At 36.3% G+C, this 72,089-nt stretch overlaps 1 protein-coding gene across 1 annotated transcript; it reads right to left on the bottom strand.

Moving 5' to 3' along the window:
* Positions 1 to 33,293: 33,293 nt before the first annotated feature.
* TRIM42 (tripartite motif containing 42) lies at positions 33,294 to 50,805 on the bottom strand. The gene is given in 6 exon segments (XM_088132232.1): positions 33,294 to 33,305; positions 35,214 to 35,339; positions 39,622 to 39,852; positions 44,822 to 45,645; positions 47,643 to 48,322; positions 50,441 to 50,805. Coding segments are annotated over 6 exon segments (2,238 nt in total).
* Between the last annotated feature and the right edge of the window lie 21,284 nt (positions 50,806 to 72,089).

Genomic DNA, 72,089 nt, shown 5'->3' on the forward strand with positions numbered 1-72,089 from the left:
ATGGTCCAGCAATACGACAACATCTTTCTCATGAACCTACCAAGAGTGAAGATGGATACTCCATCAGTGTACGCTCCTGCACTTCTTTGTGCTTACAAATGAAATGTCCTTGCCAAGCAAGCACATTTGGTCAATAACCACTAAACAATTTAGTGGTTGCATTTCCCCCACACTCCAAGCAATTAAAGTAGTTATGTATTCCGTCAGATGTTTCAAGATAGGCAAGTTCATCTTGGTTATTTCCTCTAAGCACCTGCTTTGCTGATTTGTTAATGTCTGTTGCCCTTTGCAATTTCATGCTTGAGCTATCACATACATTTATTATGTTACTGAATACAGCAGTAATAAAAATATTCCACTTTGTAAAGACGCAATCATTTGGACAGGATCGCCTTCTTGTACTGATCGCTCACATCCATGTATCCTTTTAATGTATACATGCCACACTTCTACCAAGGAATGATAGGGGTAGATTGATTATATATACAGTGTGTGTGTGTATAGTGTCAATTTGCAAAATCACAAATATATATATATATATTTGTGAATTTGCAAATTGACACTTTCTATATCCATATCTGAAGGAACATTTAGCTTGTATCTAATCTCACAGTGATTATGAAAAATTCACAGAGACAAAATGAAGTCCAGGTTAGATCATGTAATGCTATTCAATAAATGCTGCTGCTTTGCCTCCCTTCCCCCCCCCCTTTTTTTTGTGCTTTTGATTCAACTACCAGGAAATGTCCACACAGTTTTCTTGGCATACCCAATTCTTTTAATCTATCTTCATAGAACTTTAGCCCTATGTTCATCCTTGATGCCCTTTTCTGAATCTATTCCAGTTTCTCTAAATCTCTTTAAAAATGTGATGCCCAGATTCTGACCAAAGCAGAATAAACTTATTACTTCCCATAATTTGCAAACTGCATTTTTATTGATACAACCTAAAATTGCATTTTTTTTTTTGCAGTAACATCATACTGCTGATATATTTGCAATTCATGATCAACTATTGTTTTAAGATTGCTTTCATAAATCCTGCTATAAAACCAAATGTTCCCTTTCCTTTAAATATGCATTTGATTTCTGTTTCCTAAATAAAGAACTTTACATATGTCTCTGTTAAATGTCATTCTGTTACTTTTAGCCCATTTCTCTAATCTAACAAGATTGTTCTGAATTTTATTTCTGTCTTCTACCCTAATCCTTTTTTTTTTAATCCAAGGATTTGATTTGTGTTCCCTTCACTTTTTCATCAAACTTATTTATAAAAATATTGAGGAGGAAAACCAGCATTGAATATTGTGGTAACCTATTCAGTACCTCTCTGCAGTTCGATGACTACAAATAAACTCCTTAATTAGAATTTTAAACCAGGTAGTTACGCCTTGTCATGCCATCCAAACCACACCACTAACTTGCTAATCAGTATGCCATGAGGCACACTGTCAAATGCTTTATTGAAGTCAAGAAAGATTGTGGAGATACAGTAAACATAATGGAGTTAAAAAAAAAACACCTGCCAAATAAAAAGGAGAGAAGATCTGTTTGGTGAGATTCTTTCTTGGCAAATCCAGCTTCACTTCTGGTAGTTACTGCATTGCTTTTTGTACAAATTATTCACTTTATGATATGCTGCAGCATTCTTCCATGTACTGGTGTCAAACAGACTGGTCTGCAGTTCCCAATCTTCCCTTTTGAAAATATAAATAACATTTCCTGCTCTCCAGTTATCTGGATTTCTCAAATCTAATATATATAAAATTAACCTATCAGCTAGTTACTTCAGTATCCTGGGATACAGTCCATGTGGCCCAGAGATTTCAACTCATTCCAAGGAAAGAGATACTCCCTGATGGTGGTTCAATCAATATCAATGTTCAGTCATGTCCAATTCACTCTGCATCTTACAAACACCTTGTGAAGCATAACCTTCTAGTGGGAGAGAAAAGAACAAAAATAGACATTGAGTACCTCACTTTTTCTTTACTACTTGTTCACATTTTCAATGGGTAGCTGGTAGACTGATACTTTCCTTTTATTTTGAACATATCTGAAGAAACCCTTTTCATTCTTAGACTTCTTTGCCAACATTAGCTCATACTGAGCTTTGGCATAGCTGATACCATCCTATTGTTCTTTATATAATCTTCCCTTGGTATCATGGCCCTCTGTCCATCACTATATAGAGTTTTTTGTTTGTTTGTTTTCAGATCTTCACCCAACTTTTCTGTAACCACATTAACAACTTCTGCTTCCTCCATTTTTCATAGTAATTGTTTGTTTGCAGTTGTGCTTTAAGTGTCTCCTTTTTCCCATCTTGTCTTCCTTTTTCCATTAGCTTCTCCTGCAGTGGAATCCTGTATATTATTGCACTGGGTTTATTAAAATCTGCTTTTTTAAAAATCCAAGATATATATTTGACTATGTTCAGCTTTAATTCCCCCTAAAATTAAAAATGCTTGCTTTACAAGGCCACTTTTTTCCAATAATCCTGCTACTTCTGCTTTCTCAAGAAAGTTTTCCCTACTGGTTAGTATTACATCATGAATAGTGGATCTTCTTGTGGCTTTGTCCACACTCTGAAGGAGTGAAGATTGTCAATCTTCAAGTCAGTCTTGATTCCTGGTGACTGCCTGGACAAGTCCATGCAATTTTCTTGACAACATTTTCAGAAAAGGTTTGCCATTGCCTACCTCCTAAGCTCAAGAGGAAATGATTGGCCCAAAGTCATCCAGATGGATTCATTCATTCATTCATTCATTCATTCATTCATTCATTCATTCATTCATTCATTCATTCATTCATTCTATTTATATAGCCACACATCTCACAAAACATGACTGGGTGGTGTACAATAAAAGGTTTAGGCTTCATATCTAAGGCAGGACTAGAACTCACACTCTCATAGTCTCTAGCCTAGTGCCTTTAACCATAACCTCAAATTGGTTCTTGCTAGAGTAATTGAAGTGATTTCTCACTACTACATGCCTCTTTGAAAAATCTGCATTTGTTTCTGGAAAGCATCATCTACATCTTTTCTGCGGTCAGGCAGGTAATTATAGAGATGCAAGCACTGCTTTGATTTCTTCCTTCATTTATTTTAACCCAAATAAGCTCTTCAGCATTACCAATTTCATTCACTAGATATTGTTCAGCGGATACTGTATTGTGGATACTGGTAGCATACAGGTGTCATTTTATTGGAATATTTTGAAACTTCTTATCATTTGTTGTTTACCGACATGGTTTATGTAAGGCAATCCTTTTTATATTAAATTTACATATATAAATGAAAACACATGACTATTAAAAGGTAACTCTGTAGCAATCATTCAAAGTGATGATCCATGTAATATCCCAATGTTGTGAACTGCTCTGAAACAATGGGAAGGAAATAGTTTGTGGCTGATAGCTCTAACTATTTTTTCTCACTGTGAATGGTTTTCCCAGAAGGGATGGAGAAGTAACATTATCCAGGACTTTCCAGTGTCTGCTCTTTGCCAATTCTTCTCAAGAAAAGGACTACTGAAATGGATTTATTGGACCCCTGAGGGTATAGCATGATGATTATATTTGGAAAATACTACATATTCAGATCCTTCTGCCTCTACCACTGTTTGTTCCATTATCTATACGGCCACCTTTACCTTTGAGATAACTACCCTCCACATCAGCTGCTGATGGGCAGAGATTAGTGATAATGTATCAGAATATGTTCAGTACAAATTGTCATGTCCTCTAGCTTAATATACTGTTCTCAGGATGTGTCCTATATTTGGAGGAGAAGCAAAATTTAGTGCCAGCCCAACCCAGTCAGCTTCTTTATACTGGACAGTATGGAAGTGTTATATCATCGTTTGCTTCAGTCGATAAAATATCTTAGGGCAACCCTGATTATCCACTTCTGCCTTATTGCATTTTGATTGTTTTAAAAACACATGAAAACCTTCAGATGTTCTAATCATCCTATAATTTGAATCAAGCAGGCAGAAAGTGGAGACATACTCCTGGGGGCTGCTCCCTCTGATATTTTCCTGTTGGACAACCATACTGTCCATATTAGGTGTGTAATAGTATGCAATAGGAGCTTGCATACAAGTCCAAAAGTCAAAAGATCCTACATATGCAGAACAGTGGTTGTCTCTATTTGTTAAATACAGAAGGTAGAAGGGCCAGGTGAAAAGGACTAAATGGACAGGACTGGGAGAGCAAGCACATCACTGCCTCCTTTCATCACATAAGGCTAGAATGTCTCTTAAATGCAACAGATCACATGCAGATACACCTGGCTACAAACATTATAATGAATATTAGTCTTCCAATTAAATAGCCTTTTCTTCCATATGAGTTTTGCTGCACAAAAGAACTTTTGAAAATATATTTCTAACATAATGCTCCAAAATATTCCCCAATTATCTTTCCCTTCTACCCTTGAAGAAAATAACATTATTCAGTACAGTATATTCCACCTGATACAGCACAATCTAACTTTTAAAAGCAGGGATACTACAAGTCGCATCTTCATCTTTCTTCAAGAGAGTGATCTCTGGAGTCAACATTTCTTTACTGCAGAAGAAATCATGTTGTCTGCAAGTTCACAAGCCTCTAAAAGCTTGAATGATTTCTCTTTCTAACAAGAGCTCTGATTCTGTTCCTAAAGAGTTGTTTTGTATGCCAACTCTTCATTTTAATTAATCTAAGAGAACATGAGATGAACAATTTCATGAAATTTAAATACCTGTTATTATATGTTCCCAAGCTGCCTGAAGTTGAAACTGAAGATGGTTCTGAAACTACTGAAATACTGTGATTTTCAAATTGAAATAGTAACAGTCTTAAATGTAAGAACTTGAGACAAATGTTGCATGAATCAGTTAAAGACTGAACCTGCAATCTCATCATTTTTCATCTGATGAGCCATTTGTTCCTGTTCATAAGTTCTACATCAAATGCAATGATCACTTAATCAATCTTGAGCTATATAAACTGTGTAATGAAAAACAGGATCAATTAGAAAATTACATATCTTTATCAATATGGCATTAAATAGATTATTTTAAGCAATGATCTGCATTCTTTCATGTCAATAGCTCAAATGAGCAATGCAAAACTTAGCTCAACCCTATATTACTTATAGAACAACATTCCTGTTTTTGTTTTTTGTTTTAAATCAAAACATGAATCTTCAAGACTTGAATAAGTCATTAGTGATAAAACTGGGTCAAACACCACATCACAGCAATAAATATAAAGTTGGGGGAGGGGATTCCAATTTAATGTTTATATAAATGCTTGTTTGTTGCTTATTTTATGGTATAGGAGCTATCAAGCCAGCATCCATGCTTATCTTATCTATCAAGATCTTTAATTGGATAAATTTGATGTAGGAAAAACTGCCAGGTGGTCTGTTCAGAAGAAAGGCGAATATTAATTCTCTGTGAATTAAATTTTAAAAATTGTATCTATTTCTGCAAAATATAATTCTGATACACATTGTAATATGGAGAAGAAATTAGCTAGACTGTCTAGTGAAAGAATTACATTTTCAACTAATACATTTATGATCTTAGATTATTTTTTTAATTATATTTTTGTTTAGATAATGCTTTCTGAAGTTAATACAACATGTCACAGATGGCTTTAAAATGTTGTGATCATTTGTTGTATTTTAGAATCCATCATTAAAATTCAGGCATCCTTCACACTGAATGACTTTTAAAAAAATTAAACCACACCCAGCTCACATATAAAATGATACACAGATCAGTAAATTTGAGGAGATTATTAGGCATAGAGTTCTGCAAGAAATGATAAGGCATGACTGAAGGTTAGATTTCTTATTAGAATGAGTCTGACAAAAAGTATCATTTCTCTTATATCATACACCAGTTCACATACAATTTCAGTGAGACAGTATACTTAAAAATGGCACTATATGGCTGTGGAAGGAGAAGCTCTAACTTTTAAGACAACCCTGTTTTCCTCTAGTGGCCACCAGAAATACAGTGAAAAGTACCCAAAGCACTTTGTCCAAAGTATGTATGTATGTATGTATGTATGCATGCATGTATTTATGTATTTGCTTACTTATATCTGTATCACTCTAGGGTATGTCCTGTGTGAAAGACATTTATATTTCTAGAAGGGAAAGAATTGACAGGTTGACAAAAATCAAATAGTCTTATTTATGCTTTATTTTATATATTATATGGCTACTATTAGAGTAAGTATTTAATGATGGCTATGAGAAAGTTTTGCACTGGCCACTCTTGACAAAGCTTTAGCTCATAATTTATTTTGGCAAGCAAGGATGAGACTGATTTGAGAAGTATTTGTGTAGCAACCCTGAACTTCTGTTCAAAAAGTAAATTTTGAAACACTTATTGAATGCATAGCACTGAAGCGATTTTTATGCTTTATTCTGGCCATTTGGCATTTCTTTTACTACAGATCTCTGTTATTTTTGAATGGAATCTTATCTTTTAGCTTGTTAAAAATGCTGATTTGGAACTGTGTATGCAAGACCAGCTCAACCAGGGAGGCTAGGTCACAATCAGGATAACGAACAGGCACCCAAAGCAAGACACTGTGGACTTGCTTTGGACCAAGACCACTTGTACTATCCAGTTTGCATAGTGGGGCCATTCTGTTGTGGCTAGATGGACTGGCTGAGCACATTGCCAGAGATTTCTGACAGTGAGTCTCTGGGGAACCTAGCAGGATATACTGTATAACATCTTTTGATCCTTTTTGAAGCATACATTAACTCTTACCTTTCTGGAAATAGGTATTCATGCATTTATTTGTGTATAGTGTCCTTCTCATTCTAGGTTCAAAATCCAGAGTTAAATTAATGACTTTTAATTGCCAGATCTTAATTAATAAATTCTGCAAAACACCATCCAAAATCCTTTTGGTGGGCAGCATGATCCTTGATTTCCAAAAATATACACTGTAGAGCTTTGGTTAGCTCTCTTTATTGGAGACCTCTGATTCCTGCTCCTATTTATGGTAACCAAACAGACAGATGACTGACAAGTTTTCCACTTCTAATGGCAATAAATAATTCATATTCTGTGGGGAGGGGGATAAGAGACAGCTAAGAGAGGGAGATGAATGAGATGTGTGTTCATGACAGAATATAGCATTATTATAAGAACTGAGAACATAAATGCATGCATGTGAATGAGTGGGCATGTTTGAATAGCCCCTAACCCAGCAACCTGGGCAGTACTTGTGGGGTACAAAAAATTATCTATCTGTGCAATAACTGAAATATTTTAGGCAATTTATCCAATGACCATTATTATACCAGGATTGTACCACTTTTCTCTTATTACTATTGTGAAATGATAATATGTGCAGGTGGGAAGTGACCTGAGGTGAGTGGATAGGTGAAAAGGTAAGGTCACATTGGATGTTCATCAAATAGTCATGGTCAAGGAAGAGATCTTGTTGTATTCCCAGAGTTCAGAAAATGTTAGGCATGGAATTATATTCAAAAAAATCTGCTCATAGTTCTACTACAATCATTTCTTTTGTTCTTCCCATATTCCTGTTTCAAATTTGGTACAGTTGACATCTCTCAGTGTGCTACCCCAAAAGTAAAAGTAGCAGATGGGGTAAATCATAAACATGTGACATTAAACTCAGAGCAAGTCTACTCCCCATTTAAATGTGGATTTTAACATATGTTCATTATTTAAATTGAAATGAAGACATGATTTGGAAAATTATTATTTCATGAAATTATTATGACTTTTGAAAATGTATAATATTTCAAAATGATATTCCTCTACAAATTCAGAAATACAAATTCTGTTTTTTGAAGCACCAGTCTCTCCAACAATAGATGACCCATTGACTCAGCATTATTAGTAGGAGTGTTTGTTTTTTTTTAAAAAAAGACAAATTCTTGAAGGAAGATAAAAACGGGTATTTTTCTAAAGAAAACTATCATTTGCCACGTTGAGAAAATTATAAAAAAATTTTTTATAAAAAATTATAAAAATTTTTATCTGAGCTATAAAGTATGATTAAGTTATAAGTATAATTGGTAATAGTATCTATACTATTCCCCTGAATTGTATTTGAAATTATCAACACATTCTCTGTAATAAAGCTAGTTTACTAGATAAAGCCTGCACCCTGATAAATAGTACTCAGAATAAATCAACAATAAACTTAGTGAAAGCGTATCTCAAATTATATAGTGCACAAAGGAATTGTAATAAAACTGCCGTCACCAAAGAGAGGACTCTAAATCTAATAATTAAATTTGTGTTTATGGAAATGCAGGGACAGCATAGACGTTATAAGGAACTTTTTCTGCATACTGTTTACTGCATAGTCCATCTGATTACAAGTAAAGATGACTATAATCCAGTAATCTTTCCACCAGTAGTACCCAGTAGGTATTGGTCTATGCTATCCCTGACTGTTCATTGGAAGGATTGATACTGAAGCTCAAGCTCAGATACTTTGGCCACCTAATGTGAAGAGAGGACTCTTTGGAAAAGACCCTGATGCTGGGAAAGATTGAAGGCAAAAGGAGAAGGGGACACCAGAGGAAGAGATGGTTAGATAGCATCACTGAAGCAATGAACATGAAATTGAGCAAACTCCAGGAGGCAGTGAAGGACAGGAAGGCCTGGTGCAATATGGGGTCATGAAGAGTCAGACACGACTTAACGACTGAACAACAAATCAACATTTAACATGTAGCATCTTGATCTATCTTTGGTAGTCCTCACTTAACAGCCACAATTGGGACTGACGACTTTGTCACTAAGCAATGTGGTTATTATTCAAGACATCAAATGACCACGACAGACTTACGAACTCACTTCTGCAAATCACCTGCAGTCGTTAAGCAAGACATCACATGACCACGACTTGCGACTTTACTGCTGGCTTCTCCATTGACTCTGCTTGTTGGAAGCCGACTATGAAGTGCACAAATGGCAATCACGTGACTGCAGGACACTGCAGTGGTTGTAAGTGTAAGGATTGGTTGTAAAATTACTTGTTCAGTGCTGTCGTAACTTTGAACAATTGCTAAAAAGGGCAGTCATTAAGTCATTAAGTGATGACTACTTGTATCGCAATGGGTTTGGGATAATTTTTGAAAACTGACCAATTCCAAACAGTTCAAGAGGTTTAGAATATTCCTGACCACTAGCAATATTAGGGGGTTACAGTCAGGTAACTATTTTCATCAGTCTCCTATTTCTCAAGTAATGCCTGCCTCCTACAGTCATCTACCCACTGGATGTGGATATCTGCAGAGTAGAAAAAGTTGTATGTGTACATGTTGACTGGCACGCAAGCCAGGGTCTAGACAGAGCAGCACTGGCTCATAATTCTAGATGTCATAATACTGATTCATTTGGAGACTATCAGGATGGGGCTAATTTAAATCTTCTCAGTGGTTGTGGAACAGTCCATCCCCGGTGTGGTTGAAGATATTATATATATGGAGAATTCCCATAAGATTCTAAATAGACACAAGTTCCTTACTTCCAACCTTCATCACATATACAGAATAGTTTTATGTTCTTTTCCCACTTAGCCATTCTTTTATTTGCAATATGGTATCCATAAGAGAAATGTTCTGGGTGGAGGATAAAGCCACTAACATAAACTATCTGTTTTTCATTATGATTCACTGCATTTTCCAAGGTTGCAATTAAAAAATGAGCTTTATATTTTTTGAGCTTTACAGAACATTTTTTTTCTTTTTGTATTTATTCCATGATGTGCCTGGATCATCCTCTATGTTTTTGCACTGAATTATTAATATCTTTTTAAGATTATTTAAGACAAAGAGGCTTACTGTTTTCCACAAAGTAATTCTCTATATTTGTGCCAGTGCAACTGCATCTCATACAGTGTTATTGTTCTTTTTTAATATATAGCCTTCTCTTTTTTTGTTCTAGCTATCAGCCTAAGAACAAAATTAAATAACTGGCAGGTTTATGATTGTCTATTTTCAAAGCCTGTAGCTATGGAAAAATGGTTTCACACTTCATCCCTACTTGGAAACGGAAATCTACAAATTTAATTAATCCAAATGGTGCCATGTGTATAATGTAACATTTCCCTGTGAAGCAGTCCTGTGGAATCAGCTGGCAAATTAGTAAACTGTTACTCAGTGATGCTGAGTTCCTCCGTTTATGAAAACAGATTTGTGAAATGCATCACATGTAATTTTGTATGCCAGAGACACCCTGTGACAAAGATAATCATTTCCACTGTTATATATAACTCAATCTTCAAGACTAACCTAGCAGACTAATAATTGACAACATCCTTTTTATACAGTAGTTGGACAATCTCAAGAGGTTAAATCTTGCTGGAGCTATTCTGTTGTGGAGATCAACGTATAGGAGCAGGGCTTCCATTCTCATACCACTATATTCACAAGTGATCTAAGTATAAATCCACCCAGGGGCTGCATGTAATCTTACTTGTATCACATAAACAAAATTCTAGTATAGCCAGGGTGCTGTCAATCTGTGAAAGAATCAGATAGGTCTTCACACATAGCATAACTCCTAGTGATATTTAAACTGGAAAATCTGCAGAGAAGGGTGGCAAAGCTGGTGAGGGACTTGGAGGCTAAATCCTACAAAGAACAGTAAAAGGAACTGGGTAGCTTTAGCTTAAAGAAGAGAAAGCAAAGGAGAGAGACGATAGCAGTCTTCCAAAATTAAAAGGCTGTGACAAGGAAAAGGATAAGGGTAGGACAAGAACCAATGGGTAAAAACTTCTCAAAGGAAGATCCAAACCCAAAATAAGGAAGAATTTCCTAACCATGAAAGCTATTAAGCAGTGGAATAGCCTGTCCACTGGAGTTATTGGTGTGCCATCACTGGAGGTTTTCAAGCAAAGGTTGGACAATCATTTCCCTGCGATGGTATGAGGATCCTTGCCCTGGAAAGGATGTTGGATTAGAAGACACCCAATGTTCCTTCCAACCCTATGACTATGATTCTATGAATATCCATACATTCAAACCACAAAGTCTGGCCTCTGAATAGCTTTGGGAGCAAAAAACATTGTTAGAGGGAAAAGGATTTTGCTGTACATCAAATCAGAAGTCAACAACCTGTTAATATCAAGGTGCCTACCAGTCTTTCAAGAAGAACCCTGCAATTTAAAATTGCAGAATAAAAGCATTTTTAAATTGCAGATTTAAATCAAAATCTTCTAATATTTTGTTGACAGCTTACAGCATTTCTCCTTCCTTCCTTCCTTCCTTCCTTCCTTCCTTCCTTCCTTCCTTCCTTCCTTCCTTCCTTCCTTCCTTCCTTCCGTCCTGGGAATTGCCTGGCCTATCATTTGAGAAGGTTTATGGGAACAAAAAAAAGTTGCTGATGTGTATATATATAATGACATGTGCTGTTAGTTTATTTATATTTATTTTTGAAGCTGATTACTTCTGGTTTTATAACCAAAAAAAAAAAAAAAAAGCTAATCTGTGTACAACATATTTTGGATCAAGTAAATTTCACTTTTTTGAGTACCCATGGTGTTCAACTCCCTTTATCATGTGATTCCATAGGTACTAGCAGAATGTATTAGCCTAGAACCATAGAGTTAGAAACAGCCATTTAGACCATCAAGTCCAACCTCTTATTCAGAGCTGGAATCCAAATTAAATCATCCCTAACTGATGGCTGTCCAGCATCTGCTTGAACACATCCAGTGAAGGGAACCCCGCTAATTCTCTAGGTAATTGATCCCATTGTTGAACTATTATTACTATTAGAAACAATATTCAGTTGCAATCTGCATCTGCTAAATTGTATCTGGTACTCTCTGACCTGCATGCTGGAATAAGAAGATCAGTACTTGTCTTTTGTATAAAATCTTTCAGATTTCTGAAAAATGTTCTCATATCACCTCTTAATCTTCTCTTCTCAAAGCTAATCATGCCCATTTTTTTCATTCCCTCATCATAGGACTTAGTTTCTAGTCTGCTGATCATCCTTGTTGTCCTCTGAATTCTCCTAGATTAATTGATTTAAAATATGGCACCCGGAATTGGATACAGTCCTCAAAGTGGAGTATGAGTAGTTCAGAATAAAGCAGAACAGTGAAACTATTATCTTCTATTATTTGAAAACTATACTTCCAACGATGCAGCCATAAAGTGCATGTGCCTTTTTTGCAGTCCTAATTATAATCAACTACTATTACAAGATTTTCCCCCTCCAAAAGTACTATATCAAAACAGTGCAGTTGATTTTTATTTCCTGAGTGAATAACTGCATTTGTCTGTTAAATTTTATTCTATTAGTTTCATCCCACTATTTTAACTTATCAAGATTGTTTTGAATTTTGTTTTATGTGCCTGGGCATTGGCTACATGATTTTGGGTCATCTGCAGTTATGATAAGCACGCCCTCCACCTCTTCTTCCCAGCCACTAATATAAAGGTTGAAAAGGGTGTAGCCCAGGATTGCACCTTTTGACATGCTATTCAATTCATCTCTTCAGTCTGATGAGGAGCCATTTATGAACACATTCTAAGTATGATTTTTAACTTAGCTATGTATCTTTTTAATTTTCATGCTATCTAGCCCTTGCTTAGATGGTTAAAGACTGCAATAAAGTTATTTTGATGTTGACCTTTTTAAAGTATCACAGCCAGCATCTGACTTTATGTTGAATATTGTGTTTGTTGCTTTTGTTATCCAGCAATAAGAAAAGGAAAACAAATAATTTTTGCACCCTGACCCCTTATGGGTTTTTTTGCTAAAAAAAGAAAAAAAATGAAATTATGATTTATGGATTTGGTGATTAGAAAGGGTAGATTATGGAAAGAAGGAAATTATGGGTTAACCTTAGAGAGAGAGGATAAAATATAAATGTGCTTATAATTGCTGTTAAGAAGATTAGAAGCCACTTCTTTATTATTTTTTCTTTTTTTCTATTTCTTTATCTATATTTCTTTTTCACTTTTCTATTACTTTTCTCTATTTCTCTTATTTTTAACTTAAAATTTGTATTGTTTTTACTCTGTGGAAAAACTTCAACAACAACAACAATAATAATACACACACACACACACACACACACACACATATTGCACTCTCAGTAAGAACCTTAGAGGATTATTCAGTTTGAATATTCTTATAGATCTGTTTATTAAAATGCCTTCTATAGCTAAATGAAAAATGTGTAAGCTGATAGAGGTCTGCATAATAAGATTTGGATGGAACTGAAGCTAGTATAAATATCTTAGTTCAGTTGGTATAACATAGCTAAGAATGTACCAATATTCTTTATGAGCATCTCTGCAGAATAAACCACTCCTTTATATAATCCAGGCTTTTTGAGTGCTCTTGTTGCATATCACAAATCCTGGGATATAGCATTATTTTGTAACTTTGATATATTTCCAGTCTTTGAACCATTTTTATCACAGAGCAAAGCTAACTGATTTTAATCAAGATATGAGGGTTTTCTTCTCTGGAAAGAAAAGAGACCACTATGAAATAAAATCGAGGTTGAGATTTAAGTTAATGACTAATTGTTGGATAGCATTTTATTTACAAGTTTGGGAACTGTAATGATTGTAAGAAATAATAGGTCAGCGTGTAGTAATAGTCTGGATGATGCTTTTCTGTTGGAGGGCTCTTCCTGTCTACTTATTGAAGGAGAAGAATATATAAACTTGACTTGAAACAAAATATTCTAATATTGGACATATGGAAGGATAGTTTTGAAAAATGGACTCAGAAGTTATTATTAATAGTGTCAACAGAGACATTTGCCTCTATGGAAAGACTGTGTCTAAAAATGTTATGGAAGAGGAACAAGTTTTACCTAACAAGATGGAGACTGAGTTGAAAGTGGGCTTACAAATGACAGGCTACAAGAATGACATGGGGAAAAAAATGCTACACTGGATATACAAAAGAAACTGGCTGTTTTAATAATTAAAAGGGATATACAACAATAAACCTGAATGATTTTCCTATATTGGATTTACAGAAGAGGCTTGTTAAAGTTTTGAAGAATCTCATGAGAAGGGAAAGAAAGAAAGAAAGAAAGAAAGAAAGAAAGAAAGAAAGAAAGAAAGAAAGAAAGAAAGAAAGAAAAGAGGGAGGGAGGGAGGGAGGGAGGAAGGAAGGAAGGAAGGAAGGAAGGAAGGAAGGAAGGAAGGAAGAAAGAAAGAAAGAAAGAAAGAAAGAAAGAAAGAAAGAAAGAAAGAAAGAAAGAAAGAAAAAGAGAAAGTTCTATGACATTATTTGAAGGGACTGAAGATCAAGATTGTTAAAAGTAAAAGGAAGGAATATAAAGTGGGTTTATTTGATCAAAATTAAAATAGATATGTTGTTATTTCTGGTAATACTTCATGGACTTCTGCTGACACCACAACTGAAATGACAATGTTTTATGGATTTGTTGATAGACAAGAGATGGGATATGGGAAGAAGAGATAATTTTTTGTATTTTAAGAGGAGGTGATAAATTACTAAAATTGTTTATACTTGTTGTGATGAAGTGGAAAGTCACTTTTTTATATATTTCTTTTCTTTTTTTAACTATATTCTTACTTTTCTTTCCTTCTATTTCTTTCTATTTTTCCCTTTCTTTTCTGCACCTTCTACTCTTCCTTTTTATTCTTCTTTTTAGTTTGTATTAGCTTTTACTGTTTTAATTATAATTAATAAAAATTACTTTATAAAAAAAGAATATTTTTAACAATACAGTGAATGCTGTGTAAGGTTTGCCCCGTTCGACAGAGAAACTCTCGTGACACGTGTGGTTCACAAAGAAGGTTTACTCATGCGTAACGTAGTAGTCACAAGCAAAGCCAGGACTGGCTTGGTACAATTGCATCACTTGTTATATTCCCCCCTTCCCGCGCTTTTTTCCCGCCCCGCGATCACGTTGCAGCTGCGGATTATTGGCCCCCAATAATCCCCCTTGATTGTTCATGATGGCAGGATCGGTCAGGGTCCATTGTCCTTGATTGCCAGTCCCCCTCCGGCTGGGTTGGTTCCTCCCCGTTACGTGCAAGCGCGCGGGTTCTGTGCTGCGTTGCGATCTTGTTTCGCTGCCTGCGGCCCCGTTCATTGCTGGCTCGCGCCGTTATCAGTTTATAGTTAAAAGCTTCCGCTGCGGTTTTCCTGTTTGGCTGGGCGCAGGTGGCCCGTTAATTAGCGGCGCTTTCAGTTCCTCTTTTCTCCACTAGCTACCGCCGGTGGATTCCGCGTGGTCTGGCTGCGAGCTTCCCTGAAGCCCCGTGCTTCCCTGAAGCCCCGTGCTGACCGAACCTGACATGCTGATCTCCCTTCTTCCCAAATACTTCAGTATGAGTAACTGAGCTTACTAGATTCTTTTTAAAAAAATTTCACTTACATGTCTTTAGCAATGCAAATCCTTAATCTCATTGTTTCACATCAATGATCACATGTAAATCTATTATGAATCTTTTGGTCCATCATCTGATCCTTTACCATCAATTCATATTTTGCCAGTGAATATTGAGTTTAGATTCTAGCACCATATTCTAAATACTCTAACCTTAAAGAAAGAAAAAGACTATTATTTCAGGTGCGTGGCAGCCTTCCTGCACTTAAGACTACAGGGGCGCTTCAACTCCCCCCCCACCCATCTATCTCCCCCCCCCATCTATGCCTTTTGGCCCCTTGCTGCCCTGCACTCCACTGCCCCAGCTGATTTTGCTGTCTTCTTGCTCCCGGCTTGGCCCTTCATGAGGCAGCTCCTGGCCACATGAACTTTTCTTCCCCGAGTAGCACAAGGTGGTTTCCTTGCAAGACCTGGGGAAGATGGCCACTGCCTTGTGAAGAGCTAGGCCAGGCATGCCTCATCAGCAGCAGGAGCAAGAAGATGGCGAAGGTCAGCTGGGGTGGTGGAGTGCAGAGTTGCAGGGGTCTTGGAGTGCAGGGTGTCAACGGCAACTGTGGCTGGGGCTGGGCTAGGACAGCTGTGTGATTCTGGGGCTACTTGCTACCCTGCAAGGCAGGGTACAGGGTGGCCTAAAGGGTAGAGATGGGAGGAGATAGGCAGGTGGGGGGAGTTGGAGGCAGTCCCTTACCTGAGGTTTAGGGCTGGGAGGAATCAAGCCCTGAATGGTTTGGACTGGGATGAGTCCTCAGCTAGTGACCAGAGGAATTCACTTAACGACTGCAATGGGGAGTACCAGGATTGCCATCACTAAGCGATGTGGTCACATGTCATCTTGCTTCATGACCACATTGGTTAGCGATGGAAATTCCATTCCCAATTGTGATCATAAGTTGAAAACTATCTGTATTATGAAAGAGAATGGAAAAATGGGAAGAATTTCCTAAAAAAGTTTTTTTTTTTTTTAAAAACCCTTACTCTGCTTCATAAAAGACTATACGATATTTGGTTAGTTGATTTATGTACATGTCAAATTTGGCACATGACTCAGGGCAGTGTACATCATCAATAACAGAAATAATCAATAAAACTAAATTAGAAAACAAAATATAAAAACGCAATCTGAAACAACATATGCAAATGATATACTTCAGAATATAAGATTTATTGCTAGTTTTATTCTTATATAACTTCCACATTGGAAATTCTTCACAACTAAATTAAATAGTTTGTGTTTATCAAGTTAGTATTGACTTTTAGTGACCACATAGATAGACCTTCTCTGAGATGATCTCCAACCTGGTCTTTCAGGTTTCCCCTCCCATCACTGCTGTAATTGAGCCCATTCACCATGCTGCTGGTCATCCTTTTTTCTCTTTCCTTCCATCTTTTCCAATGTTATACATTTCTCAAGATAAATTTGGCATATCTCTATCTCTACATCTCTATATCCTTATACCTATATCTATAATCATCTATATCTGTCTACGTAGAGACAGACAGAATCACCCTTGCAATTCAGTGCAAGTTAATTAGAAGCAGTAAAGAAACAACACATAAGGTATTTTCTCAGTGTCACATTTTCAAAGATTGAAAATATCATGAAATAGGATTTTGAAGACAACCAGACACCTAGAGGGTAACTATTGCCAAGACAATTATGATGCAGACGTTCAGCTTTCAAGATTAATTAAGGGAAATGTGAGTAGATAAGAAAACTTAAATGATTTATAGCCTAACAGCATAAAATATTGCAGTAGGACTTTTATTTATATACAGAGGAAGAAAAAAGTGAAAAATCTTAATTGAAGATCCTGGGATTAAGAAACAGGTTCTGAGTGGAATTGGGACATATAGCAAGAAAACTGTTACATTCAAGAGGAAATTCTTTCATGCATATCTTAGACTAGTTCACATTTTGCATTGTTCTCATTGGTCAACTGCAATTATTACATTAAAGATAGGAGAGAGGGAAGGATCTAAACTCAGTGCTAGAGGACATGCTTGCATAAAGTCCCTGATTCAATCCCCAGCATTTTTATAGGACTAGGAAACAGGATATGTGGGCAAGCAAACCTATAAGACCAACAAATGCAGCCATTTCATGCAGCAGAAAGGGAGAGGCAATAGTGAAATGTTGGGGGGAAAAAATCTGGGTCACAGCTCCCATAGCTTTTGATCAGCTACTGCTTCAATCAGTGTCCGTATGTGGAATGACAAAATGCACTGTTTTAACCTTCTTTTCGGCCACCAAAATGTTTTGGACTGACCAGGCTGAGGAAAATGCTGTTGTGACATCCTGGAATACTACTGACAAGAGTCCATTCACAGATTCATTATATAACATTTTCATTTAAACTTCCTTTCATTTTCATGAAATTCTAAGAGCTGAAGTGATTTATGGTTTGGTAATCCTGCTCTTCATTGGCTTAATCTTCAAAATCCAAGAATAAAAAAAATATGCGTTATGAAAACTCATCAGGTAACTTGAAGTCAGCATAGATTAAATAAAAACAAGCATGACAGTGTTGAATAAACGTACAATCTACTGTTCTAGTTCATTCCGTGAATGATAGCTGAACAAAATTAATTCATTACATTGGTATCATCATAATCATAAAAGCACTAGAATGAGAAAGATTCCATTTGCACATACAGACTGCAGAAAGCTTCACAGTCCTTCATCTTCCTTCTCACTTCCTGAAACGTAGCTGAGAGGAATACATCAGAAGCTTCTACTTACATTGTGGGTGAATTACAATTCACTATCCCATCAAAATCTTTAACTATGGTTAATTATGGTTAGATAAAAACTAACTTCATAAACCCTAATTAGAAGTTGGCTTATTTCCATTTATCAAAGCTTAACGGCAGTTAGGATAGCATGCATGTTAAACTGCAGCTAATCTAAAATGAAAGGAAACACTTCCAAACACTTCTTTGTCAACGCAGTAGTCTGTGCACAAGTATGAGTGACATGGCAGTCTAAGGCTGATTCATTGCTGTTCTCACATATAAAAACTATAGCACAATGTTGTCCAAACTTGGCCACTTTAAGATGAATGGACTTTAACTCCCAGAATTCTCCAGCCAGCCATGCTGGCTGGGGAATTCTGGGAGTTGAAGTCCACTCATCTTAAAGTGGCCAAATTTGGACAACACTGCTATAGCATATACAGTACCTTAATCAGCTCAGTGCTTGCTTTGCCTCGCTCTTCATGATGGATTTGCCAGTAACTAACTGAATAAAATTATATCAGAAACAAACATAGAAAATAGTTTCACTTACTCGTGCTTTAAACTAAAACAGCAACCCACCCACCGTCATCTTCTTTTTCCGTAGGATTGTCTTTAAAGAGCCCAGCACCCCTGGTGACCAGCTGCTAGTTCAAAATTATTAGCCTTCAATTATCACCTAGGAAATTGACACCTTTTTTACTTGCAAGCCTCCAGCACTTTTACCTTCTTCTGGCTTAGCAAAGAAAGAGGCACCTTTCAGACTAAGACATACTTGCTGTTTATTGATGTTTACAACTGAGTTGTTCAACTGGGTTATTGTTGATACAAACATTAGAGCGGATGGCTTCAAACTGATTATGTTACAAACAAATAACCTGTACCTTGGCTTTACAAATGAAAGCAAAAATTCACAGGCCTAAATAGAATGAAACAGCCATTCAGACGAATCCCTTGCATCAAAGCAGGACTTTCCATCCATAATATCTTACAGATTAGTCCAAAAAGAAAAGAGAGGCCAAAAAAAGAGTTGAAGAAATCAGTTGCTATCAGTTCCTCACTTTTGTCTGTTCTTATGAGAGGTGCATTTCATCCAATTAATTTAACTTGTAAATCTCAATCCTTGCTGTCTAGAGTAGTTTTTTCTACCCTAATCCATGTGTTTGTAACTTCAAGGTTTACTAATGCCTTCTATATGGGGATGTCCTTGAAGGCAACTAGGTTCTTCAGCTGGTGCTGAGTGGAGCTGCCCATTTGTATAGAAGAATTTATATGATCTTTATCAATATAAATTTATTCATTCAAAGGAAAGTGAAGGATACATTATGACAATTAGAAGCTTATGTACAACCAGGATGGTTGTATAGGAGTAACAGTTTGATGCAAACTGCTAGAAGTTTGCCAGGAGACGTAGGCATCCATAGAGGGAAAAGTGTTGAAATTAGCATTATGACATCCTGCAATTTGGAAACTGTGCTTTTATTGATGTACTTTAAAATGCATGTGAGGTGTTTTTGCAGCCAAGTCACACTATAGTCATATCTCCAGTGATTTATAGCAACCTAGGATTCAGAGGTGGCTTCAGCAAAGCAGGACAAGTTATGGCAAGATCTGTCCCGCAATGATGTTGATGTGGAAGATCCTCCTTTACTTGCTTGCATTGTGATATCACTTGGGGGTGGGGCTAGGGTAATGACACCAATGCACTTCTTGTTCCTTTCTTTCCAGCAGAAAACTGGCCAGTCCTGGTTGTTTGTTTGTTTGTTTGCTTGTTTGTTTGTTTGTTTGTTTTTGCTGCAAGGAATGATTAAAGTACTTTTAAATTTTATTTTTACCACCTGCTTGATTTTTTAAAAAAATTCTGGAAATGAAATTATGTCAATCAACTTCACTGGTTACAATCCCACTAACCCTGATAGGCCTAGTTCATGTGGCCCTGTTGTCCCATCATCAAAATGAAACAGTAAACATTTTGTGAAGGCATAAATGGATAATATGAGCCTGCTACTTGGGAACTGAGGGTGAAACCCTTCTGTCTCAAGTGACTGGAGAAATGGTAGAACTACCTCTATATTAAAAAGAAAGAAAGAAAGAAACAAACAAAGGAAACTGAGAAAACAACAACAACAAATGTTTCTTTGGGTTTTGAACCTGCCAATTTTGACTTACATGCAAGAAACATGTTAAAGTTGGATCAAAAAGCAATAGTAAGAAAAGTGTTTTTAACAAAAGCATTTTGTTGAGTGTATACTGTATGTATGTGGATTTTGATATTTTAACTGTATCTGTGCTGCAAATCTATGTATCTAAGAAGACCTGCCCACAGGAAGGAAAGGGACTGGCAATTGCTCTCTTGGAAGAATAAAGTACTGGAGAATTGACCAATGGGAGGATGAGGCACTTGGAAGCAGTTTCCAAAGTGTCTCCAGACAGGGATTTTTTTTAGAAAAAAAATCTGATTTAGCGTTAAGCTGGCATGACATAGTACAGGAGTAGTTTAAACAATAGGTGGAGATACGCCCTTGGAGTTGTGCAATCATATATGAAATGCAGAAAACAAGTAAAACTTTTTAAGCAAAAGAAAGTAAAGGCAGGAGATAAAGAGAAAAGAAAAGGAAATCTTTCAGACTAGTCATTCATATTACTATTCAATCCACAGCCCTTCATCATTTACTCGTTCTTGTCCTTACCTCTTTTTATTTTGCCATATATATTCAGACCCTCATGTGGGTGACAGAATAGCCTGTTTTTAAAATTATCATTGTTACTAAACACACTGTCACACACAAAGACAAGAGAGATTTTTGCATTTGGCTTAAAGAACAAAAACCACTTTGAGATGGATTAATATTGACATTTCAAATACGTCTCTCCCTCCCTCTCTCTATCTCTTTTCAGCATTTTCCAATTCGTCTCTCTATATCCCACAAAGCATATTAAGAGAAGAACATCTGATTGTATGCTGTTGTTTTGTTTTATTTTTCACTTGAAGAAAAGCTCTCTTAGAAGCCATAAAGCAGGCACTTTTTGCTTCCAGACCAAATTTCTTATGGGCTGCTTTTTCAGTGATATGCAGAACTATCTAAACTACAGACGCTCAATGTCTCAGAAGACTTATGCAGCAGATAAAGCAGTAGATCTGCTCTGGGGAATTAACAGAAAGATGAGATAACACATATTGTGACACAGACACACATGCATACATCTTTAAAAATGATTTTATTCACTAACAGAAAATAAGGTTGGGCAGAAAACTCCTAAAGAAAGCAATTGGGAGACATAGACACAGAACTTTGGGAGTGATATTAAAGGTATGATAGCCCCCAACACTAATATAGCTATATATTTCAGAACACTACCAGATATTCTCTTCTAGAGAAAAGTAAATGGGACAAAACAAGGATGGACCCAGTTTGGACAAAACTGTCCAATTTTTACTTCTTGTATTATGAAAGCCACTAAATAGCTAATGCCCAATCTATACTTTAGTCCAGGAGGTGCCAATCTGATTATTTCATAGTAATATTTACTGAGATAAGTTTTTTTTTCAAGCTTTCCTAGGAAAAGCATAACCATCAATACTGTACTGCAGCATCCTGTTGAGATTCAAGCTGCATTGAGTTAACAGACACAAAGTCAAAAAAACTAAACCATTTAGCTAATAGAGTAAAACAGCAATATATAGCAAAGGCAACAAAAAGTGGAAATTGACCTTGTTCCCCTTGTACTTGAGGGACCAGGGCTCCCTGTCCCAACTCTCTACAACCTAAGACACCTCATCTTAGTTGCCTGTTTCCAGAGAGAAGGACCTCTGGTTTCATCTCTGGGTTTCCAAGATGCCTTAAAGGTATCTTAGGGATCTGGGCTGCAAAAATCTAAACATTTTTTTTTAATCAGTTCAGTTGTGTCTGAGATTCAGAGACTGCCTGGAGTTTTCTTGGCAAGGTTTTGCAGAAGTGGTTTGCCATTGCCTCCTTCATAGGGCTGAGAGAAAGTGACTGGCCCAAGGTTCCCCAGCTGACTTTGTGCCTAGGCAGGACTAGAACTCATGGTCTCTTGGTTTCTAGCCTAATGCCTTAACCACTACACCAAACTGGCTCTCATAAACAATTGTTAGAAGGCAACAAAAAGTTAGAATTCTCTGTATCTCTTTGCTGTTATCTAATAGTTGTTCAACTTTTTGAAGCCCGGACCATGTAGCCCTAAACCTTCTAGCTTAGGGAGCTTTATATTTTCCCCCTTCAGAATGGATATAATTCCTAGTTGCAAGCTGCATTAAAGGAAACAAAAGAGACATTTGAGATGTGAGAGAATGCTGGATATAGCTTTCCATATAATACATTATTAAGGATGCAAGACCTGAGCTGAAAACATCTAGATCATCACTGTTTTCTACCATCTAGTGGTCAACTAGATTCTTGCAGCCCAGATCTCGTAACTCTAGATTATTGCTACTACTATTGCTACTATTATTATTGCTTATTTTTATTTGCAGAGAGACTCTAAAAACTAGATCCTATTCAAAGTATATTTTTCAAAAAACTCAATTGCCCCCAGTTCTATATAACCCAGTTTGCATGTAAATGAAATTTGATATCAGAAATTAGAACAAATAACTACTGCATGTACTAACTAAAATAAGGTTCTCAAGGTGTTTGCTATTTTTAAAGAGGAAGATAATCATTTGAGTGGCTGTAATCTGTTACAGAGTTTCATAGATAAGGAATAATAAAAGAAAAAAAATGAAGATGTGAAACAGAGGATGAGATACTAAGCAACAAAGGACTTCTAAAATGTAATTTCTGAGAATGCAGAAAGATAAGCAGGAATGCATCTGGAAGTAAAGGGTAGAGACCTAAATGAAATGGAAACAATGAAAAGATAGCCAGAAAAAAAAACAGAGAGTCGCAATCACATTCTCATGCAGAAAAATCAAAACAACCAGTAGAGTTTAAAACTGTAGGAAGAGGTTATTCTAGCTCTTTCAAGATGGTGTAGACTGTTCCTTCTGTTGGTATCAGGTACTCATATCCAAAATGACACATGCACAGTCATCTAGAATGCAAGAGTCCATGAGTTCAATTCCTAGTAGAGGAATATATAGAGAGTTTAATATCTGGCTGTATACGACTGACTATTCCCAATAAGGTTTGAAATTGGTCATGTGTCACCTTCTGATAGTTAGGGTAACTGAAAACATCACACAGTATATACACTATGTAAAAAAGGGAAATTTCTTTCCCCTCTAAGAGCGAGGGGTGGAAGTCACATAATGTAACATGGGGGCATGACATAATGTAATGTCTGTATCTGTCTCTCTCCAAGTGCTTAATGGAAGGTAGACTCTATATAGCAATCTGATAGATAGATGTTTTATTCAAGGTAGACTCTACACAATTGAATTGCACTTCAGCAAAATACAACTTTCTCAACATATAGACAGATAATTACTATAAATGGGACATTTATCAGGACTAAATAAGTTTCTATTAGCATATCTTTATGCAGATAAAGTAGATTTTTAGTAGATTTTGATAAAATAATAATACGTACCTCTCAACTCTGACACCCTATACCTACTAGTTGTGTGGAAGCAATCACACTTTTCCATCTTCTCATGCTTCTCTAGCAACTGAGAAATCTGAATTCATGTGGAATCAAGTTAAAACTGGATCTTTTAAAAGTTTTAAAAGCAATGGTTTCCCATGAGAGAGAGGGGAAGTGAGGGAGGCAAGAGGATACAAATTGAGGATGTTTCACATATTGAAGATTTGTCATTCTTGGAGATCTCCCCCTAGACATAAACTATCTGGGTTGGCCCCAGAAGGTAATTTCAGATTTCTTACTAAATCAGCAATAATCTGAAGTTTCCAGAAAAGTGACCAAATTTTGTGTTATAGAAAGTGCTGTTAGAAGTTGCTCAGTTATGCTTAGCTTCTGTTATAAATGTTTTTATTTTATTTTGCTTTATGTTGTTTTAAATATAGGATGTTTTGTATCTTAACTGTGATTTGGGTTTTTTTGGGGGGGGGAGTGTCCTTGACCTATGCATGTGTGTGTGTGTGTGTGTGTGTGTGCATGTGTGTGTGTCAAAGGTTGAGCTCATATCACTTAAGCAAGAACTACACCAGAAAAATAAATCATTAATATTATGAATTAAAATGAATTAAAATGAACTAGCCGTGTATTTGCAGGGAACAGAAAGGGGTAAGAAACTTTTCAGCTGTAGCCAAGACACTAGTTTGACTGGTGTTCCTAACTGGATACACTATGACCTTTATGAGCAATGCCTTTAGAGTCAATCACCTACACCTCTTTGTGCTCTGGGGGAGGGCTTAGCATCAGACCTATAAGAGGATGAATGTTTAGTTAACTCACAGAATGTTGGATGAAATAAACTTTTTCCTGATTCAAGAGAGCTCTTCTTTTAAAATGAGATAGCAGGATGCAAAGCATCTTTCCTCTGAAATACTTTGGCCTATGGATGCAATGAGGCCAGCTTTATTACTGTGGGTTATTTTTACTATATTAACTTGGGGCCTCTGAACTTTTTTTAATAATATTTTTATTACGTAATTAAAAGCTAATACAGAATTAGAAAAGATATACAAACAAAAAAGAAGAAGAAGAGAACAAGAAAGAGAAAAAGGGAAAGGAAAAAGAAAAAGAAAGATGTAAAAAGTGACTCCCCCCTCCCTTCAGACAAGTATAAGCATTTACAGTAACTTAACAACTTCTCTGATATTACAGAAAAAGAAACTCTTCTTCCCATTTCTCATCACTAAACAATAACCAAATTATTAAAAAAAAATCATTGATCAGTCTTACACAGCAGAAGCATTAAAAGTACCGGTAATAATAATCCATATGTTTTAAGCTTAAACAACTAAATCTATTTTACATTTTGACTTATAACTTTCTCTAATAAGTAAAACATAAAAAAAAATTATCCCCATAAACTTAAAGAATATCAATAACAGTAACATATATATTTTAAACTCCAACAGGTCCCTTTTACATACTAACCCCTAACTTTCTCTAACAAATAGGAAATAAAAGATTCAACCCTATAAAAAAATCTTTACATTGTCTTGCAGTCCTGCTCAGGAAAAAGATTCCAATAATAACAATCCAAAATCAAAACCTATACAATTTAACCTTGGTCAATTAAGTCCATGCTGAATGCCTTCTTCCTTTTTTTAAGAGGCTTGATTTTCAGTCGCTTCTTCAAAGGAAGTCCCACATAATGGTTTCTTATCATTTTCTCCCTGCCTGTTTTCAGAAGCAACTTCAAAGATTTAGCACTTCCCTTCTGTGGATCCAAAGTAAAATAACTCTCCAGCTCACTTTTCTGATTTGTAATCTGGCTATTCCCTTTAATTGTTAAAACATCAGCCAGCAAAGTGTGTAGATCCATTACAACTTCATTCTCCATGTCACTCTTGTAATCAAATATCTTTAAGTCCATTTTCAGAACCACAACATCTTTTTCCATATCTTCCATCTCTCTTTTATAATCTGGCATTTCTTTAAAGTCCATTTTAAACTCCTTATTCAAATCATCTTCAGCTTCTGTTTTATCCAGTAGAATCTTTTCTTCTTCTATAACCTCTGTTAGTTCCAATTTTAAAAATTAGTCCTGAACACATTGTTCCCAAACAGATTTAAATTCTTCTATAGTAAAACACTGTTCCTTCATTATGTTAGGAAGTCTTTTCCTTTAATTGCTCTCTGGTTCACTCTAGTTAACCTTCAAGGCCCAGTGTTATCTTTTGCTTATTTTCAGAGCCAAAACTTTCCCACAATAGATTTTCTTACAATTAAGTCCAAAATTATCCGCTGTATTTTTATAAAATTTATAACAGTCCATAAAACAACTATTCTTTCACATCCATCTTGCTCCTTAACTGTCCCCAGTCAGCGTTTTTAACTTCCTTTCACTGTTTCCAAAAGTTAAGATTTTTCTTTTTAATGTTTAAATGTACTTAAATCTTCTTTCTTCCAGGATAGAAGGAAATTCCCCCAGTGTACAGCAACTTGCCTTTCAGAAGGTTTTTAATGTCCAAGTAAAATGGTAATAAGTTATTTCTGGTGGTAATTAAAAGAGAAAGTGAAAGCAAATCTAATGTCCCTTTAGAGGCTTGGGCTTGATGTTTCCTATGATTCCCAAAGTGCTCAACCAGCCGGAGTTTGCTAAAATGTGATCTCTTCACAGGGAGCCTCTGTAAGGAGTACTTGTGGGGGGTCCAGTCATCTCCTTTGTCTGGAGATGGTTCCAAAGAGCCAGACCTTTCGCCAACTCCTCAAAGCTGCCACGGTCATCAGCTCTGTGAAAACAAAGCCATCCTCAATCCACCATTACCCCTCCCCCGAAGTTGGGGCCTCTGAACTTCAATGTTGCATTGTATTGACTATTTTATTATAATACCAATTTTGTTATGTTAGACAATTTTCAATGCCTTATTTGAATGTGTAAGAGATGTTTTTTCTTCAAAAAAAGCACATTTAATAAACTAATCTTTCTGTGAACTGCTATGACTACAGTTTATTGCATGTAAGCAAACTAATTAAACAAATAGTTTGATGAGAAACATTTCAATTAGTGCATCCACTTAGCACACATTTATAGCTCCTTACCATACTATTAAAGACCATTAAAAGTTAGATAATTAAGAGGGAAAATTTCCACACTGTTATTCTGAGAAGATGGCCCCACTTGGGATTCGACAAGTTTTTCTAAAACAAAGTGGGAGGAGTGGTACGTGAATGATAAGTCACAGTTGAGACACTGCCATTTGCAATGGCTGTATGGATCCTCATGTGGTGAATCATCTGCAATAGTTGATATCCTATTTGTTGGGACTGCAAGACCCAGAATGCTGACAAGGGAATTATTGGAATTGAATTCGTAATACATTTAGAAGGTGTTAGATTGTGGAAAGCTACTTTAAGGAATTAAACTTTACTAAATCTCTATATGTATATTGACATATATGCAGATGTAAGAACTAACTAAATCTTGGACAGCCATGAAGTTATGTGAGATATGTAATTGTTAATATACAAAATTAGACCTTCTATAACAGCGCTTCTCCAAGTGAAAGAATGTTTATTCTTTTTATTGGGCTTATTCGGTCAGCCCAGATGCTCTGTTTCTCAAACAGCAAACATGGGAAGGTTGGATGATACCCCTTTGTACTCATTCCTCTTTCATCACATCTGCAACCTCTGCCTATATTTTCTTGTTTCAGTTGGAAGATACTGTTTTCTCCCTTATGTTACCTTAAGTGCTACTGTCCAGTTCTTTTCTGAGTGAAATATTATTTTTATTTCCTGTTTTTTTAATGTCTAGCAGTGCACCATTTCATCATTTTTCCAGTCATCCTTCTACCTCAAATAACTGGAAAATGGAAAAACTGCATGTATTAAAAAAGGAAGGAGAAATACATTTTTAAAAAGAAAAAAAGAAAGCCCAGAGAAAAGTTGTTGTTGTTGATGATGATGATGATGATGATGATACTCTTCTGTATATTGCAACCAGCAACCTTCTATTTATAAGGAAAATGTTATAACCACTGTACTATCGTAACATTGCTGAATTGCTGGTAAAGATAGCATTAGAAGGCACAGGATAGCATTGAAAAAAATTATTTTAAAGCTGGTTGTTTTGCCTACATGTGCGTGCACTTTGATATTTAACTTTATATAAATTCAATTTAACTTTGTGTTGGTGTATTTGGTATATATGTCCAGTGAGCTGCCAACAGGAATAAAAGGAGTTGGCAGTTGTTCTCTTGGAATGGAAGGCAGCAGCAACAGGAGGATTTATTTAATTAAAAAACGTATAGGCAGCCCAACTCTACAACAACTCGGAGTGGCATAAAATAAAAGCAATCATAAATGTTAGCCCCACAAGGCAGACCAGATCAGAAAACCAACTCCACACAAAATTTAGAACAATGCTTTATTGGCATAGGCTATAGGAACACAGTCTTGCAAGCATGATTATGCTTTACCTCCCCTCCGTCTTATACCCCAGTGAATCAGGAAATAGTCTGCCTAAGAGTCTTCTAAATACTACCTTGCTTCCTTAGACTTAAAGAATGTTTCAGCCCTCTTTGATTAAGTAATGATTCTTGCCCATTTCCCTCAAGGTTGTCTCCATGATTCTCTACATAAAATAAAATTTAAGAAACAACCATTAATAATAATCAAATGTATAAAACCCACCACCCACTCTAACACAAGTCCTGGAGAAAGGGCCAGGGCTATTTTAAAGTCGGCCAGGGTAGGGACCAGATGTACCTTTGGAGATGGGGTTCCAGAGGGCAGGGGCTATGAAAGAGAAGGCATACTTCCTAGGTCCCATCAGGAGACACTGCTTAATGGATGGGACCTCAAACATACCAATTCACATAGCAGCCTGATCATACGGAATGAGCAGAATCCACAAAGGACAAGTGGTCTTTTGGATAACCAGGACTTATGCCATGAAGGGTTTTATAAGTAATAATCAGCACCTTGAACTGCATCTGGAAGCCTACTGGTAACCAGTACAGCTCCTGCAGCAAATGTGTCATGCCCATAATTGCCTGTTCTATTGCATTATGCAGCTTCTGAGTGGTTTTCAAGGGTATCCCATGGATGCAACAGCCTGCTGTCTGGCTTGAATTCCAAAGTGTCTCAGTCCAGAAAGGATTTTCTTAAACTAGCTTAGAGTGAAGCCAGCAAGATCACAGGACAAGAATAGCTTAAGCGTGTATTTTATGGAGGAAATATTCAGATCCAACAAAATATGTTTAATGCTTATGTAATATGGATGAAGACCATAAATTTAAAACATGATTTTTGATATATTGCTGAGTTTGTAAATGTCTGACATTTCCTCTACATATTTCTAGATCGTAGGATCACAGAATGTCTTACTTAAAATAAAATGAAAGAAAGCAAACCCTTTCTCTATGTTAAGTGTTTTATATAAGCATTTTAAATCATCCTTTGTAGGAAAATTCAATAGTATTTGGATCTTTTAGTAACTCATCAATCATTTTAATAGAATTCAGTGATCCTTAGACAATAGTAGCTAACATTGCTCTATAGAATCTAGGGAGTTTCAGTTGTGAATAATAATCTCCTCAATGTGTCCTTGCATATATATGAGTATTCTCCCATTTAGCTTCCCTGGTTCACAGTTGAACAGAACCCATTATATTTCAGCCCTACACCCAGACATTCATGTAATCCAGGACTAAACATAAATTAGTGTTTTTTCCAGGATTACAGCATTATTTCACCTAGAAATAGCTTTGCAAAGCTATTGATATAATACTATGTTTAGAATCTTTATCATACTTTCTCTTGGACATTAGATTTCAAAGAACCAAAATATTTATACTCTCTCTATATGTATAAGTTTGTATACTTATAGTTTGACATCTGAAGAAAAAATAACATTGAATTCTGCAATGGACTGGAATGCCTACTGTCTCTACATGGGGAATCCACATCTACAGGAGAGTCCACATATAGTATTCTTGTAAGAGATAAGGTATTTTGATAACAGAGAACTGAGATTCACATCTACAGTTTTTCAAATAACTGTTATGTGTACGTTAACATGCTTTCCATTCCCCTTAGTCATTGTACATTAAATTTGTCTAGGAAAGAAAGCTTATGGCCACAACTGACAATGGCCTAGAGTACACACTGCCCATCATAGTCTCTTAAGCTAAATTTTGTAGAAAGTCCTATAGTATTCTTTCACAAAAGCACTTGCTCCCTTACAGTTCTCCTGAAAAAACCCTACACTTACATTCCTTTCCAAGCATATAACTATGGGAAATTAATGTTAATATGCATTACTATGATCAATCTTATATTTTGTACCAGACCCAGAAATGCAGGAAGCCCTTGACCTAACCTCAGAAATCTCTTCCAACAGATTATTTTAGATCTTTGATAAAAATAATCTTGCTGTCCTCTGACAACCATCTGGATGGGGAGAAGTACACACAGAGAAAGGAATCTCAGAAAGACAAAGTCAGAATGGAAGAGGAGGGGAAAAGAAGGGGGCAACCCTGTTACTTTGGGCTCTGGCCTTATGCAGTGTCATTCCTACTTTTAAAGGATTTCCTACTCCTAATCAGCTAATTTATATCAATCAAAATAAAAGTGAATGTAAACTTCATTTTGCAAGGCCTCTTCAGATGTTACAGCTTCTGCTTGTTCAATCATAAATGGAAGACAAATCTCCTGTCTTCATTTTCTGGGTTATAAGTTTAGATGTAACAGAAAGTGATAGTTTAAGAAGCCTCAGACACTGAAGGAATGGAGAACTTTCTCAACCTTGGCAACTTGAAGACAGGTGGACTTCAACTCCCAGAATGCCCCAGCCGGCAGGGCTGACGGGGGCATTCTGGGAGTTGAAGTGCACCCATCTTCAAGTTGCCAAGGTTGAGAAACACTAATGTAGAAGGAATGCACAGTTGTTTGAACCAACCCAAAGATCTGTTTACAATGCAATTGCACATACTGTATGTCTATATAGACTTCAGTCCCTTGAGCTGAGGGGATCTTATTACCAGCTAGTTTTAGTAAAAGATATAATACTGCTGCTTTTTTTGGTTGTTGCTTGTTTTTTGTTTTGTTTTATTAGAGTAGACTGAAAATAACTAAAAACAAATCCTTTTGTTTCCTACCTTCACACAGGAATTTGTGTAGGTAGCAGCATTCTCTCTACCAGAACATGGGCATTTATATTCAAAAGCAGGCTCCTAAATGCATTTAGGACTTCAGCCATAGTCTTATACTATGAACATAAAAGTGATTCAGGAGCAAGTAAAGGATGAAACCAGGACCTTCTGGATTTTCTCTTCATGCCTTAAATATAATATCCAAGCTGTAACTTGTATATTTCTCTCACTGAGAAGTGAGTAAATGAGTGACATACTTGCTTCTTCTGAATGGAAGATGAACTCATAATCACAGAGAAATTATAGCCAAAAAAAAAGAAGGGAGGGAGGAATTCAGTCATGATAAATGATTACAAAGAAAGCTAACTAAATCCAGTCAGTCCAGGCTAAAGGAAATTAAAGTCCTTATTTCTAAAGAAAGCTCGGCCAAATGATTGTCTCAGTGTAAAGAACATGCTGGGATCACTTCATCCTAGCCTTCGAGTCAGGCCAATTAACTCACATCTTTGGGTCGTGTCCGATATTATAAACACCTTTGTTGTATGTGAAACTCCTTAATGATGAGGCTGGCAAGAGAGATTCCAGAGACAAACAATAATGTTTCATCTAATATTCAATTACCTGTATGTCTTTCATGTGTTCCCTTTGGTGTGGCATCTAACTCAAATAGATTGCTCATTGTGCCCTAAATAAATTATGTGCAACTCCGTCTGCCCTACAGCTCAGCAGTTATATGAGCTGCGTGTTTATTTAGCAGTGCAGCCTGCTTGGAAGATATTCAGTGTCTATGTTTTGGCCTCTTGTCTCACTCATTACCTTGAAAAGTAATTATGCAAATATCTTACTGTGGGTTTTATTTATTTATAAACAGCTAAAATTTCAATTTCAGACATGCATTAAAAAAAACCATATGCGTCAGCTATGAAGCTGCACCCCCACCCCCACTGAAAGGGAGCAGCTCGCAATAGATAAGAAAAATTGTTCCATGCTTTGCCTTGACTGTTTATTGAGGAAAGGAGTGCAATAAATTGGGCTGCAGACAACCAATCACCATGGGATTTAGCTGTGCTCGCAGAAGACAGTTGCTGAATAGTGTGCAAGGGATTTAATACTTTTTTTTAAAGGAGAAAGGCAAGCTGGAATGAAGATGGGACAGCTGAAGTGAAGGCAGGCTAATATGAAAAGATGTGTTTTCTTCTGAATACCAATGCCACAAAACCAGAAGGAGGAGGCTGCTTAAATTCCTGAGAGCTCACTGGACAGATTCATAAACTATGCTGATAGGTAGGGATCCCAGTGGGTTGGCACGGAGTGATGGGAACTGCTTTTGATCATCAACTCTTAGCACATCAATTAGTGTCTCATTAGGGTGAAGGAAGGACACATCTGTCACTTTCTTTCTCATACAAACTTAAAATCTTAAGTTCTTTTCATCCTTTGTAATGAAGACATTTGCAAGGTTTGATAAAATTATCATTGGCTAAATTTAAAATCTGATTATTTTTTCTGTCTAGTGTTTGAAAAATGTATACTGAAATGCATAAACATGGTCAATCTCTGCCCTTTAAAAACCTTTCCAGATCTATACCCTGAATAGGCTAAGTCAGTGTTGTCCAAACTTGGCCACTTTAAGATGAGTGGACTTCAACTCCCAGAATTCTTAAAGTGGCCAAGTTTGGACAACACTGGGCTAAGTTCTCAACAGAAGCCCATGGATATAAGGTTGCTGAGAATTAGGCTTGTGTGCATGATTCTAGCCCCTCTATTACTTTAGTCCACTTGTCTTCGCCAGAAAAAGTTGTATTTTGCAGATTCCAATAAGCATCCATAATTCTTGTGCTGATAGGAACTTACGTTTGTACCAGATTTTACATTTGCTTAGATCTAACAATATAGTTCTTGGCTCAAAAGTTCAGAAAATATTTATTTGTGCATTTACATACAGTTAAAAAAAAAAAAAGAATTCTCAGTTTAATTCAGAAAGGGGACATGAGGGACTCCTGAGTGAATACATGTGAACTGGCATGGAATGGAAGCAGATTAATTTAACTATCCCATATCTTATGACAAACTCTTGGAGAAGAAACCAAAAGAATTGGTGAATGTGTGCTCTCTGATGCTGTTTATGTCCTTCACCACCCCACACTCCTTTACGTAGGACAGCACAACTTTGTTCAAGCATCGACTGCAGCTGGCCTTGTTAAAAGTTCCCAAAGCACACAGGGCTTCACTCAGTGGGCACACCAGAGAAACCTTTTCCCCTCATAACACTTCTGAATACTGGATCTCAAAAGGAATGGAGAATATGTCCTTTGGCTTTCTCTTTTTATGTTTATTTATAATTATAAATAATTATGTTTCCTGGGCTGCTGACAGAGCCCCTCTATTTGCCAAGCATCCCTAAAAGATATGTGTCCCTAATAGCTCCAAGTCGACAAACATAACAAAAAGGGATTAGTTTGATTAAGTCAGTCAAATTTTAGGCTAGCAAGGGTAAGAAAAACAGTGAAATGAATTAGCAAACAAGAGAGAACAAGATAAGGGTTTGACAAGTGTCCTTAGGGCAACTGATAAAAGAAGATGAAGGTGAGCAGCTGAATTTGACAGAAAACAAAAAGTCCTTAGATAGTTTGCTTCTGTTAATTTACAACACTTTCAACTGCTATGCTAACATGCTCTTAAGCGTATTCAAAAATCCTTTTTAAAACAAAGATTGTCTGGTCGTGCTGTGGAATTTGGCACCCTATTTGAGAGTCAGTTCTCGCATGGTCACAAGCAAATCCATTATCCTTTATCCATTATCAAAACAAGAGACAGGTGGAAAGCACCCCTTTTGCCCAGAATAGAATGGCTTATTGCATGGAGGGAGAAAGAGACACAATGGTTTAATCCTTGATTTCACTATACATAGGGCATTTCAGACACAGAAGACATTGGAATTCTTTCATAAAGGTTTCTTTAGCTGTTTAGAACAAATCTACTTATCAAAATTACTGTATCTTTTGAAATCTATCCTTGCAATTTTTTTGACTAGCTAGTTGACAGAAGCCTGGCACCCATGACTTGATTTACATTTCTAGGTCGATAGTGATGTCAAAATATGAGCTGGGGCAGTTTTGCCTAATTTGCATGATTATGCTCACTAGGATTTATGTGAGTTGGTCCAACCCATCTGGAAGTATGTTAGGAAAGCTTGTTGAGTCAGTTCATGAAATCTCTTGACTGAAAAAGAAGAAGCTTGATTTGGATCGTTCAGCTTTATTAACTCATCCATTAGTATCCTCAAACCTCCATTTGTGTAATGTCCTTTATGTGAGGACACTCATATGCCTGGTAAGAAAGATGCCAAACATGGTGGCAAAGCTGCACCATAGTACATCTGGCTATTGCTAGGTAATATTTTTGAAAGAACCACACTGGATCCCAATCTGCTGTTGGTTTAATATTCTTGTAGTGCAGAGACATCAAACTGACAACAAAGATATGTATTATCAATGCCATGCTTCGCCCAGCTGTAACATATGGTTATGAAAGCTGGATCATAAGGAAGGCTGCAGAAAAAAAACAATGCCCTTGAGAGGTGGCGCTGGAAAAAATTGCTGAGTATACTGTGGACCACAAGAAGAATGAATAATTCCACATTTGATGAGGTAAAACCAGACTATTCTCTGGAAGTACTAGTAATGAAACTAATGCTTAAATATTTTGGAGACATAACATAAAGGCAAGAGTCACTGGTGAAGACTTTGATGCTTGGAAAAATTGAAAACAATCAATGAATGCTTATTGGGACTCTTATGTGGGACTGGTTTCCATTTAATTTCTGTTCTTTTACTAGTTGCAGAGCTTTTTATTATATATTCATCTATATACCACCTATCAAGTATAAAATGTATGGATGGTAATGAATGTTGTAGCAGGATTCTACTAAAGGCCAAAGGACAAGCAAATGAACTTAAAACAGCATATAGGATTTTTACAAATTTCAGGCACAATCTGTTACAGGGACTGCTCAAGTATTTTATCTGGAAGGTAATTTCCAATATCCAATTCAAATGAAACACAGAGCAAGGTTCTGGATTGACAAGATGAAGAGTGAGCCCTTCATTCGAACTATGAAAATATATGTATTATATTCCTTTGAAGGTTTGGTACACCACAGAATTGACTTAAGTGATTTTTCATCATGTATTTCTTAAACAGTATAATTTTTTAACCATCTTCAGTGAAAGATTGGTAACAGATAAAATACAAGAGCTAAGATTTTTATTTGATGGACATCTTTATTCTGGAAGGATTTTTTTTTTTTTTTTTTTGGCTCAGAAGTTTAATTTAAAAGAGGGAAGAAAAGAAAAAAGAAAAAATATAATGGCATTCTGTCTGATAGCTTACTTTCAGTTTCCTCCTTAAAATGATTTGTAGGTCTGTAGTTCAGGATTATTTGCGGAAAGCAGATTGAACATTTCTCAGCAACCCCCATCTGGCTTTGACTCTGGAACGCACATCTGGAGTCATCACCTACAATGGAAAGCAAAAATGCCATTTTCAGTAGGCTATAGTAATACAGGTAATAACTGTATATGTCAGATGCCTCAAGAGAAGAATCAGGAACTAAAGATACTGCCACATTTAAATAAAATATTTTTAAATAAATAATTTTAAATAAATCAGTAAGATTAGTTTTTAAAAAATAAATAAATACAGTTACCTTTTTTAAAAAAAATGTTTAAATAAATCATAATATACTTTGCACTGGAACTATTAATGAAACTAAGGTTTGTCAAAAGGTTGCTTTTTTCCCCCCTGCAATACCTTACTCCTTCTTACACCAATCTGTAGAGCCTCAAATCCTTAGTCAATGGACCTTCCTATATATATTTCCCTGTAATTATTTGGGACAGTAGAAGTCTTTGAGATGAGGCATTTCATTTCAAGAAGAAATTGGAATAGCTCAGTTGTAGGATTCCATTTGTCCTATATGATTTTGTTTTAATTTTAGCTATGAACTGCTAAGGCTGGAAGTTCTTTGCTATTAAGTTGTTACAGACATTTTGATATCCCCCTATTTGAAAGAGACTGTTGCACATTTGGCCTTATCAAGCAAAACATCTGTTAATTTTTATGTGCCTCCAGAGCCTACATATGAAGTTACACTTTTCTTTTAAAGTAAGATATCTATTTAACTACTTTTATCCCTGGTTCTATAATTAAAGCTGCAATCTCATGAATGTATACAAGAGAGTAAGTCTCACTGAAATCTGAGGAACTTCATCCTCTTGCAACATATACTGCATCAGGAAGAATAGGGATAGAATAGGCACATGGTTCAGAGTGCAGAAGTAGCTGGTGTTTTAATGTTCCTCATGTCTCCCCTCTCTCTCAGGCAACCATTATGACCGAATATTAAACACAAACCAGGACACAATGACTTGTCCATAGTTTTTTTTAAAAAAAAACTTGTTTCAAATAATGTTTGAACAAAGGCATTCTCCCCAAGTCTCATAAAAAATAAAGTGGTATATCTACTCACAATCTTTTTGCTCTGGATTCTTATCCCAGTAAATATATTCCTATATAGTGTAATCCAAATGAAACCATGGAAATGTCATTATCAAAACCCAATAATACATTTCTTGTAGTAGGTCTCTCATATAGGAGAGAGGATTGATAGGAAATTAATAACTATGGAAGAATTAAGGTATATTCAGTGGTAACCTTGATATGATCTCAAAATATTCATCATCATCTTAGAGAAGAAGAATAAATTATCCATCCAGGCTGCTTTCCATAGAAGATCTCAGTGAATGAATAGGTGAAAAATCACAAGGTGAGTTTCCAGCTATCACCCAAATCTACCCTTGATATAGAACTTAGAGATAGGGAAGCTTCTCCTTACTCTCACAATCATATCAGATACATAAGAAATGAACCAAATGTTTTCTATAGTCTACTCTCTCTTGTCTTCTGTTAATGCAGATGAAGTAAAAGTTCACACATAACTGCAAATACCCCTTGGAAAAGCTGAGGCAATTTGTCCTGTCATAGCCCCTGAATGTTCTTGTGAAGCAGAAATTAGGAGATGGTTCTACAGGTATATATATGGGTAATATAAATAAAATTGGGAGTAATTTCTAGATCTCAATTATTCAGCAGTAGCTGCAAAAAGCAAAATAATGCAAAACATCTTCTCATGTCGCTCTGAGGGCAGGCATCACTTCCATTATATTAAAAAAAAGTGGAGTAGGTGAGGTCCACTCAAAACAGGCCAAAAGGTTTTTAAAAAGATATAAAAAGACTTCAATTGATATAGCATGTGGAGAGGGACAACTTTGAACAATATACAATGAGCTATGAGAAAATAGAGTTTTCACAAAAGATGTTCCCAAAACACAGATGTGATCTTAATGAAGCAATAGCACATTGTGGAAAAGTACTAGGAGGTGTATACATAGGAATGGCCAAACTTTGATGGACTAGTCAAGCCCTATTGGCAGATATAAAAAGGAATGGGAGCTATAGTCCTTTGGAGCCTTCACATGAAATGAGGTACAGTGCATGGAAAACATCTTACATTCATTCCTCTGAAACTCAAAACTAGCCTGGTCAGGTAAACTTTGAGTTAGGCAGGTACATGTAAGTGTATGTATGTGTGAATGAACTGAGCTTTTATTTCAGAAAGTAAAAAGTTGTAAACCACACTTTTTTCTATGTATCTGAGTATCTGGATTTTAAAAAAGGAGGCTGTTTCAAGCCTTCAATGTGACATTCCAACTTGTAGTGTTCAGCTGAAGAAAGTAGAATTTTGTTTGAGAATACTATTTCTACTTCTATTAAAACATGAATACAAATAGTTCTAGGAAAACAAACACATTTTTTAAATTTTTAAATTTTCCACTCTGTTATAGTGAGGAGGGTAAAAACAACTATTGCCTTTTCATTTTCCACCTGAGTATGTTACTACTATTCATTTGTTCTAACAATTGTTCATGACAGGCAAAATTGAATTAACCCATGTTTTAACCCAGTCTAGTGGAAAAGTACAAGGAAAAACTTGTGCTTTCCTTAGCAATTCCCATGTCTCCAAAAAATCAGGAGTCTCATGGCACTTTTTTGGACTAACAAATTTTATTAAAAGTCATAATCTTTGACCAGCTGCTTTATCACTTTATTAGATGCATAGAGTGGCTAGACTGATATAGGATTAAAATTGGGGTGAGTTCAGGGGAAAGGGAAGGAAAGAATTTATGGACACAAATTTGGCATCAGGACTCAAATCAAGGACAAATTAATATCAGAGCATTTCAGCCTCCCTGAATACTCTGTTGCAGGCCTCAATGTGACCATCTTGGAAAAATGAGACTTTAACAGCGCCACTGAGTGAGAGATTGCTGGACTCACATACACCAAAAAGGTTCAGGTAACCTCAAAAGGTCTCCATACACAATGGGTTTTTAACACATGCAATTTTTTATTGATAAATTACCTGTAATCTGTCTCACAGGTAACCTGCACAACCAACCTCTGTTCTCACTCTATGCTTCTGATGAAGTGAGTTGCAGATCATGCAAGTTTATGACTTTTAATAAAATGTGTTTGTTGGAAAAGACCCTTCTAGAGTCCTTTTGTGGTTTTCTTATAAGCCAATCAGATAAATACTTTATTGATCTTCTGGCTTTCTAAGCTAAAATCTTCAGACAATTAAACATTTCCAAAGTATATCCATTCTGTGTAAGGAAAGTTGTAAGGATACAAATAAATTAAAAAGCAACTTGAAAGCAGCATTTAGCTAATGACTCTTCCTGGCTGTAGATATGGGTCCATCTCTACCCTACATCTGTTTAGTAAAAGTCTCCCCCCACCCATCACTAATAATTAGATGGCAATCAATTCAATGTAATACCAGTAAAAAGTATAGTTGGGATTGTACCACCTTGAAAGGACACATAAAAGCTTTCATTATTTACTTTTCTCCTTTTGGCTCAGCAACAACAACAACAAAAATAAATAATTATGAAGGCTTGTTTACTGCTGTTGCTGAAGAAATGTTAAAAATCAATAAATCTTAAAGATTTTAATTTTTTTAAAGATCAAATAGTGTGGCAAATGTTCAAGCAAAAAAAATAATGGGAATTAAAAATACTAAGCAGACACTTCAGAATGTTTTCAGATGTAGAAGCATATAAATAAATATCCAGAAATAATGTATCTGTTCAAGATTCATTTTAGAAGAATGTTCTCTGCTCTAAAGATTTAAAAAACAGCTTAGCATAATGTCTTCACTCATGAATTATTTCTCACAGCCTATGTGTAAAACAAATCAAAATCTATATTGGGACAATACTTGTATTAAATTAAATCTTAATGTGTGTTCTTTTTTGAATTTTCATCTGACAGAATGGTAAACAAAACAAAAAATAGTGGAGGAAAAATGAAGCCTCAAAAATTGTCAGACATATAAATATGCCACACAAAAAGCATTATGCTATGAAACACTTTCAGTGCTCTCATTGTGACCTCTTTGATATGTGAAATAGAATATTATAAAAATGTTTATTTAACATTTTGAAACCATGTCAACCGAGAGAATTGTTATTAATGCTATGGCAAAAAACAAACAAAAACAAATCTTAAAAAAAAACCCAAAAGAAAAACAATCCAAGCAATATTTGAATTAAGTTCCATTGAACCTAATTCATTTGAATAATCTGAGAATAAATGTGACTTATGTATCTAAAATCATGATACTGCATTTCTCTGTATGAGTTTGATTTACCCAGAAATTAAATGCAAGAGTTTGTACCTTACAAACTTCACTCCATTCGCCTGGTCCATTCTCATTGACAGCTCGAACTTTGAAGAGATACTCAGTATTAGGTGACAGATTATGTATTTCCAGATTCTGTTGTACAATTCCAGTAAGTACTCCTATGAGTTGTGATTGGATTAAATTCTCAGGTGCCTCTTCATCAAGTACTTCATAATAAGCAACTTCAAAGCTATCTACGTCTTCTGTTGGACAGGTCCAATAAATCTGTGGAGTGCAAAGAAAGTGCACTGAAAATATCTTTATGTTTTTCTAACAAACTAACAGGGTTAGTTAGTAAGTAAGGCTGCTAGCATTTAATTTTTTGAGCAATAAATATTTGTAAAATAAAAAACCCAACAACTTACAACCCCAAATTAATTATGTATGTTAAATCCATATCCACATACAGGCATTTGTATTGTGGATATGTGTTTTAGTACATATCCACAATAGCATTTTAGTACCAGTTCCATGGATTTTAAATCTAATAAGTGTCCTACCCTCTAAAAACTATTTGGAGTCCTAAACCAGCCAATAAGCCATAATAACAGGGAATTAAGTCCAACTCATATGATGGGCATCAAATTAGGAAAGGCTAGGCCATATTTTAAACTGTCATAAATGGAGCAATACATTTCAGGTGGGCTGTAGTTTTATCTTTCACCAGACACAGAGGTTTTAGACCTAGTTCTCTGTAGATCATTTCCACATGGCTCAAATAAAATAAAGAAGAAGGAAATTACATGGTCTTTAGTAATTAGAATAAACCAGAAATGTCAGTGCATTTATATTTTTAAAACTTTTCTATTTTGTTCTTCAAAAAGCCAACGTTGGTCTGAAAAGACCTTTAAAATAACTTCTTTCTTACTGCAATAAGGATGAATTAATAATAAATGTTGCCAAGATCATGATTCTTACATTCTGTCAACATCTGAAAGAGCAAATTTTGCAGTTTCCCCACTGCATTCTAAACATGGTGCTCTATTGGGAATCAGGAGTCATAAGTCGAATTCTGAATAAATATTACTCTGGATAAATACTATTGGCTAAAACTGCTCCAGGACCCAACTGGATTGGTCCATCTAATTCTGGCAGATAATTTCAAATCTTCATGGGAAAAGTAACCCTAGGAAAATTGAATTATTATGGCATTTGCTTTTATTTATTTATTTACAGGGCCTAGATGGCTGCCTATCTCATACAATGATTCTAGGTAGCTCACAACAATCCAGAAAAACAGAGATTAAACCAGAAGTATCCTTCCCCCCAGCTGCCAGACCAAACAGCCTCCCACCTCAACCCCCATCGTAGCCTAATGTTTGGGGAAAGAGCCAAGTCTTCATGGCCCTCTGGAAGGGTAAGAATCCCCCAGATCTCAGGTGGGAGGCTGTTCCAAAGGGCTGGGGCAGTCACTGAGAAAGCACATTTCTCAGGTCGCAACATTTAAGGGAGGGGACCTGGAGCATGTCCATCCTGTCTAACCTAGTAGGATGGGCAGATAACCCCAGGGAGAAGTGATCCCACAAGTAACCTGGCCCTGTGCCAAGTAGGGCTTTAAAGATAATAACCAGCACCTTGAATTGTACCTGGAAAGCAGCTAGGAGCCAGTGCAGCTCACGCAGCAATGGTATTACTCAGGCAAACTTCAGGAGATCCAAAACTGCATGTGTCATTACATTCCAAGCCACTTGCAGCTTCTGGATGATCCTCAGGGGCATCTCATGTACAGCACATTGGAGTAATGCAAACAGGAGGTGGCTAAGGCATGTGTGACTGTGACAAGGCCTCCCAATTTAGGAATGGACACAATTGGCACAAAAGATGAATTTGTGTAAAAGCTCCCCTGGCCATGGCTGCCCCTTGCTCTTCCAGCAGGGGCTATGAATCCAAGAGGACCCCCAAACTGTGCACCAGATCTGTCTGGGGGAGTGTTACCCTATCCAGAGTCAGAGATGTCAACTCTGCTGACCATAGGGGCAGGGCGAAAATCCACAACCACTCCATCTTGTTAGGGCTAAGTTGCAGCTGGTTTCTCCCCATGTAGGCTCTTCTGGTCTCCAGGCATTGAGCTAGCACCTGAACAGCATCACTTCCCAAGATGGGGTAGAAGTGTATAACTGGGTATCATTAGCATGCTACCTTGTTATACTATCTTGCCACAGGGGTCAGATCGAGCTAAATTAATTTTAAAAGAAAGGATTTAAGACATAGAAGGTCAATTAGAAACTGCTGTTCGCTCACAGGATATATTTATAAATAACCAAATTTGAGATTCTAAATCAGCTTCTTATCTATGGCACATTTCAAGCCACAAATTTAGAACGGCTCTAACTTTAGTCTAGTTCAGTGTGTTTCTCAACCTTGGCAGTTTTCAGATGGGTGGACTTCACCTTGCTGGCTGGGGAATTCTGGGAGTTGAAGTCCACCCATCTGAAAGCTGCCAAGGTTGAGAAACACTGGTCTAGCTCAATGTATTTCCCACTGCAATTTTGGAAAGGAAATACAGAAAAGTTCCTTTTGAAGCACAACACTACCCCTGTGGCATGAGGACTAGAGGAACCACAGTCCATGCCCTCCTTTACTGCTAGCTTTACAGGAATATTCATCTTCAGCTGATTACCCATCTTTTATCTAAATTTCCAGAATAAGTTTTATGTATACTTTTTACTAGGTAGTTTTATTTGTTGAAGCACAGCAAAATTCTGTTACATCATGTGCAAATGCCATTCACAGATGTAAGTAACAGCTAATAATGTAGCATAGGTGCTTATTTTATGATGTATTGTCCACAACTGTTCAAATACAATTACCTTGCCCATGACCATTAGAGCCATCAGACTGATAAAGAGAATGCGTATTATTTGCCATTTTAGCTCTTTAGCTTTTCAATTTTACTGTCATTCATTCTGATATAGAATTTTATTTTACACTACACTAATATAGTTCTTACTGTTACAATATTAATATCAAATATAGTTTTACCTGTAGCTTTTGTAGTGTAGGTATAGTGATTTTGCATTTCACATTAGCTATATTTATTTAGCTATAATTATACCAACAGTTTTATAGGGGACGTGGTGGCGCAGTGGCTTAATGATGCTGGAAGTTGCCGGCCAGAAATAGTCGACACTTCAGTGGTTCAAGCCCAGCTCCATGCGGCAGAGTGAGCTCCTGTGTCCTAGCTTCTGCCAACCCTGCAGCTCGAAAGTATCCGTGAGTAGATAAATGGGTACTCTCACCCCAGTGGGAGGAAAAACGCTGGCAGCACCTTGCATGGGAGATGGGACCAGTTGCTGGTAACGTGGAAGTCGCGTACGTCTGAAAAAGACGCGAAGCAACAGATATCCCACCTTCCTGCATCTGCCAGCTGGGCTTTGCCCTAGGAAGGAGGCAATGGCAAACCACTTCCGAAACACCTTGTCATGATTGAGTGCAGATAAAATAAAAATAAATACCAACAGTTTTAGCAAAATTACATAAATTTCTATTATACTTATTTTTGTCTTTATAACCCCACTCTTACAATTTTAATAGTATTGATGTCACAATTTTCTAGTCTACACTAGTGATTTAAATGTTTGTAATTTCTTAAAGTATATAGCTTTGACCACTATCATAACAAGATGGCTGTAATATTATCCCTGAATGATATATATTATATTGGTGAATGACCAAAATAAAGAAACTTACTCAACCTACAATAGAAAGGACAAAAGGCCAACAACGATCAGGACAGAAAGAAAATGTAAAATTAGAATGATACAGAACCAATTAGCATACAAATGGGGCTCATAAAAAATTAAGCTTGCTCACGTTTCTTCAAAAACTATCATAAACATTTAGAAGTTGACCTGTGAAGTGAAATGATCAAAAAGAAGCCTGGCTTGATTTCTTGGAGAGGCCATTTCATAGTGTAGCCACCATGACTAACTCACTGCCTTTGGTTTTCAAATAAATTTCTCCACTAAGTCCCATAAGATACACCTCAAAGACATTACATTACAATTGTAAACAACAGTAATAAACATACTACATTAAAGTGATATGAAAACAGATTCATTCAAAAAGTGGAAAGTAAAGGAGTACAAAATGAGACAAAACAAGTACTCAGCCAGTGGAATGATGCAACTACCAATTCCAGTAAGACAGCTGATGAAAACAATTAAAGGTTTGGTGAATTTTCTGGATACAAAATTAAAGTAAATATATTTTATATATATCTACATATCTATATCTATCTCTCTATAATGATATCTAATTCAAGAAGAAGAAACGTTTGTGCAGAAAGAGTCTGGTTGCCAGATCACAAAAGACTCAGTGAAATACCTGGGATTGTACCTGACAGGTAGCAATAAAGACATATTTTAAAATAATTATAATTATGGAGAGAAATTTTAAAAAAAGATCTTAAAAGGTGGAAAAAATAAAACTTTCCTGCTTAGGATCAATGACGACTGTCAAAATACCTAAGAATTTTTTTTAAAAAAATATTTCAAATAGCATCAGTTTTAATCCCCGACAAAATTCTCTAACATTGGCAAAGAACAGTCAACAGATTTGCATGAAATGGGGGAAAAAACAAGAGTAAAATTCACACTTTTACAGCACCTTCTACTACTTTGACAATCTGGATGGAAATACCATGCAGGTAGACATATCAAATCCCTTCCATTCTCTGTAATACAGGGCAGATCAGGACTCTTATCCATGATTAAAGAGTAGATGAGTGAGGTCACTGGACAGGAATCTGAAACTTAAAAGCAGTATCACCAAATCAAAAGCCAAGGTGCTTGGTAAAGGAAGGAGGAATTATATAGGACACTAGTCCATGGCCATTTATGAAAGTAGTTTTTCATCTGTGATAGAATAACTTTGGGTCCAAAATTCATTAATTTGATTTCACTTATATGTTGATTGATGGTGCAAAGCAACAAGAAAGAAATATTAGGTTACTCTTCAATTACATAGGAAAATATATACAAAATCCATATACAGGGAACTGCAGATTTTCTAGACACCTTTAAAAGAAATAATTGGGAAATTATTTGGAACATGGATACATGCAGAACTGATGAAGATTATATGTCTTCATCACACATATCTATTATCCAGTATTATTTGAATTCACAGAAAGAGTGAATGCTCTTAATGAGTGCAAGGTCATAAAATAAAAACATTTTACAAGAATTCATACCTTAGCAACAGTTGGATAGACAAGAGTTTGGTAAACAACAACAAGACCAGGAGCTGAAGAAGTTTCTTCCTGTAGTTCTGGATTGTAATTGACACCATAGTCTGGATAGTTTCTTGTATCTTTTGAAGTATCTGATGATGCATTCCAAATAGCATACAATTGATTACCTTTCAGCTCCATTGGAGGTGATGATTTTGGTCTTGTACTCAGTTCATTGTTCATAAAGGTTTGGTCATACAGTGAGTGAAATGATGATAAGGAGAAACTTCTGTTCAGTCCTAGTGGGTTTGGAATTTGTGCACTCGAAACAGTTCTTGGAATCATGACATCAGAACTGCAAGGATAAGGACATTTGTTCATTTTTTCATATCGTAATTTACTGTGGAGTGATGGGAAAATGCTTACTAGGTTTTCAGAAAGCTCCTCAAAGTTGACTTTAAGATGCTTAATAGGGTCTTCCTTAAGGTGTGGGTTGGGCTGATAAACACTTGCAATTATATCTTCTATTTCCTTTACTAAGCAACGTGCAGACTGCAGGAATGCAATAGGGCTCTCTTCTTTTAAAGCTTCCTTAGAATACTGCATGAGGCTGTCCATTTGATCAATTTTCCTTGTTGCGTGGTTTGCAAATTCATAAAGTGCCTTTTGTTTCTCAATCTCAAGGTTTTCTACTGCCTCCATCAGTTCTTTCTCGCGCTCTTGAAGTATCATCCGTAATCTCATAAAACCATTCCTGATCTCTCTCCTTTTGGTTTCTTTGTAGGATTTAAAATTGCTTTTTAATACAAGGACTTCCATTAGGTCATTATCGACTACATAACGGACTGCAACAGGAAAATTGTAACAATTACAATTGCTATTATTTTGAAGGATGCCATTCTTGTTCACAAGACAGAAAACTGGTTAAATATTAGATTTAACATAGGCTAACCGATTTTGGAGATAAGAGAGTTTGCACTCTAAGTTACATGGATTCGAAAGTGAAATATAGTTCAGTTCTAGAAAATTTATGATGTGGTGGCACTACATTAAACATTGTAAACCAGATTTGCAAGTCTCTCTTGAGGAAAGACAAAGCTTCAGATTAAGACTTAGGATCAATCAGAAGTTAACTGAACTGTTGTGAAATTTTTAAGAATACATTTTTTTTTCTGAAAAAAGTTTCTACAACAGTTCTTTTCCTTATCCTAGAACAAGGTTACTTTGCAATTTGTTGCGAACCTCTATTTCCAGTGAGATCATTTCCATCTGCAGAAAAAAGCAAGAACTATGCTGCTGCCTTTACTATGTGGTGAGCCCAATTCCCCAAGAAATGTTGGATATTTTTTTCCCCTCAGTTTCAAGTGGGTTGGAGAAACTCAACAGGCCATTTTTGTCCCTGAAGCTGTCATTTGCCCAGTAAATCAAAAAGGTCATATTTGAATGTTTATCTCCATGGGGGTTGGGATGGGGAACAGCACCTTTGGTTGACTTAGATAAGTGGAGAGAAAGGATTAATGCTATACTAGAAGCATTGCAACAATTTGTTCTTCATGACAGCATTTATTACATTTTCAAAAAGTAATGATAATTATTCCCAGCATTTTGTCCAGCTCATATCTAGCTCATAAATGAACACAGAAGCATGTCTATTTGGTTTACATTAAACTGAAATTAAATGAGATTTTACACATTTAATTTCATAGCTCTACAATGTCTGACTGGACTTGATAGTCAAGCCTAATGCTTTGGTCATCGTGACTGCTAACTCTGCCATATGCCTAATAGCCTGAAAAGGGCGATAGGGAATAGGCTAATCTTGGAGGCTTTACTTCTTCTTTATGCCAAAAAACTAAGAAATTGAATCAGAAATATCTGACTCAAGAGCATGGTATGGTTGTACCCTCAGCAAAACCCTTCTGCTTCACTGGTAGCAATACTTTGCCTTTTTCAAGCACAGATTCGATTGCTTACTATTGTTCTATCAGGTTTGCATGATGGAAGTTAAGGATTGAGAGATTAAAAAAAAAAACTGGAGCTCTTCGATAGGAGTGAAGACAGCAGGGAAAAACATATTCTGATCACGAATGAGAGAGGAAGAGGGCTAGATGTTTTATGAGAGAGAGAAAGCTATGTTAGTGGAAGGTCTGTATGTGCATGTGCATGTATACATGCATGAGTGTGTGTATGGCTTCATCATCTGTAGGGTGGGCTGGCAGGAGGAAGTGACAAAGATGGGCCCTGCTGTGACAATGCAACCCTCCACATTTCTTCTTTCTGTCTGCCATTGAGATATGAAAGTATGAGTATGGAAGGCGGGATTTGCACTGTGACATCACAATGCATTTGGGGTTTTTTGGTTTGCTTTTGTTTTCATGATCATGGTTAGTAACAAATGCCTATGTGTGCCTTCCAACTAATTATGGAAGAACAACCATCAACCCAGTACATCTGAAAAATTCTTAACATGTTAGTATAAGGAATTCAAAGTCACCCATAAATGGCCATTTAGCAACGGGAGTTATAAATCATGTTTCTTTGCTTTCAAGGTCTATATGTTAATTTGTTGGGCATATGTTCTGCTAACCATCCAACTCTAAAACAGATTTAGCTGAGAAATAATAACTTTCCCAAAACAACACAATGAGCTTCATGTATTATGTACACTGCTGAAACCAGGTATTACAAGGCCACGCTGAAATTATTCTCCATTGATTAGGAATTCAGGAAACGTTTAGCCTTAGAGAAATCTCTGATGGGTTTAGCATTCACATTCATTAGACATAATATAGCAACTAAGAAAATATCAAGCAGAAAGAAAATAATTTAAACAAATAGGAACCTTTTTTAAACTTTGCAATAGCTGCAAATAACGCAGCAGACATTCTTGAACATCCTATTGCCAAAGAAACTTTGTTATGATCACTGTGTTGTGTTTCAGCACAATATTCACATATTAGTTCATGATCATCAAGGCAGTATTTGGAGAGCAGTGAATCACCATGGATTAAGCAGTTTTTGTCTTCCCAGATATCATCAGTAATTTTAGCATAGGCATGGTTTTGGGAGGAAATCTCTTGATGGCAGTTCCTCAGACAAACATTACAATAGTTCAGCTGACATGACAAACATCTCTTGCTTGCCTTTTGCTCATCACAAACCTGGCAATAAATTGGCACATAACTTTTGTCAAACCTCCACCTTAGGAAACCATATCGGCGCATATACTTTCTAGCCAATCTGGCCCTTAGATAATTAATCCTCAGATACATTCTTTTAGAAAATGGAAGGCAATGGGCTCTCTTGCAGATCGGACATGTGAGGACGTAGAAACTCTCTGTAATTTCAGCATTAAGTCTGCTCTGCATGATACATCTATCACAAATACAGTGATTACATGGCAACATAAATGGGCGGATAAACATTCGCTGGCACAAAGGGCAAACAAGCTGGTCAATAAAAGCATGTCCAGAAGGTTCCTTATCCAATGAAATGACAGATGTATTACTTGTCCCTCGGCTTCTGAGTCTGAAAATAAAACCAATACAAAGACCTCTGAGTTACATCTAAGGATGCCACTGATATTTATAATACCCAAGCTTAAGGTAGTTGCACTGTTTGGGTGAAATTATGAACCAGGTGGCACCTGCTTCAAAAATTCCTTTTTGGTTTACACCTAATTCAAACCAGAATGCCCACACTTCTTTCCATACCTATCCTCTGTAAACTGTTCTCCTAACCATCCCCATTTGCTTAACTTGTGATGATGATAGTAGCAAAGGATAGGACTTGCAGCTTTTGTAGGACACTTCTTTGCATTTTTCTCACTGAGAATGCTGCCAGTGGCAAAATCCCAAGACTTTAGTAACTCAGGAAATATAGGTTTCCTTATATGGTTTGGGATTTATGGAAGACTTCTGTAAAATAACACTAATTTATCTTTGAGGGACTACTTCCTCATTATTGGATCAACACTGAGCATATGCAGCTAACAGAGGGGTAGATCTTTCATTCTTTTGGTCTCCATATAAAAGTTAGCTAAAGCCATATAATGACTTTATACACATACATATAAAGTGCATATGTTTTGATATAAATAGCATTAGACATGGGAGATACAGCATCAGTACATTTAGCCAAGAATGTATACATTTTGTGTATTATTGACTCTTGTGCCTGTAATGAATGGTCACTGTTTGTAATTATTTACTTTTGGTCCACTAATGAGTACACTGGGGCCATCAAATTCCATGAATATTAGGTTGTATCTATATTGTTTACAGACAAATCAGTAGAAATTCTGAGAGCTAAGGTAGAAATTTCCCCCCATAAGCAGCTAGAATGCAGGGATGGGCATTTTGGTGCTTAGCAGTATGACAGAGTTTTGCATGCAAATACACTTTGTTCAGTGTCCTTCCTAGGAAATATAGATATCTTAAAAAACAAAACAAAACAGGGCTTTGATACATATACCAAAAAAGATTCCATGTCATTCCTGGAAATGAGCTGCATACCCTTGGCAAAGATTACCCATACATTTTGCTGAAAAGAATTAATGAATGTGCCTGTCTGTGGGTGATGCATACTCTCAGCAGAAGTCCCCAGGTCAAACACATTCCCAGCAAAAACTGTTGAAGTCCTTCATACTCTGTTAACTCTTTATGAGTTAACCTGTTCAAATAGATTTAGAATTCAGAGGCAGGGAATCTGTAGACCTCTAGATGTTCCTGAATTACAATTCCCAGCATCCCTCATAATTAGCCATGCTGCCTGAGGTAACCGTAATTGAACAACATCTGAAGGGCCACATATCCCCCACCTCTGTTTTAGATAATGGCTTGTAACATTTCTGAGAACTTCCAAGCCTTTTTAGATTTCCTTGAGTTTTTTTAATCTGTAATAGTTGCCAAGAATTTGTAGAATAATGGAAAATGATCAGAGTACCATATCATAAATATATTATATGAATTGGAAACAGAAAACATAATTACTAAATCTCTTCTTGTTTCTTCATATCACATATTATTACATGGATATGAATCTCTTCTTTTTAATGGTTAATTATTTTTATTTGTGTTCCCAAATATCAAATGCTGTAACTGCATTTAAAACATAAGTTTCTAGAACTCCATGCTTATAGAAGAAGAGAACAGTTAGCATTTCCATTTTATTAGGAAAACTTAAACTAGTTAAAACTCTTCCCTTACTCCTTTATCAAGCAAATTTGTGTGTGTGCGTGCACATTTACATCTTCTACCTGCAATTTACAGCCTTTTAAATGGTAAGCCTAAGGATAAGGATTGCCTCACTTTTGATATTTACAAGCCACTTTAGGAGATTTTTGACTAAAAAGTCACAAGCGGATATTCTAAGAGAAATTGCAGAACCCTCATAATCTGTTGATGTAGAATTTGATAAACTGTTCTGAAGAAACTTGCTCCTTCATGGTCTAAACTAGCTTAACAATTCCACATTCAATCCCTGCCAGCTCCAGTTTAAAATACGTATGTACAGTATGTATGTATGTATGTATGTATGTATGTATGTATGTATGTATGTAAACAGAAACATTACTCAGGGTGATGGATCAATGTGTTCTTAGGAAGATTCCTAAAAGAAGCAGTGTTTGATGGCTCTTACCTTCTTCGTAATTTAGCTCCACGTCTGTATGGCAAATATGGGAAAGTGCAACATCTACTTTCATAGCACTGACATTCATTATTGTCCTCTGTACAGCACAAGCACTTGCAATTTCTATTATTAGCACAGGAGCAGCAGCACCAGCGACAATTGGGGCTCTCCGAGCATGCACAGTGACAGCACTGGCAGGTGGTGTCATCTTCATGCGGGCAGTAGCAACAGTCACAGTTCCGTTCATCTGTAAACATGAATTGCCAGCACAAGCTGGATTGTTTTGGACCACATATTTTTAGACATTTCTTGCAGCAATTACACCCTGGACAGCAAGGACAAGTCATGCAACATGCACAGGCCCTGCCAGACATAATCTATTAAAAAAAATATATAGAGAGATTCCCCCACCCCACCCCACTTCTCTCTTCTACTATCTTGTTTTTGCTTCTTGTCTACTATCTTATGGCTTATTTTGTCCCTGTGTTGTGAACATTTCTCTCTGATCACTTAGGAGGGAATAATGGCATCACAATGGGTTTTGCCAATGAGGTTACTAGTATTTTTTTTTTTTTTTTTGTAGATGAAATAGCATATTTGTTACATCATAAACAGTGTCACAATGGCTAAACACTTTTTTTTTTGTATTGCTATGATAATATGGAAAAATCAAGCAAGAAATCTGTAATGTAGTAAAGAATTTTCATGCAAGCCAGCTGCTCAAAGCATTCCTATAAGCTATTAGTTGATAATATAGTAAATTTGAATCCTAGGTAGATAATAGTTTTTTCTGTTGAACTAATTTTCTCTGTGTTCTCCTTTAAAGGTTTAATTCTGTAGACACTGGGAATAACTGTTATAAAGACAATGAAACATTTCTAAAATGCATGGGATTGTGCCATGAATTATTGAAATCAGCTTTGCTACTGGAGCTAACTAATATAACTCAGCTCTATTAGCTAATGCTATGTGCAAAATTCCAATGCCCACAGAACTGAGTTGCCAGAACACTAAGACAATGATTATCAGATTCTTAGCTTCCTCAGTAGAGGTGGTGAGTTTGCCTCTCAGATTACTATACTAAAATCAACATAGGAATAAGTAAACATGAAAATGGGGCCATATTACATAGGTCCAGCTGTTATGTTGCTGCTGCTCTGTAGCTCTCTACATCACAAATATCTGTGGCCAGAGGCTTTCAGAGGTACAAGCATCAGTGCATGATGTTATTATCTGCTTTGTTCAATACACAGGGGTCTTTGTTTAACCCTTTAGACTCTGAACTCTCCACTGATTCTAATGTGGTGTAGGATGAATTTCCCCTTACTTTGCATTGTTCAAAGTAACCGTAATGTGTATTATCATTATGAAACAATGTGGTTTTTTTATTACCTTTAGTAGATGGTGATGTGCATTGTGCTTTCAGCCAACAGATTTTTATAATACAAAATTTATGAAATATGTTTTCATTTTTCCCCCCAAATGTTACAGATATCAAGAGCAATGGATGATGGGGTAGTCAAAAAGTAAAATTAAAGAAATTAATGCAGTGATGTGGCTATGAGGAAGACAATGATTTTAGTAATGTTTTATGTGGATGTGCAGTTAGATAAACAAAGAGAGAAAATAGAAATATCCAAATACAGAGGATGTCAGCTACAGCCACTAATAAGAATCTACTCAATTTCCCATATTCTCTTATGATAAAGAATTCTGTGCAGTACCACATGTACCATCTTCACAATCCACTCTTGCATTGTTTCCAAAGTCCTCCCACAACAAGTATGGGTGAAAAGTTACCCAAACTTCAGTTGCTTAACATGTCTGTTCTTCTTTAACTGTTCTTGAAATATTAAATCAGTGCCTGGTATTTACCATTACTCTCTGTTAGAGGTAGGTCAGGTCAGAAAACACACATCTTAAGGACTACAGGAATGTACTTCATTGTTGTAGAGCAGTGTTTTTCAACCCTGACAACTTTAAGATGTGTGGACCAACTCCCATGCTGGCTGGGACAGCCTGGCAGAATTTCTGTCTGCCCCTCTTATACCAAACAGAATCAAGGCAGAGTTATTCTCACGGCCCCTCCTTTCCCACAACTGAATTGTCATTTCTTGTAATGGCTCTTCTAACAGCTCTTGCCTACCCTTGCCACTTCGTATCATTGTTCTGGCAGTTTTCTAATGAGTTTTTTGTGGATTTTATTGCTCTTGATAGAGATTATCTCAAATTAAAACATATGCTGTGGTATACTGAGGACTTTTAAAATAAAATCTCTATTATGGAGAATCTGATTATGAAGAATGTTTTACAAAGAACATTGGAGAAGGTATGTTTCTGCTAAAATGTTTCAGGTTACAGCTACAAGCAGATGCTTAACTTACATGCATAGCTGTAAGAACCACAGTTCTTCACTATATCAGGGTTGAATTCGGTTGAGCTAATGAAGCATACACAAAATTAGGAAATTAGAAACAGAAACATAAAATCATTCTAAAGAATGATAATAATTGCAAACCCATATACTAAATAGACTTGTGCCCTTTGAGGCAAGTTACCCACCCACACACATGCAAAAAAATAAAAACCTTTTTTTCAATACTCTATTACTTCTAAAAATTAACCTGTTCAGTTAATAATTTAAATCTTAATATCCATCATCTCTCCACTTGTTGAATGCTACAAATTTCCAGAATTCAACTCTATGATAAAAATGGTTGCAGATAAAGCCAGTTAATATGTTGTTTTATATTCCTGCTAAATTATGGGGAAAACTACTGATATATTTTATATAAGATTGTTGAGAAGGACAATTATTTGATCTGGGAAATCTCTGAGCATTGTATCAAAGGTTATTAGGTTTTCTGCACTATTAAAGGCTATGATAATAACTGCTGGCAAAGTAATATCATGCATGCTAAGCTTTATTTTGAACTTAGAATGCTGCTAGGACTCCAGTTCTCTCCTGAATAGGAAACCTAGCCTATTCTACCCATTGCCTGTTCCTTTTGTTGTGGGCTACAGCTTTACAGACTGATATCCTAGCATGTGTATCCTAGCATGTATTCCCAGTGATACTCTATGGAAGTGAAAGCTGGACTTTAAAAAAGCAGGATAGGAAGAGTATTCATGCCCTTCAACTTTGGTGTTGGAAAAGACTCCTGAGAATACTGTGCACAGCCAAGAAAACAAACCAATGGATTATCAAACAAATTAACCCAGAGTTCTCACTTGAAACACAATTGACCAGGCTCAAATGATCTTACTTCAGACACATTTTGCAAAGCCCAGCTCTCTGAAAAAGGCTTTAATACTGGGAAAAGTGGAAGGAAAGAGAAGAGGAGGACAACCAGCAGCAAGGTGGGTGGACTCAGTTACAGTGGTGATGGGAGAACCATTGGGAAACCTGAAAGACCAGGTTAGAGATAGATCATCATGGAGAAAAACTATCTATGTGGTCACTAGGAGTCAAAAATTATTTGATGACACATAATCAACCAATCAATCCTAGCATGAGGGAATAAGAGGCTTTAAGCTTTTGCATTCCCTTTGCAAGATACATGGAATACAACTCCTTTTGAACTGGGAACCTACCAGAGAGATTTCAAGGAGGTGTTTTCTATTCAGCAGAGTAAATAAAAAACACAAACTAGAGTTATGGAAGAGAAGCCTGTACCAGAAGTCCTCATTCAACATTAATGCAGCAGCAGTTTTGTGGCAAGGAAATGAGAGACAGACTCAGATATGCAGTGGTAGACAAACTTGAGATGAGAGATCCTATGCACTGGTATACGGAATGTAAGTTGAATTTTATCTAACAGGACTTACTGTCTAATCATTTTATGCTGTTTTACTAATATCTAGTAAATCAGTATTAAATGATTTAGTATAATAATCCATACTCTTTATTAACTTCACTAGGAACATTCCAATGAATAGCAACATAAAGAAAATTCTGATGCTTGCTCCCTAGTGTGTGACTTCTGGTTATTTCCAATTTTATTGTTGGTTGCAGTCAGCTAGATGTTTAGACTGGATTTGGCATTTTTATCCACCCATCGAATCCTTCCCAAGGGCCTGGGATAGGCAGATGTTGTAGTCTGATGGTGTTAAAGGTATCATTGCAGGATGTTAGCTGTTCCAAGTGAAGCTGCCTTTTGCAATTGACTGGTGGTGATTTTGTCAATGCCTATAGCCTTCAAGCAGTATCAGATGTTTTGGGATTGCACCTAAGGCACCTATTACTATTGATACTATCCTTGCCTTCTTTTGCCACAGTCGTTCTATTTCTATTTGCAGGTCTTTGTATTTTATGATTTTCTCCAATTCTTTCTCTTCTATTCTGCTATCTCCAGGGATTGCAATGTCCACTATCCAGACTTTTTTGTCTTTCTTATCCACAACTGTTAAGTCTGGGATGTTGTGTGGCAGATGCTTGTCTGTTTGAATTCTAAACTCCCAGAGCACTTTAGCTTCTTCATTTTCTATTACTTTGTCTGTTTTGTGGTCCCACTAGTTCTTGCTTGCAAGCAAATGGTATTTCTTACAGATATTCCAATGCACCATTGTTGTTACTTTGTCATGCTGTTGTTTGTAGTCAGTCTGTGCGATCTTCTTGCAGCAGCTAACTAGGTGGTCTACTGCTTCTTCAGCTTCTTTGCAGAGGTGGCATTTGCTGTCTGTTGCTGTCTTCTCAATTCTGGCTTTATATCCATTTGTTCTTAAGGTTTGGTCTTGTGCAGCCAGAATTAGCCTCTTTATTTCTTTCTTCAACTTTCCTGCTCTTAGCCATTGCCAGGCCTTATTGTTATCTGCTTTGCCTGCTGGTTTTTTGTGTACTGGCCATGTAATACTTTGTCTTGCCATGTCTCTTTTCTATTCCTCATTTGGTCTTTCTTGTAAGCCAGTTTGATCTCTTCAGTATTCAGTAAGCCTTCCTGGTATACTAGCTTTAGTGCATGTTCTTCACTGTCCTTCAGATATTCTTCTAAGGCCCTTTTTTCTTTTTAAACTGTCAGGTGTAATTGCAACATTCCATGCCCACCAATGCTCCTTGGTAAGTAGAGTCTGTCAACATCACTGCATGGATGAAGGGCATGATTCATCGTCATTATTTTTCTGGTCTTCCTATCCAGGGCTTCTAGTTCTGCTTGAGTGCAGTCCACTATTCCAGCTGTGTATCTAATGACTGGAATTGCTCAGGTGTTAATTGCCTTGATGGTATTTCCTCCACTGAGTTTGGACTTTAAGATCTTCTTCACTGTCATGATGTATTCACCACTAATGTGCTTGATGTTGTCAGCTTTAAGGATGCCCAGGTATTTGTAGTCATCTTCTTCATCCAGACTCTTGATATTATTTCTATAGGGCATCTTGATTCCTTCAGTTTACTGCTGTTGGTAAGGGTGGCACATTTGTCCAGTCCAAACTCCACTGCAGTACCTTGCAGAGAGTATTGAGCAGTGATTCTATTTCAATGGGAACCTGGGTCTCACTGCTCTTAGTCCAGTACTTTAACCACTACATCATACTAACTTGTATGTTTGTGTGTTTATTTTCATCCTTTTTAGTTTCTGTATGGGAAGAGATTTGTTACCTGAATTGGGTGGGAGGGGATGGGGAAGTTTCCCCCTCTACAACCTCAAATGCAGTATCTTCAACCAGACCAAGAATCTGTGAAGCACACACACTTACTCTGGACTAATTAAAATAAGAGGAAATAATTTAATCCTTAAAAGTAACTGTGTCTTCATCTCCACTGAGCATGGGAATCAGATGAGCTAGGAAATTTAATCACTGCCTTTTATATAATATAAATGTTTGCTGAAATTCTTCATTAGTGAGAAAAATCACCAGATGTCTTCTGTAATTCCAGACTTGATTTCTCCCTCCTTGTTGTAATAATATCACTGCCCTTTTTTCTAAGTTATTATACCCTCAGTGCTGGGAATTGTAGCACTTTCATCTAGTCTAAACTGTGTTTCCATTTTTAAGCCTAAATTCATTCTAGTCTATTTCTTCATTTATTTGGAATGTATTATAAATATCTGCAGTGATAATATATCTGGGAAATACAGGTAATATGTAGACCAAACAAATTCTCTTTCCTCTTACAGTTAAGAACTAGTTTATATTCTTTATTGTTTCTCATCATCATTCTCATCATCAACAACAACAACATAATCATCATGGATGGAAACTTGCGTAGAAGAGGCTGGAAAATATTAATTCTTCCTTCACTCTGTATGTATACGGAGAAGCACAACTATAATAGACTGAAAAAGTGCAGTCCTTTTCTTCCTGCCTGATGTTTTGGAAATAAGCAAAGTGCCTTGAAGTAGTTCTTCCCTATATAGTAGATTCAAAACTGTCTTAGAAGAAACAAGAAAATCTGTATGTTCTTGGACTATTTGCAGCTGCTGATAGACAGAACTAAGAAGCAGAGAGGATGGATAGCTGTGGGCAAGACTGCAGATATTTTGATTGTTGAGTATCTGGTGGTGATGGAGTATGGAGCGTCTAGAGAAGCAGTTGGTAAATCTGAGCCTAAAACATATCAGTTCATCTAGAGAAAACAGAAGATACAAGTCCGGGAAGAGAATTATATGAGGCAGACAGAAAGAAAGCTGAATCATCACGGACTGACAGAAAGAAATGGAGTCTACTGAAATCTACATGCAAGCAAAGGAGAAATAGTCTATAGTCTGAGATAGAAGGTGAAGTTTACTTCTAAGTGATTAATCCATCTGGAATCTCCAAGAGTAATAGTGTCCCCAGAGGGTGCTGAATGGGTCATTCTGATGAAAGCAGCATCATTCTGTCATGCTGCAAGCCCCGCCCCTTGTACTTGCATTGTGATGTTGCACGTTTGTCCAAAAGGGGTGGAACTTGCAGTGCAATGGCCCAGCTTTCATCATTTTGACAAAGGCATCAGAGGAAGAGAACTCATACACCATGAGCTGGTCAGCTAGGAAATACTTTATAAAATGTTTGTGAAAATTGTCTAACACCATGATCAGTAGCGAAATCCCTTCTGCTTTTCCTTTCATCCTTTCTCAACACGATTTTGTATGCTACACGACACAGAATGCTCTAAACATAGTATTAACATGGGGCATAGTGTAAAGTCTATGGGCAATCAATCAGTCAATTAGTGATAGAGTACATTTAGAATAAAGTCTGCAGAGTGGACTCCTTCCCTAGGGAAGAATGATAAAAGTTGCAGAAATTTTCTCAGAAATAGCTTATAAAAAGTTTTATCTCAGCTGTAATAGAGCATTATTATGACTTCAGCAACTCGGTTTTCCACTACAGTGCCCAGAGAATCAGCAGCAATTATGGGGCAAATTTGTCTTGATCCGTAAAATATTGAATAATAGACCAATCCATATACTTGTGGCAATTCTTGCAATTTCTCTCCACTGTATTCCTAAAGCAGCACTATCCAGATGAATAACTTCAGAATGTGTCTTAATATCCTGTAAATATAGATGTGTAGTCACTTTTTTCTTAATTAATGTTTCTTTTTTTTTCCCACCATACATTCATATACTTTATTTTTCTCCATTAATTATATGCAAGGTTCACATCTTGTAAAATATTTAGTTTTACCTTGAAGGCTTGAACAGCTGTTACTTGTTCATCAGGGTAGAGATTTATTTTATTTCCCAGATCACATCTTCATAACTACCCCTATCCATCTCATATCAATCCTCCTTGATATTCAGCTAAGACTGTGGAAGGAAGAACATTATGGCAAATAACACTTACAATACCACTGAGCTACAAAACTTCATTCTGAAAACAAACATAAATGTCTTTTAGTTCCAGGAAGAAATAGATCTCTTCTATGTATTTTAAGTTCACTATATAACACATTTTCACTGTATATATACTTTTCATTGCATACCTACCTAATAATTTGAAACAAAATGTTCATTTAAAAAGGGAGCATCTGTAGGATCATATTGATGATCACAGCTGCATTACATAATAATCTTGCTATAGTCTGTATTTGTAAAATTAGATTCTGCATTTAAAAAAAAAACATTACTTATATTCTGATGTTCTTTAAAAAGCTATGATCCTATTTAATTTACTTCTTATCCTGCCTTTTTTAAAGGTTTGGTATAATCTTCTGAACACTTTTTTTTTTCAATTTTCATTTTCTGTTTTAAATGAGAATTGTTGCACTGTTACACATATTTTGGGGTAAACATTCATTCCATCAATCTCAATTGTGTGTCACCCTGTTTAGCTGTAAAACCAAACAAGTAAACAAATCCATATGAACCATGCAAAGTCTTCTGTGTGGAACATGTGCAGGATCCTGAATAAGAATGTACTTTTCAATATTATTTGCTTCTTTCTGTGATCACTGAAGGCATGAATTAGAGCTACATTTTAAAAAAGGGGGGAAAAAGGAAAAAAATTCAGTATATGTATCATCCTTGACTAATTATAAGACAAATATGTTTGAATATGTATAGCTGTGAGTTTGTATTTATATATATTGGATCCAAGCTATGGCCAGAAGACCTAGAGTCTGAGAGGGCTGCATAAGGATTCTACCAGGTCCCACTGGAGCCTCTGGCCTCACTTGCAACACTCCTCTGGCCTGTCATGACTTGATGCACCTCCCCAGCAAAATTTGAAGAGTGCAATTGCTTTTCTAAGCAAATACAAAGGTCTTCCTCATCCAAACAAGAAAATAAATACATAGCAAAGAGGGGTCTTTCTGGTTTGATTTTTTCTTCTTTTATTTATACTTCAAAATATAAATTTTGAAGTTGAGGAAGGGAAATGAATGGATGGGGGAAAGTTGTCCTCACCCTTTTGGGCCATTTTAGCAGGTTGCTATGAGGGCTTCCTGCACTGTGGAGGAAAATAATGGTAGCCTTCTGTAAACTAAAAACTCACATATGTACAGATTATGCAACAGTCTTTTTTTAAAAATTATATATAGATGCTGTTGTGATTAATAAAGTGAAAATTCATTTAAAAGCATTACTGGTGATTACTGAATTCATAGTAGCTTTTTGTCACCCTATTTCTGCCAACAGATACTACTCTCATGTGGGGTTTTGCAAATTTTTCACACTAGAAGGGGGTCCCATCAGTTTGAGATCACTGATCTAAAGGATTATGAAACTGACTAAAATTGCAAAATGATAAAAGGAATACTTTTTCTTAGGAAAATATGTCAGCTTAGTCCAAAGATACTGAAATGTCCTTCAATTGGCATGTATTCTTAAATTCATACATATAAAAATGCAAATGAACATGTTATAAACATATGCAATTCATTATATAAATGAACATAGTCTATCATTTTATCCCTACAAATATTTTCTCTATTCACTAGTTCAGTGAATGAAATAGTTTTACTCTTATAGAATCACATTGCACTCCTTAATGCAATTATCATGGTAATATTATAAAATCAATTTACAAAGAGATAGAAGTTAAAGGGAAATAGAAAGGAAGAAAACATTATAGTAGCCCGTAGCTATCTTAAACATAATGCTGAGGATATTGCAGTTTGCAAATTCATATGATTTTTTTCCCTCCCAGTAAAATAAAATAAACAATGTTTCTAATTATTTGCTTGGGATTTATTGCTGAGCAGAGAAGGGATTGTTCATTTTTATTTAAAAGAATTTAATGTGACTCTGTTTATAATAGTAGCAACATGTTCGACAAATACTATATGAAAAAGTTGCAGATCAGTGTTGCTCATGTCAAGAATAAAATTAAGCTGGTTACATTAGATCATGGATGGGCAACTTTTCTGTGATCCCCAGAGCCCCAGATTCAAATATGTGACTTGCTGTCAAAATTCAGCAAAATAATTACTGAGTTTTTTTTTTTAAGGGTTTGGTAAAATGGAAATGCCTTGAAAGTGCTAGGTACAGGTAATACTAAAAATTATTTTATTTCTCCCCCAATATTTTTACTCTTGGCTCCATTGATTTTATTTATTTATTTCTCTTAGGTATACTGGCCACAGCTGCCAGATACTTGGTGGTTTATATTAATTCAGAACAAAACAAGCATTTAGAAGAAAACATCATGGTAGGACTAAGACAAAATATCAGTAAATCAAACAAATTATGCAGTCCTTTGCTCATCACAGTCCCCCCAGAATCATTCAGTTTTTAAAAGTTTCTGGAAGGCCAGAATAATTTCTAAGGAGTGACTGTTCCACAATATCAGGGCTGCTAGAATTCTAGAATCCTTGGACCTCTATATTTCACACGAGTGGAGGATTGGCAGCCAGCTTGTATAAACAAATTTGAGATGAGATTTAATTTAATAAAAATTAGAGATGAGGCTATAGCATTTGATGGAATTCATTTAAGTATATTTTCTCCCACCCACCCCAAAAAGGAATGTGCACAGAAAAAGAAAGAACATCTGCTTTGCATGCAGAAATGTCCTATTTCAACTCTCTGGAAGCTTAATGTCATAGGAAATTCCCTTGCCTGAAATTACAGAATCAGTCTAGTCAGGAATGTCAGCCACAAACTAGCTAGTGGAGAAGGTAGAATTAGCATTCATGAACCTGTGCACATCCCATGGCTCTCAAGCATGAGACTGAATGGGGCTTACCTTTAACTACAAAGTAAGTAAAAAAGAAATATCTGGCAAAGATATGTCCCACAGCCCTACGTCTAAAAATAAATGTTCAAAGAGTCTCAGAAAGATGAGCTCCAGCAATTATTCCAAATTTCCCACTATACCTCAGGACACCAAATATAGTATTCTGGGATACTGTAGGAGATGATGGGTGGTTTCCAGTCCTAGCTGGCTATCACAGGAAGCACAATGACAGCAGTGGGGAAGATAGATACTAAAAACCTTCCTATAGTAATATTATAAAGCTTTCCCTTGCCAGATGAAGACATTTAAGAAATGGCATCCACTTGCATTCTATTTCATGATCCCTCTCTCTCTCTCTCTCTCTCTCATCATTATCTCTCTCTTATCATTATATTATCTATCTACCTACCTACAGTACCTACCTACCTATCTACCTACCTATCTTTATGGGAGAAGGGATAAAAATGGAAGGAGAAGCAAGAGATGACCTACAGATCTGGCAAGTTTCTTTTCTGGACAGGTACTATGGCAATGATTGTAAAACCCAGGTTTCCCACTTAATGTGATAGTTAAGGAAACCATTGTTTGTTGAATAAGTTATAATTGATTGGGTTTATACACACAATGATAACTGGCTTCACAAGACATGCTAAGGGAAAATCCATGTTATGGTTAGCACAAAAGCAGCCAACTTGCAGCCCCAGAACCACATATTGCTCCTGAGACTCACTGTGGCCCTAGGAGTCTTCTTAGGAAACTGGTGGCACAATTTTGCACCATTTTGAGGCAGAAGATACATTAAAATTGTAAAGCATATCCTACAATCAGCTTAAAAATTAAAAGTAAAAAGTAAAAATTAGTGCCACTTACTCTGCACCATTGCCTTGTCTGCTGTGGCTCTTCGGCTCTTGAAGAATATAGAGTACATCTTCTGGCTACCCAAAGGTTGCCTAATCTGGGTTTTCTGTGATGAGTCATTTCCAGCAAGAAAGTTACCAAGGGTCAATTTTCTGCAGGAGTTATTGGACTGTAACTCATATACAGGTGCCTGGTAAGAAAAAAAACGAAGTTTATGTGCTTCAGGAGCACATTGTATTATCTACCAAGTCCTGTTGCTTTCATATTTCTGTTCCACAAGATATATTTGGACAGGAATGAGAAATGTTGGCAGGAGTTACTGAATCAAAACTCAAAAAGCCTGAGGGATGTGCTTGTGTGTGTGTGTGTGTGTGTCCAAGTGTTAAGTTGGAACACTTTGGTCCATTCAGGTCTCCTTCTCTGGTCTCCCCCTTGAATCTGAGAAACTTCATTAATTACACATGGACCTTTTTAACTGTATCTTCTCATCTCTTTGGCAGAAACCTCCTCACCCTTTGTCCCCTGAAAAATGCACTAATTCTAATGAAATTATTTAGCTTCCCTTACAGGTAATTTACATTACTTTCTAGTGATACTCTAGTGAATTCCAAAATATTCTTGAATTGACTGTAGCCATAGATGTGTGAATCTTTATGTGAGAGTTTTACAGAATGAGGAAATGCTCTTGACATAAAATAATAAGATATGAGAGCTCTATGGAGAAGATGATTGATTCCATGGAAAAAAATATAAAGACAGAAAAATATAGCATTCTGAGGAGATACAAAAGCAAAAAGAGAGAGCAAGAGAGAGAGAAGAGAATATATTATAGTCAGGAACAACGTAATTTAGAACAATACCATGTTGAGAAAAATGTTAAAAAATATTTTCTATGCAAACATCTCATAAGAAGCCTATCATGTGCTGTTGGAATTCAGTTACCTCCAGCAGTAACTGATAGAAAATGTTACAGATTCTGATGGAGAATTAAGAAAAAGTTGCAATATAGCAAGAAAACAAAAGCCAGTACATGATACTGAACTAGTGTTCTGAAGAAAAGTTCAAGCTCTTCGGTCTTATAGCACAGTTTAATTAGCAATGGGATAAAACAGCAACATGTTAGGGTCTGCTATATGGAAGAAAAGATCACGATTCTGAGAATACTCTAACTTTTTGAATTAAACGCTGTAGTCAAAAACATTTTTCCTGCATGTGTGCCTCTTTTCCTCATTAATTTTATTTATAGCCCTTCTAGACAAATAATGGGGAGAGAGAACACAGTGCAATTTTAGATTTATACCTACATTTTGCTTATTGCATCTTCTTGTCTTACTATCTTCTTGTCTCTGAATTTGTGCAGTGGAAACATAGGAATGGAATTCTTATTAGGAGGTAATGTAGATTTAAGTGGGGAGTAAAGCCTTGTCTTCAGCCCAATGGAAAAAAGCAAGTTAGGTAAACTTTATTCACCTCAAACCTGTAGGCATTTCCTCTTCTTCTTTTCCTTCTCCTAGTTATGTTGAGACATAAGAAGGACACATGGAGTAAGTGGTAATATAGAGGCCCTGGGAGAACTTGTTTCTCCGTCAGAGAGGGAATGAGGAAAGCTCAGAAGGAAACCTACGTTGCTGATAGAAGTTTCTTTCAAGGCATTTATACAAGGTTGAAATGACAGAAATAGCACTTTCCCACTGAGAATAATAGGGTTGATAATCCAAATTCCATTTCCAGCAGAAAAATAAACTCAGTGTCTCTGTTTCTGCCCTCTATATTCATGCCAGAAAATGTAATGCTTAGAGAAAGGAGAAAGAGTACCAAGGGGAGCTGAGCGCATTATGCCTTCTGTAACTTTTGTGAAGGATCAGATGAAGCCCTTTCAAAAGTGCAATCCCTTTTCAGGCAAACAATGGGATGTTTGTGCATCCCTATATTCTCTTCCCCATATACTTTGGAAGCCATCACAGTTTCTCAGCATGGTCCAAGAAGGTTTAGCAGAAAAATTATTGATTGGTTCATAAATTCACTGTCAAAGCCTGATTAAAAGGAAAAATAAAATACATATTTTTAAAACTTCTTTCAATCAAAAAAGAACAAGTAAGATAAAGTAATAGGTGACATTGGTTAAAATCAAATAAGACAATAAAGCAACCAAGTTAATTTAGTATGTAAACAGCAATAATGCAAATAAATAGCATCATTTTATTACCATTTTTAAAATCTTTATGGACCCCCAAACAACCAGGTGTTCCAACAGATTTGAACCCATTGGTTTCCAAAGGCAATTGTAATAGAGCAACATTTAGCAAATTTCTTAGATATTTCAGTTGTACTGTCTTGGACTCAGGCCAGCCCATATGGAAGAAGGTGGTGTACCAGAACTGATCACCAGCCATGATAATAGGCATGCAGTAGAATATGTGTTGTTGCTGCAGTGGCGACTTCCACGCATATGCAACGACAGTCTAAATAGGGAATGTTGTTAAACTACCCTCTCACAAGCATTGATAGTACAATATTCAGTCTTGCAGGCATGAATGTCTTCCTAGGTGAAGGGGGAAGTATCTTTTAAAAAATAGTTGGGAATAGCAAAATGGTCAAGGTAAACATTTCCTAAAACACAGTTTGGGATTTTTGATCTATCACTTTGTAAATCAAGATCCAAGATGCTTTGGTTTGCTTTGGAAATTTAATGCTTTAATGCTTCAGACCCATCACTATTAATGTTTAAGCTGAGAGACCACCACAAGCAATATCATTTGCTTTGTATTTCTTCCAGAAAGAGTTGAATTTGTCTACAAGAACAACTTGGACTAAATAATTGTTCCCAAAATTAATTTCGACCACTATTTCAGGTGGCAAATTCAAATGTGAACTGTTACAAAAGGAGATCCTAGTTCAAGTCTCAATAATGCATTAGGAATGAATCAAGCACAAAAGATTCTTAAAATAATATTATAAATTTGCTTATATCAATATGGTTTGCAAAAGCATACTCCTTTCATTATCCATTCCTTTGTGGTGCTCATACCTTTAAGAACATGTCATAACTATTGATCCTCATCCAATAACCAGTAGGAGTAGAATTTATCCAAAACACCACATATTAGCAATGGTGACATATTTGCAAATAACAAAATGGGGGAAAGGGGTTATGATGGCAGAATCAATAAATCATTTTTACTTCTCTCAAAAAATACACCTTTTTCTATTAAAGAAATCACAATAGAGTAGCAGTAAATAGAGTAGAACTTTGGAACTTTCGTTCCTGTAATGCCCCTTGAATACTAGTATGTGACACTGTTAGTTTCATTCTAGGGAAGAAATGATAGCTGAACTCATTCATCACCAAAAATGGCATTTTAAGGGGTAAAAGAAGCTAAAAGTCTCACTGCCATGGTAAAATTATCTAGGTGAATTCTTATATCCCTTAAATATTTCCTCCTTCCATCCCTCCAATTTTCCCTTCTTTATTAAGAATAAAATGTTCATGCTGCAGTTTTGATGGGATAACAATTTTGAGAAATCTAGTTCCAGTCCTAAACAGCAGTAGATGTTGGACATTCCTCTTATCCAAAAATCATTTGGAGTGATAATTGGGCCATCTACTGTGATATATGTGTTCTGAGGCCCCAAGCTGGGCACTTCTGCTTTACACAATTAGTACATAATGGGAATCTATTTTCATATTATATTTTTTAAATAAAAAACAGAAAGGATAGACTAGATTACCAGACTTAGTCTCACTTGGGCCACAAGCAGCATTCCCGGATAATAATAATTACAGTGGTGGTTAATCCTGACACATTTTGCCCAGTGTGCCACAAGCACAACCAAATCCTACTGTTATCCCACATATGGTCACTCTATATGTGTAAGCTAATAACTGTAATCCAGGGGTCCCAAAACTCTTCAGCTCATCAACCCCTTCGTGAAGTTTAAGATTGTTCATTGACACCCAAACATTTATTATATGAAAATAATTTAATAAATACTACTTAAACTAACAATACTACACATAACAATAACAATAATAATGGATAGTCCCATTGACTCTTGTGGGTCAATATTGACCAGTTTGGGGATTACTTCCTGTAATCTAGAGACCCCCTTGGAAGCCACCCTACTGCATGTTGTATGCCAATCCACCAATGCAGAGGTATATACAGTGCCCAAACACACACTCTGAATACAATGTATGAAGAAGGCTATGGATGTGGTAGATGCAAGAATTGTGTGCAAGGATAGAAAGGGATTGTATGGAGACGTATAATGAACAATGTTGGTGTGAAATAGTTTTATCTATATTTTTTTTCCTTATGTCTTTAATATATCTGGCTTACTATTTCTTACTCCTTTTCTGTACTCTGCATATAGAATATGATTGTGCCATATAGATAAATGATGCAATTTAGTATCTACACAGGAGCACCATTCCAGTATAGTGCTAAATAACTGTGAGCAAAAATTATTCTCAGTGGATTCCAGGGGGAAAAAATGGATACTCCTTTGCCAGAAGGAATACTTTTTCATGTATTTAGAATTCCTTCATCTATAGAAATAGCTATTTATTATTACACTGAGCAAGTCTATTCTTTTTGCATTTGTTCATCAATTTTTTAAAAAAATGAAAATTACTATATCTAATATTCCAAAAATATTCTTTACCCAGTGCTATGTTGCTGATTTGAGGGAGAAATAGAAAACATTTGCAATAGTGGTATTTGTCACTATATAGCAGGATATTCTCTGTTCCTCAATCTTTTATACCCCCAGGTAACAAAATCTAAATAAAGCTAATATCTGATTTAAATAAAATAAGAAGGAGAATCTATAAACTGATGGTTTAAATATAATTTATGACAAAGGAATCAACATTGTCATAAACAAGTTATTTGTCATACAAAAATAAGTGCAAGGTAGAATACATGGAGCAAAGAAGTCAGTTGCAGAAAACTCTGTCTCTTGTTGCACCATATTGTGACTTGCTGACACATGTTCTTTCTTGAAAGAAAGAAAGAAAGAAAGAAAGAAAGAAAGAAAGAAAGAAAGAAAGAAAGAAAGAAAGAAAGAGGGAGAGAGGGAGGGAGGGAGGGAGGGAGGGAGGTGGATTCTGTGAAACTGTTTTTTGAATTTATGTCAGACAGGTAAGATACCCCTTCATTTAGCCTAAACTGCAAGAGTTCTGCATCCAGACCTCAGGATTCTCTGCAAGTCAGAGCCAGACTATAATCCTTTGAAAGAGTCTTGGGAAATGGTTTGCTATGATGGTATGAAGTATTTGACAGAGAAACCAGGCCAGGGGCAGAGAGAAAGGCAAAGGCCATCAGTGAAGCATCTACCTCCAGAAGCTTGTAAAAGCTGCAACTGAGCATGTGGGAAGCAAGAGACTATGAGGGGAAAAAAGCCTAAAGAAAAGAAGTAGACAACCTTGATGGCATGCTATTAGTCCTCCTGGTGGCACTTGATATCATCAGCCATGACATCTTACTAAACCACCTACAAGGGCAAAGAATCAGGGGCACTGTACTCTCGAGTGGCACTTCCAGCCTGTAATCATGGAGGGTGAGAGTGTTCAAAGCACTAGTTGCTCTAATATGGAATACCACAAAATTAGGTATTCTCCCCGTGCTACTCAACATCTATATGAAGCTATTGAGAAAAACTGGGGTGAGGTGTCATCAGTACCTAGGTTACTTCAAAGATGTTCTGGAAAGCTTGAATTGGTGTCTGGAAGCTACCCAAATTTAGATGGGGTGAAATAAGCTTAGACTGAATCCCTCAAAGACCAAGTTGTTTTTCATCAATAACATCCAGGAATAGTAGTTACTGTGGATATTGTGGCACCTCCCTCCCCCCAAAAAAGGAGTTAGTTTGTTTCAGCCTTACAAGGTAGACAGACCGGGAGAATGACTCTACAGGATGAATATTGAGATAGGCTACAGTAACAGAATCTTACAAATCTGCCTATGTTTTCCCTTCCCTCCCTCTAATCCCCCAGGAAGTCAGTTTGAGTCTGTTTCTAATACTCTCCAGTCTCCCTGGGCTTATGTTTATTCTGCACCTGTTCTCCTAATGGCTTCTGGATGCCTTCTCCAAGGTCATTTCCATGGCTTCCTACAGTTGTGATCTCACAGTCTTCCTGGACTCACAGTTACTACTTAAGCAGCAGGCAGAATAGCTTTGGCTGATACACCAGTTACAACCCTGTATGGACCAGGATGCATTGCCAACAGTAACATGCTTCAATTATCACTCATTTGGAAGATTGTAATATGATCTATGGGGAACAACCTATGGAAATTTCCCAGAAGCAGCAACTAGTCAAAAATATGGCACCTAGGTTGTTAATGATACAATCCTCTCATAGTTCAGGAGCACCACTACTAAAGCCTCAGTACTGGTTACCAATAGGCCTCTGGGCTCAATTCAAAGGGGTTTTAGTGCATAGCATTAGATTTCACCAGGCAGTGCCTTTCCAAGATTGAATCTGATCATCCAGTACATCTATCACAAGAAGACCTGATAGTGTCCCCACTCTGTCAGAGGTGAGGGGAAAGTGATCAGATGGCACTACTTTACTGCCACAGCTCCTATATTCTAGAACTCCTTGCCTCTAGAGGTTCAAGCATCCCTTCTCCTCATGATATTTCAAAAAGCTGTTAAAACAACATTATTCCATGTGTTTTTAATTGGAACATTTCTAGCAACCATCTGGAAGATTTCTCTTACATGTATGCCTTTATTTTTGTTTTTATTTTGTATTTTTACTTCATCCTACACTTCCAGAGACTAAAGATTGGGGCACATTACAAAAACTATGAAATAAATTTCATCATAATTAAACTCTGACCTGGTCATTAACAGGCCAATAATATCTAAGCTAACAAATGGAGAATCAGAGCATTGCTGGGTTCCAGAGTGTAATGTTTATTATCTGTATCTATTCAGATGGGAGTATAGTAATCCTTGGATCCTTCAAGCAAGGTTATTTATATTGTTTTAGTATCATTTAATATGGAATAAAATCACAGAACAGATTGCCACCTTGTGAAAACATACATTGCAAATTCTGTGATAATGCTAAATTTTTTTACCAAGGCTATGCAAAGCATAAAATGCTTTGAAAAACATATCAGTGGATATAAAACACCTGTCTTCAAATAATTAAAGCAACTGCATACTTCCACAGCTGTTTCTGAAGCTGCTATGAGCTGTTTCCACAAGTTTATGCATGCACAGTCACTTTGTCGGTTTTTTTAAAAGGAATGTTGCAAAGGACCTCTTTCAATATATGCACAGATCTGTTATTTACTCTTTAAATAATAGTGTAAGATTTTTCAGTGAATAACATTTGTAACAAGGCTGTTACTAATGAAAGTATGACATGGAATATGTCTAATATACATTTTTTAATGTGAAAATGTATTCTAAGGTAACTCAAAATATCTGAAAGATAAAAGAATACAGCAAAACTATAAAAAAATCAGAGAAATAAAAGAGGAAATTAGCAACAATAATAAAAAAGACCAGCAAAATAATTTATTTTCAATATTGAAACATTTTATTTTTAATTTTTTTAAAAAACACCAGCTAAAATCATGCATTTTCAGTATTTTCTTGACATATTGAGGAAAGCAAGTGAAACTGAGGAAAGTATATATAATACTTTGCCCAGGGAATTTCTAATATTTCTAGTAGTATAACAAAATATTTGTTTTGTCTATCAGCCGAACTTCTGTCAGGAAAAGAAGTTAAGACAAGAAGACAGCACAGAAAGTCCTTGTGTAAACGTTTATAAATTTATGATGAAATATAGATAGTTGAGATGCTTGTTGAGCCATAAAGTATATCTGACAGGAGTCACTCTCAGAATGATTTAAAAAAAGAAAAATATCAAAGTGACTTTATCTAACTTTTGTAAGACATTGTTTTATCCAATGGGATGAACCAAGTTAAGTAAATTAAAATTTGTCCTAAAGGTTTTTCCAAAGCAAAATTCCTTTCGTTTTACTTATCAATTTACTTACTATTTTTATATCATCATGCATTTTTTCCCATCCATGTTTTTGGAACTGAGATTATTTGAATATCATTGCTCCTGTGCATGTGTGGCAAAAATACACGCATGCACAGACATGCAAACAAGCATGTTCCCCCCAACTTCTTTTGTTGCTTATCCAGAATAGATGAACAAAATAGGTTCAGAGGTTTTTGTTTTTTGGTGTGGTTGCTTCTGAACCAAAAGAAACAACTTTCAAAATAGAAGGCTGCAGCTTTGAGGAGTAGCTTAGTGAACAAGTGGGCAGGTTGGAAAGAATGGTGTGTTGAGGGCATTGGGAAAGGCAGCAGAGAGAAGGTGGAGGACAGCAGGTACAGAGGGAGGAAGGGGCTTTACAGCCAGGATGTTGGTGGAGCCCAGTTTGTATGTTTTGCTCTGCAGAAATTGAGGAGTTTCTTATTTTTACCTTTCTAACGTTTTTATATGTACATTTTGGTGAAATGCCCTGTGAACCCCCATCTTAATCAAATCAAAGGTTATGGCCCCAGTGTTGGAGGCTGTTGGGTCTGGATGAGATGAATCAGGCTAAACGTGAACCCAAGCAAGATAGAGCTAATGTTTGTTCAACTAGGTTATCTGTCAGTCGTGTGATATTGCTTGAAGAGAAAACATTTCATGAGGAAACAGGTCCATGACTTTGAGGTCCTCCTGGCCTCCTGGCTATTGCTGGGTGGGCTGTGACCAGGAAGGCCTTTTTCTTAGCTCTGGCTGGTACATCAGCTGCACCCCTATTGGCTCTATAGCTCTCATCTTCAACTCTGCTTGATTGGACTATTGCAATGAGCTGTACGGGTTGCTGCCTCTGAAGACCACTCAGAAACTGCAATTGTTATGAAATGTGGTGGCTTGCTTATTAGTTCATGCTCACTACCAGGAATATATTACACTTGTCTTTCAGACTCTGCACTGACTTCTGGAGGGATTTGGTGGTTAATTGGACGATGCTTTCTTTTGATTGTGTTAAATGCTCTGTTTATTTTATGAATGGTTTAATTATTTACTATGTGTTACTACTGTGAACATTTTAATATAATCTAATTTGATTTCACTAATTAATTCTTAATTTGATTACCATGGAAACTTTATTGCATTCTGTATGTTATAAACCATTAGAAGTCTTTATGAAATATGACAGTATATAAAGTAGACAAATAAACAACCATGGGGATCAAAAAGACATCATGGGCTGCAACAGAGAAGCTCAACAGAACACTATTGCTGTACAAAGTCCAAGCTTCAGTGTACAGTGTTGCTGAAAAAATATAGTAAAAATGGAATCTCAATATGCAAGGTGTTATATCTGAATTCCAATTAGTAAGATGACACGAAGTAAATAAAAACTGTTGTCTTTATGCTTATTCTTTATGCCTATTCTTTGTCTATTTATTCTTTTTTCCTATTTGAAAAATACTAGTGGTTGTTGTTTGGAAACAGGATTAGTTCAATTGTGCTGTTTTTATTATTACTGTATGGCAGGGCTTGGGAAACTTTAGTTCCAGAGTGAATGAATAAGAACATCAGGGAGTTTTATAAGGGATTAATGGAAGAATAAAAGAAGAAATACCTTTTTTGTATTTTTGTTTGAGACTACTTGATGGCTTTTTAAAGTAGTTCAAATTTAGACTTGCTTCTTTTTTCCTGTAGCTATTGCTATGGCTTTAGTGATATAAATTCACAGGAAGATACAGGAGATATATGTCTTGAGGAATAGCACAAAAGAAAAGGGACAACCAAGAAGCAGAGTTTCCACTGCTTTCATCCTCATTATCACTACAAATCAGCTCGAAGCCAACTTATCATCTTCACTGCCTCCAGTTTTGAAATGCTGAAGATGGGCAGAGGAAGACCTTGAGCCAATCAGTTCTATCTGCAACTAACCAATAGGAGAGGTATTGCCTATATTCCATGCCAACATTTTTAGATTCCTACAGGGGCATGATGAAGCAAGATCAAAGCCAATAATGGAAAAAGCTACCGTAAGCCCTAGTATGGAAGGAAGGGAGGGAAGGAAGGAGGGAGGGAGGGAGAGAAAGAAAGAACCTTGCTCTTCTTTCAGATAAACCAGCATGGACCTAGAAAACTCTAAAGTGACCTTAAAAACCCTGACATTATGGGATCGGTATGGGCATGTCCAGAGAT

The sequence above is a fragment of the Python bivittatus genome, unplaced genomic scaffold, assembly GCF_059951505.1.
Source record: "Python bivittatus isolate LINGU-HERP-01145 unplaced genomic scaffold, Pbiv_v1 ctg000980_np1212, whole genome shotgun sequence".
NCBI classification, from domain to species: Eukaryota; Metazoa; Chordata; class Lepidosauria; order Squamata; family Pythonidae; genus Python; species Python bivittatus.